Raw genomic sequence first — 72,089 nt, 5'->3', positions numbered from 1 at the left:
TGAGACGCTTAATGAACGAGGTTTAATCGCCGGCAAACGAAAACCCGCTATTTCTCGTGAATCCCGGGCTTGGCCCGTATAGTCGAATGTATACAAAGAAAGTACCGAGGGAGTAAACTCATTTCCCGAACGATTTTTTAAATTATCTTTTCACCACTAAAATGCATGAGACTTGTAGTTTTCAAAATTGTTTTCATTTTTGATGAGACGCTGAGTAAAAGACGTTTAATCGCCGGCAAACGAAAACCCGCGATTTCCCGTAAATCCCGGACTCGGCCCGTATAGTCAAAAGTGTACAAAGAAAGTACCCAGGGAGTAAACTCATTTCCGAACGACTTTTTAAATTATTTTTTCATCACAAAAACGCATTAGACTTGTAGTTTTCAAAAATGTTTTCATTTTTGATGAGACTCTTAATGAAAGAGCTTGAATCGCCGGCAAACGAAAACCCGCGATTTCCCGTAAATCCCGGGCTTGGCCCGTATAGTCGAATGTATACAAAGAAAGTACCGTGTGAGTAAACTCATTTCCCGAACGATTTTTTAAATTATTTTTTCACCACTAAAACGCATGAGACTTGTAGTTTTCAAAAATGTGTTCATTTTTGATGAGACGCTTAATGAAAGAGGTTCAATCGCCAAGCAAACGAAAACACGCGATTTCTTGTAAATCCCGGGCTTGGCCCGTATAGTCGAATGTATACAAAAAAAGTACCCTGTGAGTAAACTCATTTCCAGAACGATTTTTTAAATTATCTTCTCACCACTAAAACGCATGAGACTTGTAGTTTTCAAAATTTTTTTCATTTTTGATGAGACGCTGAATAAAAGACGTTTAATCGCCGGCAAACAAAAACACGCGATTTCCCGTAAATCCCGGGCTTTGCCCGTATAGTCGAATGTATACAAAGAAAGTAACCAGGGAGTAAACTCATTTCCCGAACGATTTTTTAAATTATTTTTTCACCACTAAAACGCATGAGACTTGTAGTTTTTAAAAATGTTTTGATTTTTGATGAGACGCTGAATAAAAGAAGTTTATTCGCCGGCAAACGAAAACCCGCGATTTCCCGTAAATCCCGGACTCGGCCCGTATAGTCAAAAGTATACAAAGAAAGTACCCAGGGAGTAAACTCATTTCCCGAACGATTTTTTAAATTATTTTTTCACCACTAAAACGCATGAGACTTTTAGTTTTCAAAATTGTTTTCATTTTTGATGAGACGCTGAATAAAAGACGTTTAATCGCCAGGAAAACAAAAACACGCGATTTCCCGTAAATCCCGGGCTTGGCCCGTATAGTCGAATGTATACAATGAAAGTACCCAGCGAGTAAACTCATTTCCCGAACGATTTTTTAAATTATTTCTTCATCACTAAAACGCATGAGACTTGTAGTTTTCAAAAATGTTTTCATTTTTGATGAGACCCTGAATAAAAGAAGTTTAATCGCTGGTAAACGAAAACCGTGATTTCCCGTAAATCCCAGACTCGGCCTGTATAGTCAAAAGTATACAAAGAAAGTACCCAGGGAGTAAACTCATTTCCCGAACGATTTTTTAAATTATTTTTTCACCACTAAAACGCATGAGACTTGTAGTTTTTAAAAATGTTTTCATTTTTGATAAGACGCTGAATAAAAGAAGTTTAATCGGCGGCAAATGAAAATCCGCGATTTCCCGTAAATCCCGGACTCGGCTCGTATAGTCAAAAGTATACAAAGAAAGTGCCCAGAGAGTAAACTCATTTCCCGATCGATTTTTTAAATTATTTTTTCACCACTAAAACGCATGAGACTTGTAGTTTTTAAAAATGTTTTCATTTTTCATGAGACGCTTAATGAAAGAGGCTTAATCGCCGGCAAACGAAAACTCGCGATTTCCCGTAAATCCCGGGCTTGGCCCGTATAGTCGAATGTATACAAAGAAAGTACCCTGTGAGTAAACTCATTTCCAGAACGATTTTTTAAATTATTTTTTCACCACTAAAACGCATGAGACTTGTAGTTTTTAAAAATGTTTTCATTTTTGATAAGACGCTGAATAAAAGAAGTTTAATCGGGGCAAATGAAAATCCGCGATTTCCCGTAAATCCCGGACTCGGCTCGTATAGTCAAAAGTATACAAAGAAAGTGCCCAGAGAGTAAACTCATTTCCCGATCGATTTTTTAAATTATTTTTTCACCACTAAAACGCATGAGACTTGTAGTTTTTAAAAATGTTTTCATTTTTCATGAGACGCTTAATGAAAGAGGCTTAATCGCCGGCAAACGAAAACCCGCGATTTCCCGTAAATCCCGGGCTTGGCCCGTATAGTCGAATGTATACAAAGAAAGTACCCTGTGAGTAAACTCATTTCCAGAACGATCTTTTAAATTATCTTTTCACCACTAAAACACATGAGACTTGTAGTTTTCAAAATTGTTTTCATTTTGGATGAGACGCTGAATAAAAGACGTTTAATCGCCGGCAAACGAAAACCCGCGATTTCTCCTAAATCCCGGACTCGGCCCATATAGTCAAAAGTATAAAAAGAATGTACCCAGGGAGTAAACTCATTTCCTGAACGATTTTTTAAATTAGCTTCTCACCACTAAAACGCATAAGACTTGTAGTTTTCAATTTTGATAAGACGCTGAATAAAAGACGTTTAATCGCCGGCAAACGAAAACCCGCGATTTCCCGTAAATCTCGGACTCGGCCCGTATAGTCAAAAGTGTACAAAGAAAGTACCCAGGGAGTAAACTCATTTCCCGAACGATTTTTTAAATTATTTTTTCATCACTAAAACGCATGAGACTTGTAGTTTTCAAAAATGTTTTCATTTTTCATGAGACGCTTAATGAAAGAGGTTTAATCGCCGGCAAACGAAAACCCGCTATTTCTCGTGAATCCCGGGCTTGGCCCGTATAGTCGAATGTATACAAAGAAAGTACCCAGGGAGTAAACTCATTTCCCGAACGATTTTTTAAATTATTTCTTCATCACTAAAACGCATGAGACTTGTAGTTTTCAAAAATGTTTTCATTTTTGATGAGACCCTGAATAAAAGAAGTTTAATCGCTGGTAAACGAAAACCGTGATTTCCCGTAAATCCCAGACTCGGCCTGTATAGTCAAAAGTATACAAAGAAAGTACCCAGGGAGTAAACTCATTTCCCGAACGATTTTTTAAATTATTTTTTCACCACTAAAACGCATGAGACTTGTAGTTTTTAAAAATGTTTTCATTTTTGATAAGACGCTGAATAAAAGAAGTTTAATCGGCGGCAAATGAAAATCCGCGATTTCCCGTAAATCCCGGACTCGGCTCGTATAGTCAAAAGTATACAAAGAAAGTGCCCAGAGAGTAAACTCATTTCCCGATCGATTTTTTAAATTATTTTTTCACCACTAAAACGCATGAGACTTGTAGTTTTTAAAAATGTTTTCATTTTTCATGAGACGCTTAATGAAAGAGGCTTAATCGCCGGCAAACGAAAACTCGCGATTTCCCGTAAATCCCGGGCTTGGCCCGTATAGTCGAATGTATACAAAGAAAGTACCCTGTGAGTAAACTCATTTCCAGAACGATTTTTTAAATTATTTTTTCACCACTAAAACGCATGAGACTTGTAGTTTTTAAAAATGTTTTCATTTTTGATAAGACGCTGAATAAAAGAAGTTTAATCGGGGCAAATGAAAATCCGCGATTTCCCGTAAATCCCGGACTCGGCTCGTATAGTCAAAAGTATACAAAGAAAGTGCCCAGAGAGTAAACTCATTTCCCGATCGATTTTTTAAATTATTTTTTCACCACTAAAACGCATGAGACTTGTAGTTTTTAAAAATGTTTTCATTTTTCATGAGACGCTTAATGAAAGAGGCTTAATCGCCGGCAAACGAAAACCCGCGATTTCCCGTAAATCCCGGGCTTGGCCCGTATAGTCGAATGTATACAAAGAAAGTACCCTGTGAGTAAACTCATTTCCAGAACGATCTTTTAAATTATCTTTTCACCACTAAAACACATGAGACTTGTAGTTTTCAAAATTGTTTTCATTTTGGATGAGACGCTGAATAAAAGACGTTTAATCGCCGGCAAACGAAAACCCGCGATTTCTCCTAAATCCCGGACTCGGCCCATATAGTCAAAAGTATAAAAAGAATGTACCCAGGGAGTAAACTCATTTCCTGAACGATTTTTTAAATTAGCTTCTCACCACTAAAACGCATAAGACTTGTAGTTTTCAATTTTGATAAGACGCTGAATAAAAGACGTTTAATCGCCGGCAAACGAAAACCCGCGATTTCCCGTAAATCTCGGACTCGGCCCGTATAGTCAAAAGTGTACAAAGAAAGTACCCAGGGAGTAAACTCATTTCCCGAACGATTTTTTAAATTATTTTTTCATCACTAAAACGCATGAGACTTGTAGTTTTCAAAAATGTTTTCATTTTTCATGAGACGCTTAATGAAAGAGGTTTAATCGCCGGCAAACGAAAACCCGCTATTTCTCGTGAATCCCGGGCTTGGCCCGTATAGTCGAATGTATACAAAGAAAGTACCCAGGGAGTAAACTCATTTCCCGAACGATTTTTTAAATTATTTTTTCATCACTAAAACGCTTGAGACTTGTAGTTTTCAAAAATGTTTTCATTTTTCATGAGACGCTTAATGAAAGAGGTTTAATCGCCGGCAAACGAAAACCCGCTATTTCTCGTGAATCCCGGGCTTGGCCCGTATAGTCGAATGTATACAAAGAAAGTACCCTGTGAGTAAACTCATTTCCAGAACGATTTTTTAAATTATTTGTTCATCACTAAAACGCATGAGACTTGTAGTTTTCAAAAATGTGTTCATTTTTGATGAGACGCTTAATGAAAGAGGTTTAATCGCCGGCAAACGAAAACACGCGATTTCTTGTAAATCCCGGGCTTGGCCCGTATAGTCGAATGTATACAAAGAAAGTACCCTGTGAGTAAACTCATTTCCAGAACGATTTTTTAAATTATCTTCTCACCACTAAAACGCATGAGACTTTTAGTTTTCAAAATTGTTTTCATTTTTGATGAGACGCTGAATAAAAGACGTTTAATCGCCAGGAAAACAAAAACACGCGATTTCCCGTAAATCCCGGGCTTGGCCCGTATAGTCGAATGTATACAATGAAAGTACCCAGCGAGTAAACTCATTTCCCGAACGATTTTTTAAATTATTTCTTCATCACTAAAACGCATGAGACTTGTAGTTTTCAAAAATGTTTACATTTTTGATGAGACCCTGAATAAAAGAAGTTTAATCGCCGGTAAACGAAAACCGTGATTTCCCGTAAATCCCAGACTCGGCCTGTATAGTCAAAAGTATACAAAGAAAGTACCCAGGGAGTAAACTCATTTCCCGAACGATTTTTTAAATTATTTTTTCACCACTAAAACGCATGAGACTTGTAGTTTTTAAAAATGTTTTCATTTTTGATGAGACGCTGAATAAAAGAAGTTTAATCGGCGGCAAATGAAAATCCGCGATTTCCCGTAAATCCCGGACTCGGCTCGTATAGTCAAAAGTATACAAAGAAAGTGCCCAGAGAGTAAACTCATTTCCCGATCGATTTTTTAAATTATTTTTTCACCACTAAAACGCATGAGACTTGTAGTTTTTAAAAATGTTTTCATTTTTCATGAGACGCTTAATGAAAGAGGCTTAATCGCCGGCAAACGAAAACCCGCGATTTCCCGTAAATCCCGGGCTTGGCCCGTATAGTCGAATGTATACAAAGAAAGTACCCTGTGAGTAAACTCATTTCCAGAACGATTTTTTAAATTATCTTTTCACCACTAAAACACATGAGACTTGTAGTTTTCAAAATTGTTTTCATTTTGGATGAGACGCTGAATAAAAGACGTTTAATCGCCGGCAAACGAAAACCCGCGATTTCCCGTAAATCCCGGACTCGGCCCGTATAGTTAAAAGTATACAAAGAAAGTACCAAGGGAGTAAACTCATTTCCCGAACGATTTTTCAAGTTATATCTGCACCACAACAACTATTGAGACTTGTAATATTCAAACATGTTTGCATTTTTGATGAGACGCTGAATAAAAGAAGTTTAATCGCCGGCAAACGAAAACCCGCGATTTCTCCTAAATCCCGGACTCGGCCCATATAGTCAAAAGTATAAAAAGAATGTACCCAGGGAGTAAACTCATTTCCCGAACGATTTTTTAAATTAGCTTCTCACCACTAAAACGCATAAGACTTGTAGTTTTCAATTTTGATAAGACGCTGAATAAAAGACGTTTAATCGCTGGCAAACGAAAACCCGCGATTTCCCGTAAATCTCGGACTCGGCCCGTATAGTCAAAAGTGTACAAAGAAAGTACCCAGGGAGTAAACTCATTTCCCGAACGATTTTTTAAATTATTTTTTCATCACTAAAACGCATGAGACTTGTAGTTTTCAAAAATGTTTTCATTTTTCATGAGACGCTTAATGAAAGAGGTTTAATCGCCGGCAAACAAAAACCCGCTATTTCTCGTGAATCCCGGGCTTGGCCCGTATAGTCGAATGTATACAAAGAAAGTACCCTGTGAGTAAACTCATTTCCAGAACGATTTTTTAAATTATTTGTTCATCACTAAAACGCATGAGACTTGTAGTTTTCAAAAATGTGTTCATTTTTGATGAGACGCTTAATGAAAGAGGTTTAATCGCCGGCAAACGAAAACACGCGATTTCTTGTAAATCCCGGGCTTGGCCCGTATAGTCGAATGTATACAAAGAAAGTACCCTGTGAGTAAACTCATTTCCAGAACGATTTTTTAAATTATCTTCTCACCACTAAAACGCATGAGACTTGTAGTTTTCAAAATTGTTTTCATTTTTGAAGAGACGCTGAATAAAAGACGTTTAATCGCCGGCAAACAAAAACCCGCGATTTCCCGTAAATCTCGGACTCGGCCCGTATAGTCAAAAGTGTACAAAGAAAGTACCCAGGGAGTAAACTCATTTCCCGAACGATTTTTTAAATTATTTTTTTATCACTAAAACGCATGAGACTTGTAGTTTTCAAAAATGTTTTCATTTTTCATGAGACGCTTAATGAAAGAGGTTTAATCGCCGGCAAACGAAAACCCACGATTTCTCCTAAATCCCGGACTCGGCCCATATAGTCAAAAATATAAAAAGAATATACCCAGGGAGTAAACTCATTTCCCGAACGATTTTTTAAATTATTTTTTCACCACTAAAACGCATGAGACTTGTAGTTTTCAAAAATGTGTTCATTTTTGATGAGACGCTTAATGAAAGAGGTTTAATCGCCGGCAAACGAAAACACGCGATTTCCCGTAAATCCTGGGCTTGGCAAGTATAGTCGAATGTATACAAAGAAAGTACCCTGTGAGTAAACTCATTTCCAGAACGAATTTTTAAATTATCTTCTCACCACTAAAACGCATGAGACTTGTAGTTTTCAAAATTGTTTTCATTTTTGATGAGACGCTGAATAAAAGATGTTTAATCACCGGCAAACGAAAACCCGCGATTTCCCGTAAATCTCGGACTCGGCCCGTATAGTCAAAAGTGTACAAAGAAAGTACCCAGGGAGTAAACTCATTTCCCGAACGATTTTTTAAATTATTTTTTCATCACGAAAACGCATAAGACTTGTAGTTTTCAAAGATGTTTTCATTTTTCATGAGACGCTTAATGAAAGAGGTTTAATCGCCGGCAAACAAAAACCCGCGATTTCTCGTGAATCCCGGGCTTGGCCCGTATAGTCGAATGTATACAAAGAAAGTACCCTGTGCGTAAACTCATTTCCAGAACGACTTTTTAAATTATCTTTTCATCACTAAAACGCATGAGACTTGTAGTTTTCAAAATTGTTTTCATATTTGATAAGACGCTTAATGAAAGAGGCTTAATCACCGGCAAACGAAAACCCGCGATTTCCCGTATATCCCGGGCTTGGCCCGTATAGTCGAATGTATACAAAGAAAGTACCCTGTGAGTAAACTCATTTCCCGAACGATTTTTTAAATTATCTTTTCACCACTAAAACACATGAGACTTGTAGTTTTCAAAATTGTTTTCATTTTGGATGAGACGCTGAATAAAAGACGTTTAATCGCCGGCAAACGAAAACCCGCGATTTCCCGTACATCCCGGACTCGGCCCGTATAGTTAAAAGTATACAAAGAAAGTACCAAGGGAGTAAACTCATTTCCCGAACGATTTTTCAAGTTATTTCTGCACCACAACAACTAATGAGACTTGTAATATTCAAACATGTTTGCATTTTTGATGAGACGCTGAATAAAAGAAGTTTAATCGCCGGCAAACGAAAACCCGCGATTTCTCCTAAATCCCGGACTCTGCCCATATAGTCAAAAGTATAAAAAGAATGTACCCAGGGAGTAAACTCATTTCCCGAACGATTTTTTAAATTATTTTTTCATCACTAAAACGCATGAGACTTGTAGTTTTCAAAAATGTTTTCATTTTTCATGAGACGCTTAATGAAAGAGGTTTAATCGCCGGCAAACGAAAACCCGCTATTTCTCGTGAATCCCGGGCTTGGCCCGTATAGTCGAATGTATACAAAGAAAGTACCCTGTGAGTAAACTCATTTCCAGAACGATTTTTTAAATTATTTGTTCATCACTAAAACGCATGAGACTTGTAGTTTTCAAAAATGTGTTCATTTTTGATGAGACGCTTAATGAAAGAGGTTTAATCGCCAGCAAACGAAAACACGCGATTTCTTGTAAATCCCGGGCTTGGCCCGTATAGTCGAATGTATACAAAGAAAGTACCCTGTGAGTAAACTCATTTCCAGAACGATTTTTTAAATTATCTTCTCACCACTAAAACGCACGAGACTTGTAGTTTTCAAAATTGTTTTCATTTTTGATGAGACGCTGAATAAAAGACGTTTAATCGCCGGCAAACGAAAACCCGCGATTTCCCGTAAATCTCGGACTCGGCCCGTATAGTCAAAAGTGTACAAAGAAAGTACCCAGGGAGTAAACTCATTTCCCGAACGATTTTTTAAATTATTTTTTTATCACTAAAACGCATGAGACTTGTAGTTTTCAAAAATGTTTTCATTTTGCAAGAGACGCTTAATGAAAGAGGTTTAATCGCCGGCAAACGAAAACCCGCGATTTCTCCTAAATCCCGGACTCAACCCATATAGTCAAAAATATAAAAAGAATATACCCTGTGCGTAAACTCATTTCCAGAACGACTTTTTAAATTATCTTTTCATCACTAAAACGCATGAGACTTGTAGTTTTCAAAATTGTTTTCATTTTTGATAAGACGCTGAATAAAAGACGTTTAATCGCCGGTAAACGAAAACACGCGATTTCCCGTAAATCCCGGACTCGGCCCGTATAGCCAAAAGTGTACAAAGAAAGTACCAAGGAAGTAAACTCATTTCCCGAACGATTTTTCAAATTATTTCTGCACCACAAGAACTAATGAGACTTGTAGTACTCAAACATGTTTACATTTTTGATGAGACGCTGAATAAAAGAAGTTTAATCGCCGGCAAACGAAAACCCGCGATTTCTCCTAAATCCCGGACTCGGCCCGTATAGTCAAAAGTATAAAAAGAATGTACCCAGGGAGTAAACTCATTTCCCGAACGATTTTTTAAATTATTTTTTCACCACTAAAACGCATGAGACTTGTAGTTTTCAAAAATGTGTTCATTTTTGATGAGACGCTTAATGAAAGAGGTTTAATCGCCGGCAAACGAAAACACGCGATTTCTTGTAAATCCCGGGCTTGGCCCGTATAGTCGAATGTATACAAAAAAAGTACCCTGTGAGTAAACTCATTTCCAGATCGATTTTTTAAATTATCTTCTCACCACTAAAACGCATGAGACTTGTAGTACTCAAACATGTTTTCATTTTTGATGAGACGCTGAATAAAATACGTTTAATCGCCGGCAAACAAAAACGCGCGATTTCCCGTAAATCCCGGGCTTGGCCCGTATAGTCGAATGTATACAAAGAAAGTACCCAGGGAGTAAACTCATTTCCAGAACGATTTTTTAAATTATTTTTTCATCACTAAAACGCATGAGACTTGTAGTTTTCAAAAATGTTTTCATTTTTCATGAGACGCTTAATGAAAGAGGTTTAATCGCCGCCAAACGAAAACCCGCGATTTCTCGTGAATCCCGGGCTTGGCCCGTATAGTCGAATGTATACAAAGAAAGTACCCTGTGAGTAAACTCATTTCCAGAACGACTTTTTAAATTATCTTTTCACCACTAAAACGCATGAGACTTGTAGTTTTCAAAATTGTTTTCATTTTTGATGAGACGCTGAATAAAAGACGTTTAATCGCCGGCAAACGAAAACCCGCGATTTCCCGTAAATCCCGGACTCGGCCCGTATAGTCAAAAGTGTACAAAGAAAGTACCCAGGGAGTAAACTCATTTCCCGAACGATTTTTTAAATTATTTTTTTATCACTAAAACGCATGAGACTTGTAGTTTTAAAAAATGTTTTCATTTTTCATGAGACGCTTAATGAAAGAGGTTTAATCGTCGGCAAACGAAAACCCGCGATTTCTCCTAAATCCCGAACTCGGCCCATATAGTCAAAAATATAAAAAGAATATACCCAGGGAGTAAACTCATTTCCCGAACGATTTTTTAAATTATTTTTTCACCACTAAAACGCATGAGACTTGTAGTTTTCAAAAATGTGTTCATTTTTGATGAGACGCTTAATGAAAGAGGTTTAATCGCCGGCAAACGAAAACACGCAATTTCCCGTAAATCCCGGGCTTGGCCCGTATAGTCGAATGTATACAAAGAAAGTACCCTGTGAGTAAACTCATTTCCAGAACGACTTTTTAAATTATCTTTTCACCACTAAAACGCATGAGACTTGTAGTTTTCAAAATTGTTTTCATTTTTGATGAGACGCTGAATAAAAGACGTTTAATCGCCGGCAAACGAAAACCCGCGATTTCCCGTAAATCCCGGACTCGGCCCGTATAGTCAAAAGTGTACAAAGAAAGTACCCAGGGAGTAAACTCATTTCCCGAACGATTTTTTAAATTATTTTTTTATCACTAAAACGCATGAGACTTGTAGTTTTAAAAAATGTTTTCATTTTTCATGAGACGCTTAATGAAAGAGGTTTAATCGTCGGCAAACGAAAACCCGCGATTTCTCCTAAATCCCGAACTCGGCCCATATAGTCAAAAATATAAAAAGAATATACCCAGGGAGTAAACTCATTTCCCGAACGATTTTTTAAATTATTTTTTCACCACTAAAACGCATGAGACTTGTAGTTTTCAAAAATGTGTTCATTTTTGATGAGACGCTTAATGAAAGAGGTTTAATCGCCGGCAAACGAAAACACGCAATTTCCCGTAAATCCTGGGCTTGGCCCGTATAGTCGAATGTATACAAAGAAAGTACCCTGTGAGTAAACTCATTTCCAGAACAATTTTTTAAATTATCTTCTCACCACTAAAACGCATGAGACTTGTAGTTTTCAAAATTGTTTTCATTTTTGATGAGACGCTGAATAAAAGATGTTTAATCACCGGCAAACAAAAACCCGCGATTTCCCGTAAATCTCGGACTCGGCCCGTATAGTCAAAAGTGTACAAAGAAAGTACCCAGGGAGTAAACTCATTTCCCGAACGATTTTTTAAATTATTTTTTCATCACGAAAACGCATGAGACTTGTAGTTTTCAAAGATGTTTTCATTTTTCATGAGACGCTTAATGAAAGAGGTTTAATCGCCGGCAAACGAAAACCCGCAATTTCTCGTGAATCCCGGGCTTGGCCCGTATAGTCGAATGTATACAAAGAAAGTACCCTGTGCGTAAACTCATTTCCAGAAGGACTTTTTAAATTATCTTTTCATCACCAAAACGCATGAGACTTGTAGTTTTCAAAATTGTTTTCATTTTTGAGAAGACGCTGAATAAAGGACGTTTAATCGCCGGTAAACGAAAACACGCGATTTCTCGTAAATCCCGGACTCGGCCCGTATAGTCAAAAGTGTACAAAGAAAGTACCCAGGGAGTAAACTCATTTCCCGAACGATTTTTTAAATTATTTTTTCATCACGAAAACGCATGAGACTTGTAGTTTTCAAAGATGTTTTCATTTTTCATGAGACGCTTAATGAAAGAGGTTTAATCGCCGGCAAACGAAAACCCGCAATTTCTCGTGAATCCCGGGCTTGGCCCGTATAGTCGAATGTATACAAAGAAAGTACCCTGTGCGTAAACTCATTTCCAGAAGGACTTTTTAAATTATCTTTTCATCACAAAAACGCATGAGACTTGTAGTTTTCAAAATTGTTTTCATTTTTGAGAAGACGCTGAATAAAGGACGTTTAATCGCCGGTAAACGAAAACACGCGATTTCTCGTAAATCCCGGACTCGGCCCGTATAGTCAAAAGTGTACAAAGAAAGTACCAAGGGAGTAAACTCATTTCCCGAACGATTTTTCAAATTATTTCTGCACCACAAGAACTAATGAGACTTGTAGTACTCAAACATGTTTACATTTATGATGAGACGCTGAATAAAAGAAGTTTAATCGCGGGAAAACGAAAACCCGCGATTTCTCCTAAATCCCGGACTCGGCCCGTATAGTCAAAAGTATAAAAAGAATGTACCCAGGGAGTAAACTCATTTCCCGAACGATTTTTTAAATTATTTTTTCACCACTAAAACGCATGAGACTTGTAGTTTTCAAAAATGTGTTCAATTTTGATGAGACGCTTAATGAAAGAGGTTTAATCGCCGGCAAACGAAAACACGCGATTTCTTGTAAATCCCGGGCTTGGCCCGTATAGTCGAATGTATACAAAAAAGTACCCTGTGAGTAAACTCATTTCCAGAACGATTTTTTAAATTATCTTCTCACCACTAAAACGCATGAGACTTGTGGTACTCAAACATGTTTTCATTTTTGATGAGACGCTGAATAAAATACGTTTAATCGCCGGCAAACAAAAACGCGCGATTTCCCGTAAATCCCGGGCTTGGCCCGTATAGTCGAATGTATAGAAAGAAAGTACCCAGGGAGTAAACTCTTTTCCCGAACGATTTTTTAAATTAATTTTTCATCACTAAAACGCATGAGACTTGTAGTTTTCAAAAATGTTTTCATTTTTCATGAGACGCGTCATGAAAGAGGTTTAATCGCCGCCAAACGAAAACCCGCGATTTCTCGTGAATCCCGGGCTTGGCCCGTATAGTCGAATGTATACAAAGAAAGTACCCTGTGAGAAAACTCATTTCCAGAACGACTTTTTAAATTATCTTTTCACCACTAAAACGCATGAGACTTGTAGTTTTCAAAATTGTTTTCATTTTTGAAAAGACGCTGAATAAAAGACGTTTAATCACCGGTAAACGAAAACATGCGATTTCCCGTAAATCCCGGACTCGGCCCGTATAGTCAAAAGTGTACAAAGAAAGTACCAAGAGAGTAAACTCATTTCCCGAACGATTTTTCAAATTATTTCTGCACCACAAGAACTAATGAGACTTGTAGTACTCAAACATGTTTACATTTTTGATGAGACGCTGAATAAAAGAAGTTTAAACGCCGGCAAACGAAAACCCGCGATTTCTCCTAAATCCCGGACTCGGCCCGTATAGTCAAAATTATAAAAAGAATGTACCCAGGGAGCAAACTCATTTCCCGAACGATTTTTTAAATTATTTTTTCACCACTAAAACGCATGAGACTTGTAGTTTTCAAAAATGTGTTCATTTTTGATGAGACGCTTAATGAAAGAGGTTTAATCGCCGGCAAACGAAAACACGCGATTTCCCGTAAATCCTGGGCTTGGCCCGTATAGTCGAATGTATACAAAGAAAGTACCCTGTGAGTAAACTCATTTCTAGAACGATTTTTTAAATTATCTTCTCACCACTAAAACGCATGAGACTTGTAGTTTTCAAAATTGTTTTCATTTTTGATGAGACGCTGAATAAAAGATGTTTAATCACCGGCAAACGAAAACCCGCGATTTCCCGTAAATCTCGGACTCGGCCCGTATAGTCAAAAGTGTACAAAGAAAGTGCCAAGGGAGTAAACTCATTTCCCGAACGATTTTTCAAATTATTTCTGCACCACAAGAACTAATGAGACTTGTATTACTCAAACATGTTTACATTTTTGATGAGACGCTGAATAAAAGAAGTTTAATCGCGGGCAAACGAAAACCCGCGATTTCTCCTAAATCCCGGACTCGGCCCGTATAGTCAAAAGTATAAAAAGAATGTACCCAGGGAGTAAACTCATTTCCCGAACGATTTTTTAAATTATTTTTTCACCACTAAAACGCATGAGACTTGTAGTTTTCAAAAATGTGTTCATTTTTGATGAGACGCTTAATGAAAGAGGTTTAATCGCCGGCAAACAAAAACACGCGATTTCTTGTAAATCCCGGGCTTCGCCCGTATAGTCGAATGTATACAAAAACAGTACCCTGTGAGTAAACTCATTTCCAGAACGATTTTTTAAATTATCTTCTCACCACTAAAACGCATGAGACTTGTAGTACTCAAACATGTTTTCATTTTTGATGAGACGCTGAATAAAATACGTTTAATCGCCGGCAAACAAAAACGCGCGATTTCCCGTAAATCCCGGGCTTGGCCCGTATAGTCGAATGTATACAAAGAAAGTACCCAGGGAGTAAACTCATTTCCCGAACGATTTTTTAAATTATTTTTTCATCACGAAAACGCATGAGAATTGTAGTTTTCAAAGATGTTTTCATTTTTCATGAGACGCTTTTTGAAAGAGGTTTAATCGCCGGCAAACGAAAACCCGCGATTTCTCGTGAATCCCGGGCTTGGCCCGTATAGTCGAATGTATACAAAGAAAGTACCCTGTGCGTAAACTCATTTCCAGAAGGACTTTTTAAATTATCTTTTCATCACTAAAACACATGAGACTTGTAGTTTTCAAAATTGTTTTCATTTTTGATAAGACGCTGAATAAAAGACGTTTAATCGCCGGTAAACGAAAAGACGCGATTTCCCGTAAATCCCGGACTCGGCCCGTATAGTCAAAAGTGTACAAAGAAAGTACCAAGGGAGTAAACTCATTTCCCGAACGATTTTTCAAATTATTTCTGCACCACAAGAACTAATGAGACTTGTATTACTCAAACATGTTTACATTTTTAATGAGACGCTGAATAAAAGAAGTTTAATCGCCGGCAAACGAAAACACGCGATTTCTTGTAAATCCCGGGCTTGGCCCGTATAGTCGAATGTATACAAAAACAGTACCCTGTGAGTAAACTCATTTCCAGAACGATTTTTTAAATTATCTTCTCACCACTAAAACGCATGAGACTTGTAGTACTCAAACATGTTTTCATTTTTGATGAGACGCTGAATAAAATACGTTTAATCGCCGGCAAATAAAAACGCGCGATTTCCCGTAAATCCCGCGCTTGGCCCGCATAGTCGAATGTATACAAAGAAAGTACCCAGGGAGTAAACTCATTTCCCGAACGATTTTTTAAATTATTTTTTCATCACTAAAACGCATGAGACTTGTATTTTTCAAAAATGTTTTCATTTTTCATGAGACGCTTCATGAAAGAGGTTTAATCGCCGCCAAACGAAAACCCACGATTTCTCGTGAATCCCGGGCTTGGCCCGTATAGTCGAATGTATACAAAGAAATTACCCTGTGTGTAAACTCATTTCCAGAACGACTTTTTAAATTATCTTTTCACCACTAAAACGCATGAGACATGTAGTTTTCTAAATTGTTTTCATTTTTGATAAGACGCTGAATAAAAGACGTTTAATCACCGGTTAACAAAAACATGCGATTTCCCGTAAATCCCGGACTCGGCCCGTATAGTCAAAAGTGTACAAAGAAAGTACCAAGGGAGTAAACTCATTTCCCGAACGATTTTTCAAATTATTTCTGCACCACAAGAACTAATGAGACTTGTAGTACTCAAACATGTTTACATTTTTGATGAGACGCTGAATAAAAGAAGTTTAATCGCCGGCAAACGAAAACCCGCGATTTCTCCTAAATCCCCGACTCGGCCCGTATAGTCAAAATTATAAAAAGAATGTACCCAGGGAGTAAACTCATTTCCCGAACGATTTTTTAAATTATTTTTTCACCACTAAAACGCATGAGACTTTTAGTTTTCAAAAATGTGTTCATTTTTGGTGAGACGCTTAATGAAAGAGGTTCAATCGCCGGCAAACGAAAACACGCAATTTCTTGTAAATCCCGGGCTTGGCCCGTATAGTCGAATGTATAAAAAAGAAATACCCTGTGAGTAAACTCATTTCCAGAACGATTTTTTAAATTATCTTCTTACCACTAAAACGCATGAGACTTGTAGTTTTCAAAATTTTTTTCATTTTTGATGAGACGCTGAATAAAAGACGTTTAATCGCCGGCAAACAAAAACACGCGATTTTCCGTAAATCCCGGGCTTGACCCGTATAGTCGAATGTATACAAAGAAAGTAACCAGGGAGTAAACTCATTTCCCGAACGATTTTTTAAATTATTTTTTCACCACTAAAACGCATGAGACTTGTATTTTTTAAAAATGTTTTGATTTTTGATTAGACGCTGAATAAAAGAAGTTTAATCGCCGGCAAACGAAAACCCGCGATTTCCCGTAAATCCCGGACTCGGCCCGTATAGTCAAAAGTATACAAAGAAAGTACCCAGGGAGTAAACTCATTTCCCGAACGATTTTTTAATTTATTTTTTCACCACTAAAACGCATGAGACTTGTAGTTTTCAAAATTGTTTTCATTTTTGATGAGACGCTGAATAAAAGACGTTTAATCGCCGGCAAACAAAAACACGCGATTTCCCGTAAATCCCGGACTTGGCCCGTATAGTCGAATGTATACAAAGAAAGTACCCAGGGAGTAAACTCATTTCCCGAACGATTTTTTAAATTATTTCTTCATCACTAAAACGCATGAGACTTGTAGTTTTCAAAAATGTTTTCATTTTTGATGAGACCCTGAATAAAAGAAGTTTAATCGCCGGTAAACGAAAACCGTGATTTCCCGTAAATCCCAGACTCGGCCTGTATAGTCAAAAGTATGCAAAGAAAGTACCCAGGGAGTAAACTCATTTCCCGAACGATTTTTTAAATTATCTTTTCACCACTAAAACGCATGAGACTTGTAGTTTTTAAAAATGTTTTCATTTTTGATGAGACGCTGAATAAACGAAGTTTATTCGCCGGCAAACGAAAACCCGCGATTTCCCGTAAATCCCGGACTCGGCCCGTATAGTCAAAAGTATACAAAGAAAGTACCCAGTGAGTAAACTCATTTCCCGAACGATTTTTTAAATTATTTTTTCACCACTAAAACGCATGAGACTTGTAAATTTCCAAAATATTTTCATTTTTGATGAGACGCTTAATGAAAGAGGTTTAATCGCCGGCAAACGAAAACCCGCGATTTCCCGTAAACCCGGGGCTTGGCCCGTATAGTCGAATGTATACAAAGAAAGTACGCAGGGAGTAAACTCATTTCCCGAACGGTTTTCTAAATTATTTTTTCACCACTAAAACGCATGAGACTTGTAGTTTTCAAAAATGTTTTCATTTTTGATGAGACGCTTAATGAAAGAGCTTGAATCGCCGGCAAACGAAAACCTGCGATTTCCCGTAAATCCCGGGCTTGGCCCGTATACTAGAATGTATACAAATAATGTACCCAGGGAGTAAACTCATTTCCCGAACGATTTTTTAAAATTTTTCACCAATAAAACGCATGAGACTTGTAGTTTTCAAAAATGTTTTCATTTTTGATGAGACGCTTAATAAAAGAGGTTTAATCGCCGGCAAACGAAAACACGCGACTTCCCGTTAATCCTGGGTTTCGTCCGTATAGTCGAATGTATACAAAGAAAGTACCCTGTGAGTAAACTCATTTACAGAACGATTTTTTAAATTATCTTTTCACCACTAAAACGCATGAGACTTGTAGTTTTCAAAAATGTTTTCATTTTTGATGAGACGCTGAATAAAAGAAGTTTAATCGGCGGCAAACGAAAACCCTCGATTTCCCGTAAATCCCGGACTCGGCTCGTATAGTCAAAAGTATACAAAGAAAGTGCCCAGGGAGTAAACTCATTTCCCGATCGATTTTTTAAGTTATTTCTGCACCACAAGAACTAATGAGACTTGTAATATTCAAACATGTTTGCATTTTTGATGAGACGCTGAATAAAAGAAGTTTAATCGCCGGCAAACGAAAACCCGCGATTTCTCCTAAATCCCGGACTCGGCCCATATAGTCAAAAGTATAAAAAGAATATACCCAGGAAGTAAACTCATTTCCCGAACGATTTTTTAAATTATTTTTTCACCACTAAAACGCATGAGACTTGTAGTTTTCAAAAATGTGTTCATTTTTGATGAGACGCTTAATGAAAGAGGTTTAATCGCCGGCAAACGAAAACACGCGATTTCCCGTAAATCCTGGGCTTGACCCGTATAGTCGAATGTATACAAAGAAAGTACCCAGGGATTAAACTCATTTCCCGAACGATTTTTTAAATTATTTTTTCACCACTAAAACGCATGAGACTTGTAGTTTTCAAAAATGTTTTCATTTTTGATGAGACGCTCAATGAAAGAGCTTGAATCTCCGGCAAACGAAAACCCGCGATTTCCCGTAAATCCCGGGCTTAGCCCGTATAGTCGAATGTATACAAAGAAAGTACCCTGTGAGTAAATTCATTTCCAGAACGATTTTTTAAATTATCTTTTCACCACTAAAATGCATGAGACTTGTAGTTTTCAAAATTGTTTTCATTTTTGATGAGACGCTGAGTAAAAGACGTTTAATCGCCGGCAAACGAAAACCCGCGATTTCCCGTAAATCCCGGACTCGGCCCGTATAGTCAAAAGTGTACAAAGAAAGTACCCAGGGAGTAAACTCATTTCCGAACGACTTTTTAAATTATTTTTTCATCACAAAAACGCATTAGACTTGTAGTTTTCAAAAATGTTTTCATTTTTGATGAGACTCTTAATGAAAGAGCTTGAATCGCCGGCAAACGAAAACCCGCGATTTCCCGTAAATCCCGGGCTTGGCCCGTATAGTCGAATGTATACAAAGAAAGTACCGTGTGAGTAAACTCATTTCCCGAACGATTTTTTAAATTATTTTTTCACCACTAAAACGCATGAGACTTGTAGTTTTCAAAAATGTGTTCATTTTTGATGAGACGCTTAATGAAAGAGGTTCAATCGCCAAGCAAACGAAAACACGCGATTTCTTGTAAATCCCGGGCTTGGCCCGTATAGTCGAATGTATACAAAAAAAGTACCCTGTGAGTAAACTCATTTCCAGAACGATTTTTTAAATTATCTTCTCACCACTAAAACGCATGAGACTTGTAGTTTTCAAAATTTTTTTCATTTTTGATGAGACGCTGAATAAAAGACGTTTAATCGCCGGCAAACAAAAACACGCGATTTCCCGTAAATCCCGGGCTTTGCCCGTATAGTCGAATGTATACAAAGAAAGTAACCAGGGAGTAAACTCATTTCCCGAACGATTTTTTAAATTATTTTTTCACCACTAAAACGCATGAGACTTGTAGTTTTTAAAAATGTTTTGATTTTTGATGAGACGCTAAATAAAAGAAGTTTAATCGCCGGCAAACGAAAACCCGCGATTTCCCGTAAATCCCGGACTCGGCCCGTATAGTCAAAAGTATACAAAGAAAGTACCCAGGGAGTAAACTCATTTCCCGAACGATTTTTTAAATTATTTTTTCACCACTAAAACGCATGAGACTTTTAGTTTTCAAAATTGTTTTCATTTTTGATGAGACGCTGAATAAAAGACGTTTAATCGCCAGGAAAACAAAAACACGCGATTTCCCGTAAATCCCGGGCTTGGCCCGTATAGTCGAATGTATACAATGAAAGTACCCAGCGAGTAAACTCATTTCCCGAACGATTTTTTAAATTATTTCTTCATCACTAAAACGCATGAGACTTGTAGTTTTCAAAAATGTTTTCATTTTTGATGAGACCCTGAATAAAAGAAGTTTAATCGCCGGTAAACGAAAACCGTGATTTCCCGTAAATCCCAGACTCGGCCTGTATAGTCAAAAGTATACAAAGAAAGTACCCAGGGAGTAAACTCATTTCCCGAACGATTTTTTAAATTATTTTTTCACCACTAAAACGCATGAGACTTGTAGTTTTTAAAAATGTTTTCATTTTTGATGAGACGCTGAATAAAAGAAGTTTAATCGGCGGCAAATGAAAATCCGCGATTTCCCGTAAATCCCGGACTCGGCTCGTATAGTCAAAAGTATACAAAGAAAGTGCCCAGAGAGTAAACTCATTTCCCGATCGATTTTTTAAATTATTTTTTCACCACTAAAACGCATGAGACTTGTAGTTTTTAAAAATGTTTTCATTTTTCATGAGACGCTTAATGAAAGAGGCTTAATCGCCGGCAAACGAAAACCCGCGATTTCCCGTAAATCCCGGGCTTGGCCCGTATAGTCGAATGTATACAAAGAAAGTACCCTGTGAGTAAACTCATTTCCAGAACGATTTTTTAAATTATCTTTTCACCACTAAAACACATGAGACTTGTAGTTTTCAAAATTGTTTTCATTTTGGATGAGACGCTGAATAAAAGACGTTTAATCGCCGGCAAACGAAAACCCGCGATTTCCCGTAAATCCCGGACTCGGCCCGTATAGTTAAAAGTATACAAAGAAAGTACCAAGGGAGTAAACTCATTTCCCGAACGATTTTTCAAGTTATTTCTGCACCACAACAACTATTGAGACTTGTAATATTCAAACATGTTTGCATTTTTGATGAGACGCTAAATAAAAGAAGTTTAATCGCCGGCAAACGAAAACCCGCGATTTCTCCTAAATCCCGGATTCGGCCCATATAGTCAAAAGTATAAAAAGAATGTACCCAGGGAGTAAACTCATTTCCCGAACGATTTTTTAAATTATTTTTTCATCACTAAAACGCATGAGACTTGTAGTTTTCAAAAATGTTTTCATTTTTCATGAGACGCTTAATGAAAGAGGTTTAATCGCCGGCAAACGAAAACCCGCTATTTCTCGTGAATCCCGGGCTTGGCCCGTATAGTCGAATGTATACAAAGAAAGTACCCTGTGAGTAAACTCATTTCCAGAACGATTTTTTAAATTATCTTCTCACCACTAAAACGCATGAGACTTGTAGTTTTCAAAATTGTTTTCATTTTTGAAAATACGCTGAATAAAAGACGTTTAATCGCCGGCAAACGAAAACCCGCGATTTCCCGTAAATCTCGGACTCGGCCCGTATAGTCAAAAGTGTACAAAGAAAGTACCCAGGGAGTAAACTCATTTCCCGAACGATTTTTTAAATTATTTTTTTATCACTAAAACGCATGAGACTTGTAGTTTTCAAAAATGTTTTCATTTTTCATAAGACGCTTAATGAAAGAGGTTTAATCGCCGGCAAACGAAAACCCACGATTTCTCCTAAATCCCGGACTCGGCCCATATAGTCAAAAATATAAAAAGAATATACCCAGGGAGTAAACTCATTTCCCGAACGATTTTTTAAATTATTTTTTCACCACTAAAACGCATGAGACTTGTAGTTTTCAAAAATGTGTTCATTTTTGATGAGACGCTTAATGAAAGAGGTTTAATCGCCGGCAAACGAAAACACGCGATTTCCCGTAAATCCTGGGCTTGGCAAGTATAGTCGAATGTATACAAAGAAAGTACCCTGTGAGTAAACTCATTTCCAGAACGATTTTTTAAATTATCTTCTCACCACTAAAACGCATGAGACTTGTAGATTTCAAAATTGTTTTCATTTTTGATGAGACGCTGAATAAAAGATGTTTAATCACCGGCAAACGAAAACCCGCGATTTCCCGTAAATCTCGGACTCGGCCCGTATATTCAAAAGTGTACAAAGAAAGTACCCAGGGAGTAAACTCATTTCCCGAACGATTTTTTAAATTATTTTTTCATCACGAAAACGCATAAGACTTGTAGTTTTCAAAGATGTTTTCATTTTTCATGAGACGCTTAATGAAAGAGGTTTAATCGCCGGCAAACGAAAACCCGCGATTTCTCGTGAATCCCGGGCTTGGCCCGTATAGTCGAATGTATACAAAGAAAGTACCCTGTGAGTAAACTCATTTCCAGAACGACTTTTTAAATTATCTTTTCATCACTAAAACGCATGAGACTTGTAGTTTTCAAAATTGTTTTCATATTTGATAAGACGCTTAATGAAAGAGGCTTAATCACCGGCAAACGAAAACCCGCGATTTCCCGTAAATCCCGGGCTTGGCCCGTATAGTCGAATGTATACAAAGAAAGTACCCTGTGAGTAAACTCATTTCCCGAACGATTTTTTAAATTATCTTTTCACCACTAAAACACATGAGACTTGTAGTTTTCAAAATTGTTTTCATTTTGGATGAGACGCTGAATAAAAGACGTTTAATCGCCGGCAAACGAAAACCCGCGATTTCCCGTAAATCCCGGACTCGGCCCGTATAGTTAAAAGTATACAAAGAAAGTACCAATGGAGTAAACTCATTTCCCGAACGATTTTTCAAGTTATTTCTGCACCACAACAACTAATGAGACTTGTAATATTCAAACATGTTTGCATTTTTGATGAGACGCTGAATAAAAGAAGTTTAATCGCCGGCAAACGAAAACCCGCGATTTCTCCTAAATCCCGGACTCGGCCCATATAGTCAAAAGTATAAAAAGAATGTACCCAGGGAGTAAACTCATTTCCCGAACGATTTTTTTAAATTATATTTTCACCACTAAAACGCATGAGACTTGTAGTTTTGAAAAATGTGTTCATTTTTGATGAGACGCTTAATGAAAGTGGTTTAATCGCCGGCAAACGAAAACACGCGATTTCCCGTAAATCCTGGGCTTGGCCCGTATAGTCGAATGTATACAAAGAAAGTACCCTGTGAGTAAACTCATTTCCAGAACGATTTTTTAAATTAGCTTCTCACCACTAAAACGCACGAGACTTGTAGTTTTCAATTTTGATAAGACGCTGAATAAAAGACGTTTAATCGCCGGCAAACGAAAACCCGCGATTTCCCGTAAATCTCGGACTCGGCCCGTATAGTCAAAAGTGTACAAAGAAAGTACCCAGGGAGTAAACTCATTTCCCGAACGATTTTTTAAATTATTTTTTCATCACTAAAACGCATGAGACTTGTAGTTTTCAAAAATGTTTTTATTTTTCATGAGACGCTTAATGAAAGAGGTTTAATCGCCGGCAAACGAAAACCCGCTATTTCTCGTGAATCCCGGGCTTGGCCCGTATAGTCGAATGTATACAAAGAAAGTACCCTGTGAGTAAACTCATTTCCAGAACGATTTTTTAAATTATTTGTTCATCACTAAAACGCATGAGACTTGTAGTTTTCAAAAATGTGTTCATTTTTGATGAGACGGTTAATGAAAGAGGTTTAATCGCCAGCAAACGAAAACACGCGATTTCTTGTAAATCCCGGGCTTGGCCCGTATAGTCGAATGTATACAAAGAAAGTACCCTGTGAGTAAACTCATTTCCAGAACGATTTTTTAAATTATCTTCTCACCACTAAAACGCACGAGACTTGTAGTTTTCAAAATTGTTTTCATTTTGGATGAGACGCTGAATAAAAGACGTTTAATCGCCGGCAAACGAAAACCCGCGATTTCCCGTAAATCCCGGACTCGGCCCGTATAGTTAAAAGTATACAAAGAAAGTACCAAGGGAGTAAACTCATTTCCCGAACGATTTTTCAAGTTATTTCTGCACCACAACAACTAATGAGACTTGTAATATTCAAACATGTTTGCATTTTTGATGAGACGCTGAATAAAAGAAGTTTAATCGCCGGCAAACGAAAACCCGCGATTTCTCCTAAATCCCGGACTCGGCCCATATAGTCAAAAGTATAAAAAGAATGTACCCAGGGAGTAAACTCATTTCCCGAACGATTTTTTTAAATTATTTTTTCACCACTAAAACGCATGAGACTTGTAGTTTTGAAAAATGTGTTCATTTTTGATGAGACACTTAATGAAAGTGGTTTAATCGCCGGCAAACGAAAACACGCGATTTCCCGTAAATCCTGGGCTTGGCCCGTATAGTCGAATGTATACAAAGAAAGTACCCTGTGAGTAAACTCATTTCCAGAACGATTTTTTAAATTAGCTTCTCACCACTAAAACGCATGAGACTTGTAGTTTTCAATTTTGATAAGACGCTGAATAAAAGACGTTTAATCGCCGGCAAACGAAAACCCGCGATTTCCCGTAAATCTCGGACTCGGCCCGTATAGTCAAAAGTGTACAAAGAAAGTACCCAGGGAGTAAACTCATTTCCCGAACGATTTTTTAAATTATTTTTTCATCACTAAAACGCATGAGACTTGTAGTTTGCAAAAATGTTTTCATTTTTCATGAGACGCTTAATGAAAGAGGTTTAATCGCCGGCAAACGAAAACCCACTATTTCTCGTGAATCCCGGGCTTGGCCCGTATAGTCGAAAGTATACAAAGAAAGTACCCTGTGAGTAAACCCATTTCCAGAACGATTTTTTAAATTATTTGTTCATCACTAAAACGCATGAGACTTGTAGTTTTCAAAAATGTGTTCATTTTTGATGAGACGCTTAATGAAAGAGGTTTAATCGCCAGCAAACGAAAACACGCGATTTCTTGTAAATCCCGGGCTTGGCCCGTATAGTCGAATGTATACAAAGAAAGTACCCTGTGAGTAAACTCATTTCCAGAACGATTTTTTAAATTATCTTCTCACCACTAAAACGCACGAGACTTGTAGTTTTCAAAATTGTTTTCATTTTTGATGAGACGCTGAATAAAAGACGTTTAATAGCCGGCAAACGAAAACCCGCGATTTCCCGTAAATCTCGGACTCGGCCCGTATAGTTAAAAGTGTACAAAGAAAGTACCCTGTGAGTAAACTCATTTCCAGAACGATTTTTTAAATTATCTTCTCACCACTAAAACGCACGAGACTTGTAGTTTTCAAAATTGTTTTCATTTTTGATAAGACGCTGAATAAAAGACGTTTAATCGCCGGTAAACGAAAACACGCGATTTCCCGTAAATCCCGGACTCGGCCCGTATAGTCAAAAGTGTACAAAGAAAGTACCAAGGGAGTAAACTCATTTCCCGAACGATTTTTCAAATTATTTCTGCACCACAAGAACTAATGAGACTTGTAGTACTCAAACATGTTCACATTTTTGATGAGACGCTGAATAAAAGAAGTTTAATCGCGGGCAAACGAAAACCCGCGATTTCTCCTAAATCCCGGACTCGGCCCGTATAGTCGAATGTATTAAAGAAAGTACCCTGTGAGTAAACTCATTTACAGAACGATTTTTTAAATTATCTTTTCACCACTAAAACGCATGAGACTTGTAGTTTTCAAAAATGTTTTCATTTTTGATGAGACGCTGAATAAAAGAAGTTTAATCGGCGGCAAACAAAAACGCACGATTTCCCTTAAATCCCGGGCTTGGCCCGTATTGTCGAATGTATACAAAGAAAGTACCCTGTGAGTAAACTCATTTCCAGAACGATTTTTTAAATTATCTTTTCACCACTAAAACGCATGAGACTTGTAGTACTCAAACATGTTTTCATTTTTGATGAGACGCTGAATAAAAGACGTTTAATCGCGGGCAAACAAAAACGCACGATTTCCCGTAAATCCCGGGCTTAGCCCGTATAGTCGAATGTATGCAAAGAAAGTACCCTGTGAGTAAACTCATTTCCAGAACGATTTTTCAAATTATCTTCTCACCACTAAAACGCATGAGACTTGTAGTACTCAAACATGTTTTCGTTTTTGATGAGACGCTTAATGAAAGAGCTTGAATCGCCGGCAAACGAAAACCCGCGATTTCCCGTAAATCCCGGGCTTGGCCCGTATAGTAGAATGTATACAAATAATGTACCCAGGGAGTAAACTCATTTCCCAAACGATTTTTTATATTATTTTTGCACCACTAAAACGCATGAGACTTGTAGTTTTCAAAAATGTTTTCATTTTTGATGAGACGTTTAATGAAAGAGGTTTAATCGCCGGCAAACGAAAACACGCGATTTCCCGTAAATCCTGGGTTTCGCCGGTATAGTCGAATGTATCAAAGAAAGTACCCTGTGAGTAAACTCATTTACAGAACGATTTTTTAAATTATCTTTTCACCATTAAAACGCATTAGACTTGTAGTTTTCAAAATTGTTTTCATTTTTGATGAGACGCTGAATAAAAGACGTTTAATTGCCGGCAAACGAAAACCCGCGATTTCCCGTAAATCTCGGACTCGGCCCGTATAGTTAAAAGTGTACAAAGAAAGTACCCTGTGAGTAAACTCATTTCCAGAACGATTTTTTAAATTATCTTCTCACCACTAAAACGCACGAGACTTGTAGTTTTCAAAATTGTTTTCATTTTTGATAAGACGCTGAATAAAAGACGTTTAATCGCCGGTAAACGAAAACACGCGATTTCCCGTAAATCCCGGACTCGGCCCGTATAGTCAAAAGTGTACAAAGAAAGTACCAAGGGAGTAAACTCATTTCCCGAACGATTTTTCAAATTATTTCTGCACCACAAGAACTAATGAGACTTGTAGTACTCAAACATGTTCACATTTTTGATGAGACGCTGAATAAAAGAAGTTTAATCGCGGGCAAACGAAAACCCGCGATTTCTCCTAAATCCCGGACTCGGCCCGTATAGTCGAATGTATTAAAGAAAGTACCCTGTGAGTAAACTCATTTACAGAACGATTTTTTAAATTATCTTTTCACCACTAAAACGCATGAGACTTGTAGTTTTCAAAAATGTTTTCATTTTTGATGAGACGCTGAATAAAAGAAGTTTAATCGGCGGCAAACAAAAACGCACGATTTCCCTTAAATCCCGGGCTTGGCCCGTATTGTCGAATGTATACAAAGAAAGTACCCTGTGAGTAAACTCATTTCCAGAACGATTTTTTAAATTATCTTTTCACCACTAAAACGCATGAGACTTGTAGTACTCAAACTTGTTTTCATTTTTGATGAGACGCTGAATAAAAGACGTTTAATCGCGGGCAAACAAAAACGCACGATTTCCCGTAAATCCCGGGCTTAGCCCGTATAGTCGAATGTATGCAAAGAAAGTACCCTGTGAGTAAACTCATTTCCAGAACGATTTTTCAAATTATCTTCTCACCACTAAAACGCATGAGACTTGTAGTACTCAAACATGTTTTCGTTTTTGATGAGACGCTTAATGAAAGAGCTTGAATCGCCGGCAAACGAAAACCCGCGATTTCCCGTAAATCCCGGGCTTGGCCCGTATAGTAGAATGTATACAAATAATGTACCCAGGGAGTAAACTCATTTCCCAAACGATTTTTTATATTATTTTTGCACCACTAAAACGCATGTGACTTGTAGTTTTCAAAAATGTTTTCATTTTTGATGAGACGTTTAATGAAAGAGGTTTAATCGCCGGCAAACGAAAACACGCGATTTCCCGTAAATCCTGGGTTTCGCCGGTATAGTCGAATGTATCAAAGAAAGTACCCTGTGAGTAAACTCATTTACAGAACGATTTTTTAAATTATCTTTTCACCATTAAAACGCATTAGACTTGTAGTTTTCAAAAATGTTTTCATTTTTGATGAGACGCTGAATAAAAAAAGTTTAATCGGCGGCAAACAAAAACGCACGATTTCCCGTAAATCCCGGGCTTGGCCCGTATAGTCGAATGTATACAAAGAAAGTACCCTGTGAGTAAACTCATTTCCAGAACGATTTTTTAAATTATCTTCTCACCACTAAAACGCATGAGACTTGTAGTACTCAAACATGTTTTCATTTTTGATGAGACGCTGAATAAAAGACGTTTAATCGCGTGCAAACAAAAACGCACGATTTCCCGTAAATCCCGGGCTTGGCCCGTATAGTCGAATGTATACAAAGAAAGTACCCAGGGAGTAAACTCATTTCCGGAACGATTTTTTAAATTATTTCTTCATCACTAAAACGCATGAGACTTGTAGTTTTCAAAAATGTTTTCATTTTTGATGAGACGCTTAATGAAAGAGCTTGAATCGCCGGCAAACGAAAACTCGCGATTTCCCGTAAATCCCGGGCTTCGCCCGTATAGTAGAATGTATACAAATAATGTACCCAGGGAGTAAACTCATTTCCCAAACGATTTTTTAAATTATTTTTTCACCACTAAAACGCATGAGACTTGTAGTTTTCAAAAATGTTTTCATTTTTGATGAGACGCTCAATGAAAGAGCGTTAATCGCCGGCAAACGAAAACACGCGATTTCCCGTAAATCCTGGGTTTCGCCGGTATAGTCGAATGTATCAAAGAAAGTACCCTGTGAGTAAACTCATTTACAGAACGATTTTTTAAATTATCTTTTCACCACTAAAACGCATGAGACTTGTAGTTTTCAAAAATGTTTTCATTTTTGATGAGACGCTGAATAAAAGAAGTTTAATCGCGGGCAAACAAAAACGCACGATTTCCCGTAAATCCCGGGCTTGGCCCGTATAGTCGAATGTATACAAAGAAAGTACCCTGTGAGTAAACTCATTTCCAGAACGATTTTTTAAATTATCTTCTCACCACTAAAACGCATGAGACTTGTAGTACTCAAACATGTTTTCATTTTTGATGAGACGCTGAATAAAAGACGTTTAATCGCGGGCAAACAAAAACGCACGATTTCCCGTAAATCCCGGGCTTGGCCCGTATAGTCGAATGTATACAAAGAAAGTACCCAGGGAGTAAACTCATTTCCGGAACGATTTTTTAAATTATTTCTTCATCACTAAAACGCATGAGACTTGTAGTTTTCAAAAATGTTTTCATTTTTGATGAGACGCTTAATGAAAGAGCTTGAATCGCCGGCAAACGAAAACCCGCGATTTCCCGTAAATCCCGGGCTTCGCCCGTATAGTAGAATGTATACAAATAATGTACCCAGGGAGTAAACTCATTTCCCAAACGATTTTTTAAATTATTTTTTCACCACTAAAACGCATGAGACTTGTAGTTTTCAAAAATGTTTTCATTTTTGATGAGACGCTGAATAAAAGAACCTTAATCGCCGGTAAACGAAAACCCGCGATTTCCCGTAAATCCCACACTCGGCCCGTATAGTCAAAAGTATACAAAGAAAGTACCCAGGGAGTAAACTCATTTCCCGAAAGATTTTTTAAATAATTTTTTCACCACTAAAACGCATGAGACTTGTAGTTTTTATATAATTTTTTCACCACTAAAACGCATGAGACTTGTAGTTTTCAAAAATGTGTTCATTTTTGATGAGACGCTTAATGAAAGAGGTTTAATCGCCGGAAAACGAAAACACGCGATTTCCCGTAAATCCCGGACTCGGCCCGTATAGTCAAAAGTATACAAAGAAAGTACCCAGGGAGTAAACTCATTTCCCGAACGATTTTTTAAATTATTTTTTCACCACTAAAACGCATGAGACTTGTAGTTTTCAAAAATGTTTTCATTTTTCATGAGACGCTTAATGAAAGATGTTTATTCGCCGGCAAACGAAAACCCGCGATTTCCCGTAAATCCCGGGCTTGGCCCGTATAGTCGAATGTATACAAAGAAAGTACCCTGTGAGTAAAGTCATTTCCAGAACAATTTTTTAAATTATCTTTTCACCACTAAAACGCATGAGACTTGTAGTTTTCAAAAATGTGTTCCTTTTTGATGAGACGCTTAATGAAAGAGGTTTAATCGCCGACAAACGAAAACACGCGATTTCCCGTAAATCCCGGGCTTGGCCCGTATAGTCGAATGTATATAAAGAAAGTACCCTGAGAGTAAACTCATTTCCAGAACGATTTTTTAATTTATCTTCTCACCACTAAAACGCATGAGACTTGTAGTACTCAAACATGTTTTCATTTTTGATGAGACGCTGAATAAAAGACGTTTAATCGCGGGCAAACAAAAACGCACGATTTCCCGTAAATCCCGGGCTTAGCCCGTATAGTCGAATGTATGCAAAGAAAGTACCCTGTGAGTAAACTCATTTCCAGAACGATTTTTCAAATTATCTTCTCACCACTAAAACGCATGAGACTTGTAGTACTCAAACATGTTTTCGTTTTTGATGAGACGCTTAATGAAAGAGCTTGAATCGCCGGCAAACGAAAACCCGCGATTTCCCGTAAATCCCGGGCTTGGCCCGTATAGTAGAATGTATACAAATAATGTACCCAGGGAGTAAACTCATTTCCCAAACGATTTTTTATATTATTTTTGCACCACTAAAACGCATGTGACTTGTAGTTTTCAAAAATGTTTTCATTTTTGATGAGACGTTTAATGAAAGAGGTTTAATCGCCGGCAAACGAAAACACGCGATTTCCCGTAAATCCTGGGTTTCGCCGGTATAGTCGAATGTATCAAAGAAAGTACCCTGTGAGTAAACTCATTTACAGAACGATTTTTTAAATTATCTTTTCACCATTAAAACGCATTAGACTTGTAGTTTTCAAAAATGTTTTCATTTTTGATGAGACGCTGAATAAAAAAAGTTTAATCGGCGGCAAACAAAAACGCACGATTTCCCGTAAATCCCGGGCTTGGCCCGTATAGTCGAATGTATACAAAGAAAGTACCCTGTGAGTAAACTCATTTCCAGAACGATTTTTTAAATTATCTTCTCACCACTAAAACGCATGAGACTTGTAGTACTCAAACATGTTTTCATTTTTGATGAGACGCTGAATAAAAGACGTTTAATCGCGTGCAAACAAAAACGCACGATTTCCCGTAAATCCCGGGCTTGGCCCGTATAGTCGAATGTATACAAAGAAAGTACCCAGGGAGTAAACTCATTTCCGGAACGATTTTTTAAATTATTTCTTCATCACTAAAACGCATGAGACTTGTAGTTTTCAAAAATGTTTTCATTTTTGATGAGACGCTTAATGAAAGAGCTTGAATCGCCGGCAAACGAAAACTCGCGATTTCCCGTAAATCCCGGGCTTCGCCCGTATAGTAGAATGTATACAAATAATGTACCCAGGGAGTAAACTCATTTCCCAAACGATTTTTTAAATTATTTTTTCACCACTAAAACGCATGAGACTTGTAGTTTTCAAAAATGTTTTCATTTTTGATGAGACGCTCAATGAAAGAGCGTTAATCGCCGGCAAACGAAAACACGCGATTTCCCGTAAATCCTGGGTTTCGCCGGTATAGTCGAATGTATCAAAGAAAGTACCCTGTGAGTAAACTCATTTACAGAACGATTTTTTAAATTATCTTTTCACCACTAAAACGCATGAGACTTGTAGTTTTCAAAAATGTTTTCATTTTTGATGAGACGCTGAATAAAAGAAGTTTAATCGCGGGCAAACAAAAACGCACGATTTCCCGTAAATCCCGGGCTTGGCCCGTATAGTCGAATGTATACAAAGAAAGTACCCTGTGAGTAAACTCATTTCCAGAACGATTTTTTAAATTATCTTCTCACCACTAAAACGCATGAGACTTGTAGTACTCAAACATGTTTTCATTTTTGATGAGACGCTGAATAAAAGACGTTTAATCGCGGGCAAACAAAAACGCACGATTTCCCGTAAATCCCGGGCTTGGCCCGTATAGTCGAATGTATACAAAGAAAGTACCCAGGGAGTAAACTCATTTCCGGAACGATTTTTTAAATTATTTCTTCATCACTAAAACGCATGAGACTTGTAGTTTTCAAAAATGTTTTCATTTTTGATGAGACGCTTAATGAAAGAGCTTGAATCGCCGGCAAACGAAAACCCGCGATTTCCCGTAAATCCCGGGCTTCGCCCGTATAGTAGAATGTATACAAATAATGTACCCAGGGAGTAAACTCATTTCCCAAACGATTTTTTAAATTATTTTTTCACCACTAAAACGCATGAGACTTGTAGTTTTCAAAAATGTTTTCATTTTTGATGAGACGCTGAATAAAAGAACCTTAATCGCCGGTAAACGAAAACCCGCGATTTCCCGTAAATCCCACACTCGGCCCGTATAGTCAAAAGTATACAAAGAAAGTACCCAGGGAGTAAACTCATTTCCCGAAAGATTTTTTAAATAATTTTTTCACCACTAAAACGCATGAGACTTGTAGTTTTTATATAATTTTTTCACCACTAAAACGCATGAGACTTGTAGTTTTCAAAAATGTGTTCATTTTTGATGAGACGCTTAATGAAAGAGGTTTAATCGCCGGAAAACGAAAACACGCGATTTCCCGTAAATCCCGGACTCGGCCCGTATAGTCAAAAGTATACAAAGAAAGTACCCAGGGAGTAAACTCATTTCCCGAACGATTTTTTAAATTATTTTTTCACCACTAAAACGCATGAGACTTGTAGTTTTCAAAAATGTTTTCATTTTTCATGAGACGCTTAATGAAAGATGTTTATTCGCCGGCAAACGAAAACCCGCGATTTCCCGTAAATCCCGGGCTTGGCCCGTATAGTCGAATGTATACAAAGAAAGTACCCTGTGAGTAAAGTCATTTCCAGAACAATTTTTTAAATTATCTTTTCACCACTAAAACGCATGAGACTTGTAGTTTTCAAAAATGTGTTCCTTTTTGATGAGACGCTTAATGAAAGAGGTTTAATCGCCGACAAACGAAAACACGCGATTTCCCGTAAATCCCGGGCTTGGCCCGTATAGTCGAATGTATATAAAGAAAGTACCCTGAGAGTAAACTCATTTCCAGAACGATTTTTTAATTTATCTTCTCACCACTAAAACGCATGAGACTTGTAGTTTTCAAAAATGTTTTCATTTTTGATGGGACGCTGAATAAAAGAAGTTTAATCGCCGGCAAACCAAAACCCGCGATTTCCCGTAAATCCCGGACTTGGCCCGTATAGTCGAATGTATACAAAGAAAGTACCCTGAGAGTAAACTCTTTTCAAGAACGATTTTTTAATTTATCTTCTCACCACTAAAACGCATGAGACTTGTAGTTTTCAAAAATGTTTTCATTTTTGATGAGACGCTTAATGAAAGAGGTTTAATCGCCGGCAAACGAAAACACGCGATTTCCCGTAAATCCTGGGTTTCGCCCGTATAGTCGAATGTATACAAAGAAAGTACCCTGTGAGTAAACTCATTTACAGAACGATTTTTTAAATTATCTTTTCACCACTAAAACGCATAAGATTGTAGTTTTCAAAAATGTTTTCATTTTTGATGAGAGGCTTAATGAAAGAGGTTTAATCGCCGGCAAACGAAAATACGCGATTTCCCGTAAATCCTGGGTTTCACCGGTATAGTCGAATGTATCAAAGAAAGTACCCTGTGAGTAAACTCATTTACAGAACGATTCTTTAAATTATCTTTTCACCACTAAAACGCATGAGACTTGTAGTTTTCAAAAATGTTTTCATTTTTGATGAGACGCTAAATAAAAGAAGTTTAATCGGCGGCAAACAAAAACGCACGATTTCCCGTAAATCCCGGGCTTGGCCCGTATAGTCGAATGTATACAAAGAAAGTATCCTGTGAGTAAACTCATTTCCAGAACGATTTTTTAAATTATCTTTTCACCACTTAAACGCATGAGACTTGTAGTACTCAAACATTTTTTCATTTTTGATGAGACGCTGAATAAAAGACGTTTAATCGCGGGCAAACAAAAACGCACGATTTCCCGTAAATCCCGGGCTTGGCCCGTATAGTCGAATGTATACAAAGAAAGTACCCAGGGAGTAAACTCATTTCCGGAACGATTTTTTAAATTATTTCTTCATCACTAAAACGCATGAGACTTGTAGTTTTCAAAAATGTTTTCATTTTTGATAAGACGCTTAATGAAAGAGCTTGAATCGCCGGCAAACGAAAACCCGCGATTTCCCGTAAATCCCGGGCTTCGCCCGTATAGTAGAATGTATACAAATAATGTACCCAGGGAGTAAACTCATTTCCCAAACGATTTTTTAAATTATTTTTTCACCACTAAAACGCATGAGAATTGTAGTTTTCAAAAATGTTTTCATTTTTGATGAGACGCTCAATGAAAGAGCGTTAATCGCCGGCAAACGAAAACACGCGATTTCCCGTAAATCCTGGGTTTCGCCGGTATAGTCGAATGCATCAAAGAAAGTACCCTGTGAGTAAACTCATTTACAGAACGATTTTTTAAATTATCTTTTCACCACTAAAACGCATGAGACTTGTAGTTTTCAAAAATGTTTTCATTTTTGATGAGACGCTGAATAAAAGAAGTTTAATCGGCGGCAAACAAAAACGCGCAATTTCCCGTAAATCCCGGGCTTGGCCCGTATAGTAGAATGTATACAAATAATGTACCCAGGGAGTAAACTCATTTCCCAAACGATTTTTTAAATTATTTTTTCACCACTAAAACGCATGAGACTTGTAGTTTTCAAAAATGTTTTCATTTTTGATGAGACGCTTAATGAAAGAGGTTTAATCGCCGGCAAACGAAAACACGCGATTTCCCGTAAATCCTGGGTTTCGCCCGTATAGTCGAATGTATACAAAGAAAGTACCCTGTGAGTAAACTCATTTACAGAACGATTTTTTAAATTATCTTTTCACCACTAAAACGCATAAGATTGTAGTTTTCAAAAATGTTTTCATTTTTGATGAGACGCTTAATGAAAGAGGTTTAATCGCCGGCAAACGAAAACACACGATTTCCCGTAAATCCTGGGTTTCGCCGGTATAGTCGAATGTATCAAAGAAAGTACCCTGTAAGTAAACTCATTTACAGAACGATTTTTTAAATTATCTTTTCACCACTAAAACGCATGAGACTTGTAGTTTTCAAAAATGTTTTCATTTTTGATGAGACGCTGAATAAAAGAAGTTTAATCGGCGGCAAACAAAAACGCGCGATTTCCCGTAAATCCCGGGCTTGGCCCGTAGAGTCGAATGTATACAAAGAAAGTACCCTGTGAGTAAACTCATTTCCAGAACGATTTTTTAAATTATCTTCTCACCACTAAAACGCATGAGACTTGTAGTACTCAAACATGTTTTCATTTTTGATGAGACGCTGAATAAAAGACGTTTAATCGCCGGCAAACAAAAACGCGCGATTTCCCGTAAATCCCGGGCTTGGCCCGTATAGTCTAATGTATACAAAGAAAGTACCCAGGGAGTAAACTCATTTCCCGAACGATTTTTTAAATTATTTTTTCACCACTAAAACGCATGAGACTTGTAGTTTTCCAAAATATTTCATTTTTGATGAGACGCTTAATGAAAGACGTTTAATCGCCGGCAAACGAAAACCCGCGACTTCCCGTAAACCCCGGGCTTGGCCCGTATAGTCGAATGTATACAAAGAAAGTACCCAGGGAGTAAACTCATTTCCCGAACGATTTTTTAAATTATTTTTTCACCACTAAAACGCATGAGACTTGTAGTTTTCAAAAATGTTTTCATTTTTGATGAGACGCTTAATGAAAGAGGTTTAATCGCCGGCAAACGAAAACACGCGATTTCCCGTAAATCCTGGGTTTCGCCCGTGTAGTCGAATGTATACAAAGAAAGTGCCCAGAGAGTAAACTCATTTCCCGATCGATTTTTTAAATTATTTTTTCACCACTAAAACGCATGAGACTTGTAGTTTTCAAAAATGTTTTCATTTTTCATGAGACGCTTAATGAAAGAGGCTTAATCGCCGGCAAACGAAAACCCGCGATTTCCCGTAAATCCCGGGCTTGGCCCGTATAGTCGAATGTAGACAAAGAAAGTACCCTGTGAGTAAACTCATTTCCAGAAGGATTTTTTAAATTATCTTTTCCCCACTAAAACGCATGAGACTTGTAGTTTTCAAAATTGTTTTCATTCTTGATGAGACGCTGAATAAAAGACGTTTAATCGCCGGCAAACGAAAACCCGCGATTTCCCGTAAATCCCGGACTCGGCCCGTATAGTCAAAAGTGTACAAAGAAAGTACCAAGGGAGTAAACTCATTTCCCGAACGATTTTTTAAATTATTTCTGCACCACAAGAACTAATGAGACTTGTAGTATTCAAACATGTTTACATTTTTGATGAGACGCTGAATAAAAGAAGTTTAATCGCCGGCAAACCAAAACCCGCGATTTCCCCTAAATCCCGGACTCGGCCCGCATAGTCAAAAGTATAAAAAGAATGTACTCAGGGAGTAAACTCATTTCCCGAACGATTTTTTAAATTATCTTTTCACCACTAAAACGCATGAGACTTGTAGTTTTCAAAAATGTTTTCATTTTTGATGAGACGCTTAATGAAAGAGGTTTAATCGCCGGCAAACGAAAACACGCGCTTTCCCGTAAATCCTGGGTTTCGCCCGTGTAGTCGAATGTATACAAAGAAAGTACCCTGTGAGTAAACTCATTTACAGAACGATTTTTTAAATTATCTTTTCACCACTAAAACGCATGAGACTTGTAGTTTTCAAAAATGTTTTCATTTTTGATGAGACGCTTATTGAAAGAGGTTTAATCGACGGCAAACGAAAACACGCGATTTCCCGTAAATCCTGGGTTGCGCCCGTGTAGTAGAATGTATACAAAGAAAGTACCCTGTGAGTAAACTCATTTACAGAACGATTTTTTAAATTATCTTTTCACCACTAAAACGCATGGGACTTGTAGTTTTTAAAAATGTTTTCATTTTTGATGAGACGCTGAATAAAAGAAGTTTAATCGCCGGCAAACGAAAACCCGCGATTTCCCGTAAATCCCGGACACGGCCCGTATAGTCAAAAGTATAAAAAAAAAGTGCCCAGAGAGTAAACTCATTTCCCGATCGATTTTTTAAATTATCTTTGCACCACTAAAACGCATGAGACTTGTAGTTTTCAAAAATTTTTTCATTTTTCATGAGACGCTTAATGAAAGAGGCTTAATCGCCGGCAAACGAAAACCCGCGATTTCCCGTAAATCCCGGCTTGGCCCGTATAGTCGAATGTATACAAAGAAAGTACCCTGTGAGTAAACTCATTTCCAGAAGGATTTTTTAAATTATCTTTTCCCCACTAAAACGCATGAGACTTGTAGTTTTCAAAATTGTTTTCATTCTTGATGAGACGCTGAATAAAAGACGTTTAATCGCTGGCAAACGAAAACCCGCGATTTCCCGTAAATCCCGGACTCGGCCCGTATAGTCAAAAGTGTACAAAGAAAGTACCAAGGGAGTAAACTCATTTCCCGAACGATTTTTCAAATTATTTCTGCACCACAAGAACTAATGAGACTTGTAGTATTCAAACATGTTTACATTTTTGATGAGACGCTGAATAAAAGAAGTTTAATCGCCGGCAAACCAAAACCCGCGATTTCCCCTAAATCCCAGACTCGGCCCGCATAGTCAAAAGTATAAAAAGAATGTACCCAGGGAGTAAACTCATTTCCCGAACGATTTTTTAAATTATTTTTTCACCACTAAAACGCATGAGACTTGTAGTTTTCAAAAATGTTTTCATTTTTGATGAGACGCTTAATGAAAGAGGTTTAATCGCCGGCAAACGAAAACACGCGATTTCCCGTAAATCCTGGGTTTCGCCCGTGTTGTCGAATGTATAGAAAGAAAGTACCCTGTGAGTAAACTCATTTACAGAACGATTTTTTAAATTATCTTTTCACCACTAAAACGCATGAGACTTGTAGTTTTCAAAAATGTTTTCATTTTTGATGAGACGCTTATTGAAAGAGGTTTAATCGACGGCAAACGAAAACACGCGATTTCCCGTAAATCCTGGGTTGCGCCCGTGTAGTAGAATGTATACAAAGAAAGTACCCTGTGAGTAAACTCATTTACAGAACGATTTTTTAAATTATCTTTTCACCACTAAAACGCATGGGACTTGTAGTTTTCAAAAATGTTTTTATTTTTGATGAGACGCTGAATAAAAGAAGTTTAATCGCCGGCAAACGAAAACCCGCGATTTCCCGTAAATCCCGGACACGGCCCGTATAGTCAAAAGTATACAAAAAAGTGCCCAGAGAGTAAACTCATTTCCCGATCGATTTTTTAAATTATTTTTGCACCACTAAAACGCATGAGACTTGTATTTTTCAAAAATGTTTTCATTTTTCATGAGACGCTTAATGAAAGAGGCTTAATCGCCGGCAAACGAAAACCCGCGATTTCCCGTAAATCCCGGCTTGGCCCGTATAGTCGAATGTATACAAAGAAAGTACCCTGTGAGTAAACTCATTTCCAGAAGGATTTTTTAAATTATCTTTTCCCCACTAAAACGCATGAGACTTGTAGTTTTCAAAATTGTTTTCATTCTTGATGAGACGCTGAATAAAAGACGTTTAATCGCTGGCAAACGAAAACCCGCGATTTCCCGTAAATCCCGGACTCGGCCCGTATAGTCAAAAGTGTACAAAGAAAGTACCAAGGGAGTAAACTCATTTCCCGAACGATTTTTCAAATTATTTCTGCACCACAAGAACTAATGAGACTTGTATTATTCAAACATGTTTACATTTTTGATGAGACGCTGAATAAAAGAAGTTTAATCGCCGGCAAACCAAAACCCGCGATTTCCCCTAAATCCCGGACTCGGCCCGCATAGTCAAAAGTATAAAAAGAATGTACCCAGGGAGTAAACTCATTTCCCGAACGATTTTTTAAATTATTTTTTCACCACTAAAACGCATGAGACTTGTAGTTTTCAAAAATGTTTTCATTTTTGATGAGACGCTTAATGAAAGAGGTTTAATCGCCGGCAAACGAAAACACGCGATTTCCCGTAAATCCTGGGTTTCGCCCGTGTAGGAGAAAGTATACAAAGAAAGTACCCTGTGAGTAAACTCATTTACAGAACGATTTTTTAAATTATCTTTTCACCACTAAAACGCATGAGACTTGTAGTTTTCAAAAATGTTTTCATATTTGATGAAACGCTGAATAAAAGAAGTTTAATCGCCGGCAAACGAAAACCCGCGATTTCCCGTAAATCCCGGGCTTGGCCCGTATAGTCAAATGTATACAAAGAAAGTACCCTGTGAGTAAACTCATTTCCAGAACGATTTTTCAAATTATTTCTGCACCACAAGAACTAATGAGACTTGTAGTATTCAAACATGTTTACATTTTTGATGAGACGCTGAATAAAAGAAGTTTAATCGCCGGTAAACCAAAACCCGCGATTTCCCCTAAATCCCGGGCTTGGCCCGTATAGTCGAATGTATACAAAGAAAGTACCCTGTGAGTAAACTCATTTCCAGAACGATTTTTTAAATTATCTTTTCCCCACTAAAACGCATGAGACTTGTAGTTTTCAAAATTGTTTTCATTTTTGATGAGACGCTGAATAAAAGACGTTTAATCGCCGGCAAACGAAAACCCGCGATTTCCCGTAAATGCCGGACTCGGCTCGTATAGTCAAAAGTGTACAAAGAAAGTACCAAGGGAGTAAACTCATTTCCCGAACGATTTTTCAATTTATGTCTGCACCACAAGAACTAATGAGACTTGTAGTATTCAAACATGTTTACATTTTTGATGAGACGCTGAATAAAAGAAGTTTAATCGCGGCAAACGAAAACCCGCGATTTCCCGTAAATCCCGGGCTTGGCCCGTATAGTAGAATGTATACAAAGAATGTACCCAGGGAGTAAACTCATTTTCCGAACGATTTTTTAAATTATTTTTTCACCACTAAAACGCATGAGACTTGTAGTTTTCAAAAATGTTTTCATTTTTGATGAGACGCTTAAAGAAAGAGGTTTAATCACCGGCAAACGAAATCACGCGATTTCCCGTAAATCCTGGGTTTTGCCCGTGTAGTCGAATGTATACAAAGAAAGTACCCTGTGAGTAAACTCATTTACAGAACGATTTTTTAAATTATCTTTTCACCACTAAAACGCATGAGACTTGTAGTTTACAAAAATGTTTTCATTTTTGATGAGACGCTGAATAAAAGACGTTTAATCGCCGGCAAACGAAAACCCGCGATTTCCCGTAAATCCCTGGCTTGGCCCGTATAGTCGAATGTATACAAAGAAATTACCAAGGGATTAAACTCATTTCCCGAACGATTTTTCAAATTAATTCTGCACCACAAGAACTAATGAGACTTGTAGTATTCAAACATGTTTACATTTTTGATGAGACGCTGAATAAAAGAAGTTTAATCGCCGGCGAACGAAAACCCGCGATTTCCCCTATATCCCGGACTCGGCCCGTATAGTCAAAAGTATAAAAAGAATGTACCCAGGGAGTAAACTTATTTCCCGAACGATTTTTTAAATTATTTTTTCACCACTAAAACGCATGAGACTTGTAGTTTTTAAAATTGTTTTCATTTTTGATGAGACACTGAATAAAAGACGTTTAATCGCTGGCAAACGAAAACCCGCGATTTCTTGTAAATCCCGGACTCGGCCCGTATAGTCAAAAGTGTACAAAGAAAGTAACAAGGGAGTAAACTCATTTCCCGAACGATTTTTCAAATTATTTCTGCACCACAAGAACTAATGAGACTTGTAGTATTCAAACATGTTTACATTTTTGATGAGACGCTGAATAAAAGAAGTTTAATCGCCGGCAAGCGAAAACCCGCGATTTCTCCTAAATCCCGGACTCGGCCCGTATAGTTAAAAGTATAAAAAGAATGTACTCAGGGAGTAAACTCATTTCCCGAACGATTTTTTAAATTATTTTTTCACCACTAAAACGCATGAGACTTGTAGTTTTCAAAAATGTGTTCATTTTTGATGAGACGCTTAATAAAAGAGGTTTAATCGCCGGCAAACGAAAACACGCGATTTACCGTAAATCCCGGGCTTGGCCCGTATAGTCGAATGTATACAAAGAAAGTACCCTGTGAGTAAACTCATTTCCAGAACGATTTTTTAAATTATCTTCTCAGCACTAAAACGCATGAGACTTGTAGTTTTCAAAATTGTTTTCATTTTTGATGAGACGCTGAATAAAAGACGTTTAATCGCCGGCAAACGAAAACCCGCGATTTCCCGTAAATCTCGGACTCGGCCTGTATAGTCAAAAGTGTACAAAGAGAGTACCCAGGGAGTAAACTCATTTCCCGAACGATTTTTGAAATTATTTCTTCATCACTAAAACGCATGAGACTTGTAGTTTTCAAAAATATTTTTATTTTTGATGAGACGCTGAATAAAAGAAGTTTAATCGCCGGTAAACGAAAACCGCGATTTCCCGTAAATCCCAGACTCGGCACGTATAGTCAAAAGTATACAAAGAAAGTAGCCAGGGAGTAAACTCATTTCCCGAACGATTTTTTAAATTATTTTTTCACCACTAAAACGCATGAGACTTGTAGTTTTCAGAATTGTTTTCATTTTTGATGAGACGCTGAATAAAAGACGTTTAATCGCCGGCAAACGAAAACCCGCGATTTCCCGTATATCCCGGACTCGGCCCGTATAGACAAAAGTATGCAAAGAAAGTACCCAGGGAGTAAACTCATTTCCCGAACGATTTTTTTAAAAATTATTTTTCCACCACTAAAACGCATTAGACTTGTAGTTTTCAAAAATGTTATCATTTACGCTTAATGAAAGAGCTTGAATCGCCAGCAAACGAAAACCCGCGATTTCCCGTAAATCCCGGGCTTGGCCCGTATAGTAGAATGTATACAAAGAATGTACCCAGGGAGTAAACTCATTTCCCGAACGAATTTTTAAATTATTTTTTCACCATTAGAACGCATGAGACTTGTAGTTTTCAAAAATGATTTCACTTTTGATGAGACGCTGAATAAAAGACTTTTAATCGCCGGCAAACGAAAACCCGCGATTTCCCGTAAATCTCGGACTCGGCCTGTATAGTCAAAAGTGTACAAAGAGAGTACCCAGGGAGTAAACTCATTTCCCGAACGATTTTTTAAATTATTTCTTCATCACTAAAACGCATGAGACTTGTAGTTTTCAAAAATATTTTTATTTTTGATGAGACGCTGAATAAAAGAAGTTTAATCGCCGGTAAACGAAAACCGCGATTTCCCGTAAATCCCAGACTCGGCACGTATAGTCAAAAGTATACAAAGAAAGTAGCCAGGGAGTAAACTCATTTCCCGAACGATTTTTTAAATTATTTTTTCACCACTAAAACGCATGAGACTTGTAGTTTCTAAAAATGTTTTCATTTTTGATGAGACGCTGAATAAAAGAAGTTTAATCGCCGGCAAACGAAAACCCGCGATTTCCCGTATATCCCGGACTCGGCCCGTATAGACAAAAGTATGCAAAGAAAGTACCCAGGGAGTAAACTCATTTCCCGAACGATTTTTTTAAAAATTATTTTTCCACCACTAAAACGCATGAGACTTGTAGTTTTCAAAAATGATTTCACTTTTGATGAGACGCTGAATAAAAGACGTTTAATCGCCGGCAAACGAAAACCCGCGATTTCCCGTAAATCCCGGACTCGGCCCGTATAGCCAAAAGTATAAAAAGAAAGTACCAAGGGAGTAAACTCATTTCCCGAACGATTTTTTTAAAAATTATTTTTCCACCACTAAAACGCATGAGACTTGTAGTTTTCAAAAATGTTATCAGTTTTGATGAGACGCTTAATGAAAGAGCTTGAATCGCCAGCAAACGAAAACCCGCGATTTCCCGTAAATCCCGGGCTTGGCCCGTATAGTAGAATGTATACAAAGAATGTACCCAGGGAGTAAACTCATTTCCCGAACGAATTTTTAAATTATTTTTTCACCACTAGAACGCATGAGACTTATAGTTTTCAAAAATGTTTTCATTTTTGATGAGACGCTTAATGAAAGAGGTTTAATCGCCGGCAAACGAAAACACGCGATGTCCCGTAAATCCTGGGTTTCGCCCGTATAGTCGAATGTATACAAAGAAAGTACCCTGTGAGTAAACTCATTTACAGAACGATTTTTTAAATTATCTTTTCACCACTAAAACGCATGAGACTTGTAGTCAAAAGTATACAAAGAAAGTACCCAGGAAGTAAACTCATTTCCCGAACGATTTTTTAAATTATTTTTTCACCACTAAAACGCATTAGACTTGTAGTTTTCAAAAATGTTTTCATTTTTGATGAGACGCTTAATGAAAGAGATATAATCGCCGGCAAACAAAAACACGCGATTTCCCGTAAATCCCGGGCTTGGCCCGTATAGTCGAATGTATACAAAGAAAGTACCCTGTGAGTAAACTCATTTCCAGAACGATTTTTTAAATTATCTTCTCACCACTAAAACGCATGAGAATTGTAGTTTTCAAAATTGTTTTCATTTTTGATGAGACGCTGAATAAAAGAAGTTTAATCGCCGGCAAACGAAAACCCGCTATTTCCCGTAAATCCCGGACTCGGCCCGTATAGTCAAAAGTATACAAAGAAAGTACCCAGGGAGTAAACTCATTTCCCGAACGATTTTTTAAATTATTTTTTCACCACTAAAACGCATGAGACTTGTAGTTTTCAAAAATGTTTTCATTTTTGATGAGACGCTGAATAAAAGTAGTTTAATCGCCGGCAAACAAAAACCTGCGATTTCCCGTAAATCCCGGACTCGGCCCGTATAGCCAAAAGTATACAAAGAAAGTACCCTGTGAGTAAACTCATTTCCAGAACGATTTTTTAAATTATCTTCTCACCACTAAAACACATGAGACTTGTAGTTTTCAAAAATGTTTTCATTTTTGATGAGACGCTTAATAAAAGTAGTTTAATCGCCGGCAAACGAAAACCTGCGATTTCCCGTAAATCCCGGACTCGGCCCGTATAGTCGAATGTATACAAAGAAAGTACCCTGTGAGTAATCTCATTTCAAGAACGATTTTTTAAATTATCTTTTCACCACTAAAACGCATGAGACTTGTAGTTTTCAAAAAAGATTTCACTTTTGATGAGACGCTGAATAAAAGACGTTTAATCGTCGGCAAACGAAAACCCGCGATTTCCCGTAAATCCCGGACTCGGCCCGTATAGTCAAAAGTACACAAAAAAAGCACCAAGGGAGTAAACTCATTTCCCGAACGATTTTTTAAATTATTTTTCCACCACTAAAACGCATGAGACTTGTAGTTTTCAAAAATGTTATCATTTTTGATGAGACACTTAATGAAAGCGCTTGAATCGCCAGCAAACGAAAACCCGCGATTTCCCGTAAATCCCGGGCATGGCCCGTATAGTAGAATGTATACAAAGAATGTACCCAGGGAGTAAACTCATTTCCCGAACGAATTTTTAAATTATTTTTTTACCACTAGAACGCATGAGACTTGTAGTTTTCAAAAATGTTTTCATTTTTGATGAGACGCTTAATGAAAGAGGTTTAATCGCTGGCAAACGAAAACACGCGATTTCCCGTAAATCCTGGGTTTCGCCCGTATAGTCGAATGTATACAAAGAAAGTAACCTGTGAGTAAACTCATTTACAGAACGATTTTTTAAATTATCTTTTCACCACTAAAACGCATGAGACTTGTAGTCAAAAGTATACAAAGAAAGTACCCAGGGAGTAAACTCAATTCCCGAACGATTTTTTCAATTATTTTTTCACCATTAAAACGCATTAGACTTGTAGTTTTCAAAAATGTTTTCATTTTACATGAGACGCTTAATGAAAGAGGTTTAATCGCTGGCAAACGAAAACCCGCGATTTCCCGTAAATCCCTGGCTTGGCCCGTATAGTCGAATGTATACAAAGAAAGTACCCTGTGAGTAATCTCATTTACAGAACGATTTTTTAAATTATCTTTTCACCACTAAAACGCATGAGACTTGTAGTTTTCAAAAATGATTTCACTTTTGATGAGACACTGAATAAAAGACGTTTAATCGCCGGCAAACGAAAACCCGCGATTTCCCATAAATCCCGGACTCAGCCCGTATAGTCAAAAGTACACAAAGAAAGTACCAATGGAGTAAACTCATTTCCCAAACGATTTTTTAAATTATTTTTCCACCACTAAAACGCATGAGACTTGTAGTTTTCAAAAAAGTTATCATTTTTGATGAGACGCTTAATGAAAGCGCTTGAATCGCCAGCAAACGAAAACCCGCGATTTCCCGTAAATCCCGGGCTTGGCCCGTATAGTAGAATGTATACAAAGAATGTACCCAGGGAGTAAACTCATTTCCCGAACGAATTTTTAAATTATTTTTTCACCACTAGAACGCATGAGACTTGTAGTCAAAAGTATACAAAGAAAGTACCCAGGGAGGAAACTCATTTCCCGAACGATTTTTTAAATTATTTTTTCACCACTAAAACGCATTAGACTTGTAGTTTTCAAAAATGTTTTCATTTTACATGAGATGCTTAATGAAAGAAGTTTAATCGCCGGCAAACGAAAACCCGCGATTTCCCGTAAATCCCTGGCTTGGCCCGTATAGTCGAATGTATACAAAGAAAGTACCCTGTGAGTAATCTCATTTCCAGAACGATTTTTTAAATTATTTTTTCACCACTAAAACGCATGAGACTTGTAGTTTTCAAAAATGATTTCACTTTTGATGAGACGCTGAATAAAAGACGTTTAATCGCCGGCAAACGAAAACCCGCGATTTCCCGTAAATCCCGGACTCGGCCCGTATAGTCAAAAGTACACAAAGAAAGTACCAAGGGAGTAAACTCATTTCCCGAACAATTTTTTAAATTATTTTTCCACCACTAAAACGCATGAGACTTGTAGTTTTCAAAAATGTTATCATTTTTGATGAGACGCTTAATGAAAGCGCTTGAATCACCAGCAAACGGAAACCCGCGATTTCCCGTAAATCCCGGGCATGGCCCGTATAGTAGAATGTATACAAAGAATGTACCCAGGGAGTAAACTCATTTCCCGAACGAATTTTTAAATTATTTTTTCATCACTAGAACGCATGAGACTTGTAGTTTTCAAAAATGTTTTCATTTTTGATGAGACGCTTAATGAAAGAGGTTTAATCGCTGGCAAACGAAAACCCGCGATTTCCCATAAATCCCGGACTCAGCCCGTATAGTCAAAAGTACACAAAGAAAGTACCAATGGAGTAAACTCATTTCCCAAACGATTTTTTAAATTATTTTTCCACCACTAAAACGCATGAGACTTGTAGTTTTCAAAAAAGTTATCATTTTTGATGAGACGCCTATTGAAAGCGCTTGAATCGCCAGCAAACGAAAACCCGCGATTTCCCGTAAATCCCGGGCTTGGCCCGTATAGTAGAATGTATACAAAGAATGTACCCAGGGAGTAAACTCATTTCCCGAACGAATTTTTAAATTATTTTTTCACCACAAGAACGCATGAGACTTGTAGTCAAAAGTATACAAAGAAAGTACCCAGGGATTAAACTCATTTCCCGAACGATTTTTTAAATTATTTTTTCACCACTAAAACGCATTAGACTTGTAGTTTTCAAAAATGTTTTCATTTTACATGAGACGCTTAATGAAAGAAGTTTAATCGCCGGCAAACGAAAACCCGCGATTTCCCGTAAATCCCTGGCTTGGCCCGTATAGTCGAATGTATACAAAGAAAGTACCCTGTGAGTAATCTCATTTCCAGAACGATTTTTTAAATTATTTTTTCACCACTAAAACGCATGAGACTTGTAGTTTTCAAAAATGATTTCACTTTTGATGAGACGCTGAATAAAAGACGTTTAATCGCCGGCAAACGAAAACCCGCGATTTCCCGTAAATCCCGGACTCGGCCCGTATAGTCAAAAGTACACAAAGAAAGTACCAAGGGAGTAAACTCATTTCCCGAACGATTTTTTAAATTATTTTTCCACCACTAAAACGCATGAGACTTGTAGTTTTCAAAAATGTTATCATTTTTGATGAGACGCTTAATGAAAGCGCTTGAATCGCCAGTAAACGAAAACCCGCGATTTCCCGTAAATCCCGGGCTTGGCCCGTATAGTAGAATGTATACAAAGAATGTACCCAGGGAGTAAACTGATTTCCCGAACGAATTTTTAAATTATTTTTTCACCACTAGAACGCATGAGACTTATAGTTTTCAAAAATGTTTTCATTTTTGATGAGACGCTTAATGAAAGAGGTTTAATCGCTGGCAAACGAAAACACGCGATTTCCCGTAAATCCTGGGTTTCGCCCGTATAGTCGAATGTATACAAAGAAAGTACCCTGTGAGTAAACTCATTTACAGAACGATTTTTTAAATTATCTTTTCACCACTAAAAGGCATGAGACTTGTAGTCAAAAGTATACAAAGAAAGTACCCAGGGAGTAAACTCATTTCCCGAACGAATTTTTAAATTATTTTTTCACCACTAGAACGCATGAGACTTATAGTTTTCAAAAATGTTTTCATTTTTGATGAGACGCTTAATGAAATAGGTTTAATCGCCGGCAAACGAAAACACGCGATTTCCCGTAAATCCTGGGTTTCGCCCGTATAGTCGAATGTATACAAAGAAAGTACCCTGTGAGTAAACTCATTTACAGAACGATTTTTTAAAATATCTTTTCACCACTAAAACGCATGAGACTTGTAGTCAAAAGTATACAAAGAAAGTACCCAGGGAGTAAACTCATTTCCCGAACGATTTTTTAAATTATTTTTTCACCACTAAAACGCATTAGACTTGTAGTTTTCAAAAATGTTTTCATTTTACATGAGACGCTTAATGAAAGAGGTTTAATCGCCGGCAAACGAAAACTCGCGATTTCCCGTAAATCCCTGGCTTGGCCCGTATAGTCGAATGTATACAAAGAAAGTACCCTGTGAGTAATCTCATTTCCAGAACGATTTTTTAAATTATCTTTTCACCACTAAAACGCATGAGACTTGTAGTTTTCAAAAATGATTTCACTTTTGATGAGACGCTGAATAAAAGACGTTTAATCGCCGGCAAACGAAAACCCGCGATTTCCCGTAAATCCCGGACTCGGCCCGTATAGTCAAAAGTGTACAAAGAAAGTACCAAGGGAGTAAACTCATTTCCCGAATGATTTTTCAAATTATTTCTGCATCACAAGAACTAATGAGACTTGTAGTATTCAAACATGTTTACATTTTTGATGGGACGCTGAATAAAAGAAGTTTAATCGCCGGCAAATGAAAACCCGCGATTTCCCCTAAATCCCGGACTTGGCCCGTATAGTCAAAAGTATAAAAAGAATGTACCCAGGGAGTAAACTCATTTCCCGAACGATTTTTTAAATTATTTTTTCACCACTAAAACGCATGAGACTTATAGTTTTCAAAAATGTTTTCATTTTTGATGAGACGCTTAATGAAAGAGGTTTAATCGCCGGCAAACGAAAACACGCGATTTCCCGTAAATCCTAGGTTTCGCCCGTATAGTCAAATGTATACAAAGAAAGTACCCTGTGAGTAATCTCATTTCCAGAACGATTTTTTAAATTATCTTTTCACCACTAAAACGCATGAGACTTGTAGTTTTCAAAAATGATTTCACTTTTGATGAGACGCTGAATAAAAGACGTTTAATCGCCGGCAAACGAAAACCCGCGATTTCCCGTAAATCCCGGACTCGGCCCGTATAGTCAAAAGTGTACAAAGAGAGTACCAAGGGAGTAAACTCATTTCCCGAATGATTTTTCAAATTATTTCTGCACCACAAGAACTAATGAGACTTGTAGTATTCAAACATGTTTACATTTTTGATGGGACGCTGAATAAAAGAAGTTTAATCGCCGGCAAATGAAAACCCGCGATTTCCCTTAAATCCCGGACTTGGCCCGTATAGTCAAAAGTATAAAAATAATGTACCCAGGGAGTAAACTCATTTCCCGAAGGATTTTTTAAATTATTTTTTCACCACTAAAACGCATGAGACTTATAGTTTTCAAAAATGTTTTCATTTTTGATGAGACGCTTAATGAAAGAGGTTTAATCGCCGGCAAACGAAAACACGCGATTTCCCGTAAATCCTGGGTTTCGCCCGTATAGTCGAATGTATACAAAGAAAGTACCCTGTGAGTAATCTCATTTCCAGAACGATTTTTTAAATTATCTTTTCACCACTAAAACGCATGAGACTTGTAGTTTTTAAAAATGATTTCACTTTTGATGAGACGCTGAATAAAAGACGTTTAATCGCCAGCAAACGAAAACCCGCGATTTCCCGTAAATCCCGGACTCGGCCCGTATAGTCAAAAGTGTACAAAGAGAGTACCAAGGGAGTAAACTCATTTCCCGAATGATTTTTCAAATTATTTCTGCACCACAAGAACTAATGAGACTTGTAGTATTCAAACATGTTTACATTTTTGATGGGACGCTGAATAAAAGAAGTTTAATCGCCGGCAAATGAAAACCCGCGATTTCCCCTAAATCCCGGACTCGGCCCGTATAGTCAAAAGTATAAAAAGAATGTACCCAGGGAGTAAACTCATTTCCCGAACGATTTTTTAAATTATTTTTTCACCACTAAGACGCATGAGACTTGTAGTTTTCAAAAATGTGTTCATTTTTGATGAGACGCTTAATGAAAGAGGTTTAATCGCCGGAAAACGAAAACACGCGATTTCCCGTAAACCCCGGACTCGGTCCGTATAGTCGAATGTATACAAAGAAAGTACCCTGTGAGTAAACTCATTTCCAGAACGATTTTTTAAATTACCTTCTCACCACTAAAACGCATGAGAATTGTAGTTTTCAAAATTGTTTTCATTTTTGATGAGACGCTGAATAAAAGAAGTTTAATCGCCGGCAAACAAAAACACGCGATTTCCCGTAAACCCCGGACTCGGTCCGTATAGTCAAATGTATACAAAGAAAGTACCCTGTGAGTAAACTCATTTCCAGAACGATTTTTTAAATTATTATTTCACCACTAAAGCCCATGAGAATTGTAGTTTTCAAAAATGTTTTCATTTTTGATGAGACGCTGAATAAAAGTAGTTTAATCGCCGGCAAACGAAAACCTGCAATTTCCCGTAAATCCCGCACTCGGCCCGTATAGTCAAAAGTATACAAAGAAAGTACCAAGGGAGTAAACTCATTTCCCGAACGATTTTTTAAATTATTTTTTCACCACTAAAACGCCTGAGACTTGTAGTTTTCAAAAATATTTTCATTTTTGATGAGACGCTGAATAAAAGAAGTTTAATCGCCGGCAAACGAAAACCCGCGATTTCCCCTAAATCCCGGACTCGGACCGTATAGTCAAAAGTATACAAAGAATGTACCCAGGGAGTAAACTCATTTCCCGAACGATTTTTTAAATTATGTTTTCACCACTAAAACGCATGAGACTTGTAGTTTTCAAAAATGTTTTCATTTTTGATGGGACGCTGAATAAAAGAGGTTTAATCGCCGGCAAACGAAAACATGCGATTTCCCGTAAATCCTGGGCTTGGCCCATATAGTCGAATGTATACAAATAAAGTACCCTGTGAGTAAACTCATTTCCAGAACGATTTTTTAAATTATCTCTTCACCACTAAAAAGCATGAGACTTGTAGTTTTCAAAAATGTTTTCATTTTTGATGCGACGCTGAATAAAAGAAGTTTAATCGCCGGAAAACAAAAACCCGCGATTTCCCGTAAATCCCGGACTCGGCCCGTATAGTCAAAAGTATACAAAGAAAGTGCTCAGGGAGTAAACTCATTTCCCGAACAATTTTTTAAATTATTTTTCCACCACAAAAACGCATGAGACTTGTAGTTTTCAAAAATGTTTTCATTTTTCATGAGACGCTTAATGAAAGAGGTTTAATCGCCGGCAAACGAAAACCCGCGATTTCCCGTAAATCCCTGGCTTGGCCCGTACAGTCGAATGTATACAAAGAAAGTACCCTGTGAGTAATCTCATTTCCAGAACGATTTTTTAAATTATCTTTTCACCACTAAAACGCATGAGACTTGTAGTTTTCAAAAATGATTTCACTTTTTATGAGACGCTGAATAAAAGACGTTTATTCGCCGGCAAACGAAAACCCGCGATTTCCCGTAAATCCCGAACTCGGCCCGTATAGTCAAAAGTGTACAAAGAAAGTACCAAGGGAGTAAACTCATTTCCCGAATGATTTTTCAAATTATTTCTGCACCACAAGAACTAATGAGACTTGTAGTATTCAAACATGTTTACATTTTTGATGGGACGCTGAATAAAAGAAGTTTAATCGCCGGCAAAAGAAAACCCGCGATTTCCCCTAAATCCCGGACTCGGCCCGTATAGTCAAAAGTATAAAAAGAATGTACCCAGGGAGTAAACTCATTTCCCGTACGATTTTTTAAATTATTTTTTCACCACTAAAACGCATGAGACTTATAGTTTTCAAAAATGTGTTCATTTTTGATGAGACGCTTAATGAAAGAGGTTTAATCGCCGGAAAACGAAAACACGCGATTTCCCGTAAATCCCGGGCTTGGCCCGTATAGTCGAATGTATAGAAAGAAAGTACCCTGTGAGTAAACTCATTTCCAGAACGATTTTTTAAATTATCTTCTCACCACTAAAACGCATGAGAATTGTAGTTTTCAAAATTGTTTTCATTTTTGATGAGACGCTGAATAAAAGAAGTTTAATCGCCGGCAAACGAAAACCCGCTATTTCCCGTAAATCCCAGACTCGGCCCGTATAGTCAAAAGTATACAAAGAAAGTACCCAGGGAGTAAACTCATTTCCCGAACGATTTTTTAAATTATTTTTTCACCACTAAAACGCATGAGACTTGTAGTTTTCAAAAATGTTTTCATTTTTGATGAGACGCTGAATAAAAGTAGTTTAATCGCCGGCAAACGAAAACCTGCGATTTCCCGTAAATACCGGACTCGGCCCGTATAGTCAAAAGTATACAAAGACAGTACCAAGGGAGTAAACTCATTTCCCGAACGATTTTTTAAATTATTTTTCCACCACTAAAAAGCATGAGACTTGTAGTTTTCAAAAACGTTATCATTTTTGATGAGACGCTTAATGAAAGAGCTTGAATCGCCAGCAAACAAAAACCCGCGATTTCCCGTAAATCCCGGGCTTGGCCCGTATATTCGAATGTATACAAAGAATGTACCCAGGGAGTAAACTCATTTCCCGAACGATTTTTTAAATTATGTTTTCACCACTAAAACGCATGAGACTTGTAGTTTTCAAAAATGTTTTCATTTTTGATGGGACGCTGAATAAAAGAGGTTTAATCGCCGGCAAACGAAAACATGCGATTTCCCGTAAATCCTGGGCTTGGCCCATATAGTCGAATGTATACAAATAAAGTACCCTGTGAGTAAACTCATTTCCAGAACGATTTTTTAAATTATCTCTTCACCACTAAAAAGCATGAGACTTGTAGTTTTCAAAAATGTTTTCATTTTTGATGCGACGCTGAATAAAAGAAGTTTAATCGCCGGAAAACAAAAACCCGCGATTTCCCGTAAATCCCGGACTCGGCCCGTATAGTCAAAAGTATACAAAGAAAGTGCTCAGGGAGTAAACTCATTTCCCGAACAATTTTTTAAATTATTTTTCCACCACAAAAACGCATGAGACTTGTAGTTTTCAAAAATGTTTTCATTTTTCATGAGACGCTTAATGAAAGAGGTTTAATCGCCGGCAAACGAAAACCCGCGATTTCCCGTAAATCCCTGGCTTGGCCCGTACAGTCGAATGTATACAAAGAAAGTACCCTGTGAGTAATCTCATTTCCAGAACGATTTTTTAAATTATCTTTTCACCACTAAAACGCATGAGACTTGTAGTTTTCAAAAATGATTTCACTTTTTATGAGACGCTGAATAAAAGACGTTTATTCGCCGGCAAACGAAAACCCGCGATTTCCCGTAAATCCCGAACTCGGCCCGTATAGTCAAAAGTGTACAAAGAAAGTACCAAGGGAGTAAACTCATTTCCCGAATGATTTTTCAAATTATTTCTGCACCACAAGAACTAATGAGACTTGTAGGATTCAAACATGTTTACATTTTTGATGGGACGCTGAATAAAAGAAGTTTAATCGCCGGCAAAAGAAAACCCGCGATTTCCCCTAAATCCCGGACTCGGCCCGTATAGTCAAAAGTATAAAAAGAATGTACCCAGGGAGTAAACTCATTTCCCGTACGATTTTTTAAATTATTTTTTCACCACTAAAACGCATGAGACTTATAGTTTTCAAAAATGTGTTCATTTTTGATGAGACGCTTAATGAAAGAGGTTTAATCGCCGGAAAACGAAAACACGCGATTTCCCGTAAATCCCGGGCTTGGCCCGTATAGTCGAATGTATAGAAAGAAAGTACCCTGTGAGTAAACTCATTTCCAGAACGATTTTTTAAATTATCTTCTCACCACTAAAACGCATGAGAATTGTAGTTTTCAAAATTGTTTTCATTTTTGATGAGACGCTGAATAAAAGAAGTTTAATCGCCGGCAAACGAAAACCCGCTATTTCCCGTAAATCCCAGACTCGGCCCGTATAGTCAAAAGTATACAAAGAAAGTACCCAGGGAGTAAACTCATTTCCCGAACGATTTTTTAAATTATTTTTTCACCACTAAAACGCATGAGACTTGTAGTTTTCAAAAATGTTTTCATTTTTGATGAAACGCTGAATAAAAGTAGTTTAATCGCCGGCAAACGAAAACCTGCGATTTCCCGTAAATACCGGACTCGGCCCGTATAGTCAAAAGTATATAAAGAAAGTACCAAGGGAGTAAACTCATTTCCCGAACGATTTTTTAAATTATTTTTCCACCACTAAAAAGCATGAGACTTGTAGTTTTCAAAAACGTTATCATTTTTGATGAGACGCTTAATGAAAGAGCTTGAATCGCCAGCAAACAAAAACCCGCGATTTCCCGTAAATCCCGGGCTTGGCCCGTATATTCGAATGTATACAAAGAATGTACCCAGGGAGTAAACTCATTTCCCGAACGAATTTTTCAAATTATTTCTGCACCACAAGAACTAATGAGACTTGTAGTATTCAAACATGTTTACATTTTTGATGGGACGCTGAATAAAAGAAGTTTAATCGCCGGCAAAAGAAAACCCGCGATTTCCCCTAAATCCCGGACTCGGCCCGTATAGTCAAAAGTATAAAAAGAATGTACCCAGGGAGTAAACTCATTTCCCGGACGATTTTTTAAATTATTTTTTCACCACTAAAACGCATGAGACTTATAGTTTTCAAAAATGTGTTCATTTTTGATGAGACGCTTAATGAAAGAGGTTTAATCGCCGGAAAACGAAAACACGCGATTTCCCGTAAATCCCAGGCTTGGCCCGTATAGTCGAATGTATACAAAGAAAGTACCCTGTGAGTAAACTCATTTCCAGAACGATTTTTTAAATTATCTTCTCACCACTAAAACGCATGAGAATTGTAGTTTTCAAAATTGTTTTCATTTTTGATGAGACGCTGAATAAAAGAAGTTTAATCGCCGGCAAACGAAAACCCGCTATTTCCCGTAAATCCCGGACTCGGCCCGTATAGTCAAAAGTATACAAAGAAAGTACCCAGGGAGTAAACTCATTTCCCGAACGATTTTTTAAATTATTTTTTCACCACTAAAACGCATGAGACTTGTAGTTTTCAAAAATGTTTTCATTTTTGATGAGACGCTGAATAAAAGTAGTTTAATCGCCGGCAAACGAAAACCTGCGATTTCCCGTAAATACCGGACTCGGCCCGTATAGTCAAAAGTATAAAAAGAAAGTACCAAGGGAGTAAACTCATTTCCCGAACGATTTTTTAAATTATTTTTCCACCACTAAAACGCATGAGACTTGTAGTTTTCAAAAACGTTATCATTTTTGATGAGACGCTTAATGAAAGAGCTTGAATCGCCAGCAAACGAAAACCCGCGATTTCCCGTAAATCCCGGGCTTGGCCCGTATATTCGAATGTATACAAAGAATGTACCCAGGGAGTAAACTCATTTCCCGAACGAATTTTTAAATTATTTTTTCACCACTAGAACGCATGAGACTTATAGTTTTCAAAAATGTTTTCATTTTTGATGAGTCGCTTAATGAAAGAGGTTTAATCGCCGGCAAACAAAAACACGCGATTTCCCGTAAATCCTGGGTTTCGCCCGTATAGTCAAAGGTATACAAAGAAAGTACCCTGTGAGTAAACTCATTTACAGAACGATTTTTTAAATTATCTTTTCACCACTAAAACGCATGAGACTTGTAGTCAAAAGTATACAAAGAAAGTACCCAGGGAGTAAACTCATTTCCCGAACGAATTTTTAAATTATTTTTTCACCACTAGAACGCATGAGACTTATAGTTTTCAAAAATGTTTTCATTTTTGATGAGTCGCTTAATGAAAGAGGTTTAATCGCCGGCAAACAAAAACACGCGATTTCCCGTAAATCCTGGGTTTCGCCCGTATAGTCAAAGGTATACAAAGAAAGTACCCTGTGAGTAAACTCATTTACAGAACGATTTTTTAAATTATTTTTTCACCACTAAAACGCATTAGACTTGTAGTTTTCAAAAATGTTTCATTTTTGATGAGACGCTGAATAAAAGTAGTTTAATCGCCGGCAAACGAAAACCTGCGATTTTCCGTAAATACCGGACTCGGCCCGTATAGTCAAAAGTATACAAAGAAAGTACCAAGGGAGTAAACTCATTTCCCGAACGATTTTTTAAATTATTTTTTCACCACTAAAACGCCTGAGACTTGTAGTTTTCAAAAATATTTTCATTTTTGATGAGACGCTGAATAAAAGAAGTTTAATCGCCGGCAAACGAAAACCCGCGATTTCCCCTAAATCCCGGACTCGGACCGTATAGTCAAAAGTATACAAAGAATGTACCCAGGGAGTAAACTCATTTCCCGAACGATTTTTTAAATTATGTTTTCACCACTAAAACGCATGAGACTTGTAGTTTTCAAAAATGTTTTCATTTTTGATGGGACGCTGAATAAAAGAGGTTTAATCGCCGGCAAACGAAAACATGCGATTTCCCGTAAATCCTGGGCTTGGCCCATATAGTCGAATGTATACAAATAAAGTACCCTGTGAGTAAACTCATTTCCAGAACGATTTTTTAAATTATCTCTTCACCACTAAAAAGCATGAGACTTGTAGTTTTCAAAAATGTTTTCATTTTTGATGCGACGCTGAATAAAAGAAGTTTAATCGCCGGAAAACAAAAACCCGCGATTTCCCGTAAATCCCGGACTCGGCCCGTATAGTCAAAAGTATACAAAGAAAGTGCTCAGGGAGTAAACTCATTTCCCGAACAATTTTTTAAATTATTTTTCCACCACAAAAACGCATGAGACTTGTAGTTTTCAAAAATGTTTTCATTTTTCATGAGACGCTTAATGAAAGAGGTTTAATCGCCGGCAAACGAAAACCCGCGATTTCCCGTAAATCCCTGGCTTGGCCCGTACAGTCGAATGTATACAAAGAAAGTACCCTGTGAGTAATCTCATTTCCAGAACGATTTTTTAAATTATCTTTTCACCACTAAAACGCATGAGACTTGTAGTTTTCAAAAATGATTTCACTTTTTATGAGACGCTGAATAAAAGACGTTTATTCGCCGGCAAACGAAAACCCGCGATTTCCCGTAAATCCCGAACTCGGCCCGTATAGTCAAAAGTGTACAAAGAAAGTACCAAGGGAGTAAACTCATTTCCCGAATGATTTTTCAAATTATTTCTGCACCACAAGAACTAATGAGACTTGTAGTATTCAAACATGTTTACATTTTTGATGGGACGCTGAATAAAAGAAGTTTAATCGCCGGCAAAAGAAAACCCGCGATTTCCCCTAAATCCCGGACTCGGCCCGTATAGTCAATAGTATAAAAAGAATGTACCCAGGGAGTAAACTCATTTCCCGTACGATTTTTTAAATTATTTTTTCACCACTAAAACGCATGAGACTTATAGTTTTCAAAAATGTGTTCATTTTTGATGAGACGCTTAATGAAAGAGGTTTAATCGCCGGAAAACGAAAACACGCGATTTCCCGTAAATCCCGGGCTTGGCCCGTATAGTCGAATGTATAGAAAGAAAGTACCCTGTGAGTAAACTCATTTCCAGAACGATTTTTTAAATTATCTTCTCACCACTAAAACGCATGAGAATTGTAGTTTTCAAAATTGTTTTCATTTTTGATGAGACGCTGAATAAAAGAAGTTTAATCGCCGGCAAACGAAAACCCGCTATTTCCCGTAAATCCCAGACTCGGCCCGTATAGTCAAAAGTATACAAAGAAAGTACCCAGGGAGTAAACTCATTTCCCGAACGATTTTTTAAATTATTTTTTCACCACTAAAACGCATGAGACTTGTAGTTTTCAAAAATGTTTCCTTTTTTGATGAGACGCTGAATAAAAGTAGTTTAATCGCCGGCAAACGAAAACCTGCGATTTCCCGTAAATACCGGACTCGGCCCGTATAGTCAAAAGTATACAAAGAAAGTACCAAGGGAGTAAACTCATTTCCCGAACGATTTTTTAAATTATTTTTCCACCACTAAAAAGCATGAGACTTGTAGTTTTCAAAAACGTTATCATTTTTGATGAGACGCTTAATGAAAGAGCTTGAATCGCCAGCAAACGAAAACCCGCGATTTCCCGTAAATCCCGGGCTTGGCCCGTATATTCGAATGTATACAAAGAATGTACCCAGGGAGTAAACTCATTTCCCGAACGAATTTTTCAAATTATTTCTGCACCACAAGAACTAATGAGATTTGTAGTATTCAAACATGTTTACATTTTTGATGGGACGCTGAATAAAAGAAGTTTAATCGCCGGCAAAAGAAAACCCGCGATTTCCCCTAAATCCCGGACTCGGCCCGTATAGTCAAAAGTATAAAAAGAATGTACCCAGGGAGTAAACTCATTTCCCGAACGATTTTTTAAATTATTTTTTCACCACTAAAACGCATGAGACTTATAGTTTTCAAAAATGTGTTCATTTTTGATGAGACGCTTAATGAAAGAGGTTTAATCGCCGGAAAACGAAAACACGCGATTTCCCGTAAATCCCGGGCTTGGCCCGTATAGTCGAATGTATACAAAGAAAGTACCCTGTGAGTAAACTCATTTCCAGAACGATTTTTTAAATTATCTTCTCACCACTAAAACGCATGAGAATTGTAGTTTTCAAAATTGTTTTCATTTTTGATGAGACGCTGAATAAAAGAAGTTTAATCGCCGGCAAACGAAAACCCGCGATTTCCCGTAAATCCCGGGCTTGGCCCGTATATTCGAATGTATACAAAGAATGTACCCAGGGAGTAAACTCATTTCCCTAACGAATTTTTAAATTATTTTTTCACCACTAGAAAGCATGAGACTTGTAGTTTTCAAAAATGTTTTCATTTTTGATGAGTCGCTTAATGAAAGAGGTTTAATCGCCGGCAAACAAAAACACGCGATTTCCCGTAAATCCTGGGTTTCGCCCGTATAGTCAAAGGTATACAAAGAAAGTACCCTGTGACTAAACTCATTTACAGAACGATTTTTTAAATTATCTTTTCACCACTAAAACGCATGAGACTTGTAGTCAAAAGTATACAAAGAAAGTACCCAGGGAGTAAACTCATTTCCCGAACGATTTTTTAAATTATTTTTTCACCACTAAAACGCATTAGACTTGTAGTTTTCAAAAATGTTTCATTTTTGATGAGACGCTGAATAAAAGTAGTTTAATCGCCGGCAAACGAAAACCTGCGATTTCCCGTAAATACCGGACTCGGCCCGTATAGTCAAAAGTATACAAAGAAAGTACCAAGGGAGTAAACTCATTTCCCGAACGATTTTTTAAATTATTTTTCCACCACTAAAACGCATGAGACTTGTAGTTTTCAAAAACGTTATCATTTTTGATGAGACGCTTAATGAAAGAGCTTGAATCGCCAGCAAACGAAACCCGCGATTTCCCGTAAATCCCGGGCTTGGCCCGTATATTCGAATGTATACAAAGAATGTACCCAGGGAGTAAACTCATTTCCCGAACGAATTTTTAAATTATTTTTTCACCACTAGAACGCATGAGACTTATAGTTTTCAAAAATATTTTCATTTTTGATGAGTCGCTTAATGAAAGAGGTTTAATCGACGGCAAACAAAAACACGCGATTTCCCGTATTGATTTTTTAAATTATCTTTTCACCACTAAAACGCATGAGACTTGTAGTCAAAAGTATACAAAGAAAGTACCCAGGGAGTAAACTCATTTCCCGAACGATTTTTTAAATTATTTTTTCACTACTAAAACGCATTAGACTTGTAGTTTTCAAAAATGATTTCATTTTACATGAGACGCTTAATGAAAGAGGTTTAATGGCCGGCAAACGAAAACCCGCTATTTCCCGTAAATCCCGGACTCGGCCCGTATAGTCAAAAGTATACAAAGAAAGTACCCAGGGAGTAAACTCAATTCCCGAACGATTTTTTAAATTATTTTTTCACCACTAAAACGCATGAGACTTGTAGTTTTCAAAAATGTTTTCATTTTTGATGAGACGCTGAATAAAAGTAGTTTAATCGCCGGCAAACGAAAACCTGCGATTTCCCGTAAATCCCGGACTCGGCCCGTTTAGTCAAAAGTATACAAAGAAAGTACCAAGGGAGTAAACTCATTTCCCGAACGATTTTTTAAATTATTTTTCCACCACTAAAACGCATGAGACTTGTAGTTTTCAAAAATGTTATCATTTTTGATGAGACGTTTAATGAAAGAGCTTGAATCGTCAGCAAACGAAAACCCGCGATTTCCCGTAAATCCCGGGCCTGGCCCGTATAGTAGAATGTATACAAAGAATGTACCCAGGGAGTAAACACATTTCCCGAACGAATTTTTAAATTATTTTTTCACCACTAGAACGCATGAGACTTATAGTTTTCAAAAATGTTTTCATTTTTGATGAGTCGCTTAATGAAAGAGGTTTAATCGCCGGCAAACGAAAACACGCGATTTCCCGTAAATCCTGGGTTTCGCCCGTATAGTCGAATGTATACAAAGAAAGTACCCTGTGAGTAAACTCAATTACAGAACGATTTTTTAAATTATCTTTTCACCACTAAAAAGCATGAGACTTGTAGTTTTCAAAAATGTTTTCATTTTTGATGCGACGCTGAATAAAAGAAGTTTAATCGCCGGAAAACAAAACCCGCGATTTCCCGTAAATCCCGGACTCGGCCCGTATAGTCAAAAGTATACAAAGAAAGTGCTCAGGGAGTAAACTCATTTCCCGAATGATTTTTCAAATTATTTCTGCACCACAAGAACTAATGAGACTTGTAGTATTCAAACATGTTTACATTTTTGATGGGACGCTGAATAAAAGAAGTTTAATCGCCGGCAAATGAAAACCCGCGATTTCCCCTAAATCCCGGACTCGGCCTGTTTAGTCAAAAGTATAAAAAGAATGTACCCAGGGAGTAAACTCATTTCCCGAACGATTTTTTAAATTATTTTTTCACAACTAAAACGCATGAGACTTGTAGTTTTCAAAAATGTGTTCATTTTTGATGAGACGCGTAATGAAAGAGGTTTAATTGCCGGAAAACGAAAACACGCGATTTCCCGTAAATCCCGGGCTTGGCCCGTATAGTCGAATGTATACAAAGAAAGTACCCTGTGAGTAAACTCATTTCCAGAACGATTTTTTAAATTATCTTCTCACCACTAAAACGCATGAGAATTGTAGTTTTCAAAATTGTTTTCATTTTTGATGAGACGCTGAATAAAAGAAGTTTAATCGCCGGCAAACGAAAACCCGCTATTTCCCGTAAATCCCGGACTCGGCCCGTATAGTCAAAAGTATACAAAGAAAGTACCCAGGGAGTAAACTCATTTCCCGAACGATTTTTTAAATTATTTTTTCACCACTAAAACGCATGAGACTTGTAGTTTTCAAAAATGTTTTCATTTTTGAAGAGTCGCTTAATGAAAGAGGTTTAATCGCCGGCAAACGAAAACACGCGATTTCCCGTAAATCCTGGGTTTCGCCCGTATAGTCGAATGTATACAATGAAAGTACCCTGTGAGTAAACTCATTTACAGAACGATTTTTTAAATTATCTTTTCACCACTAAAAAGCATGAGACTTGTAGTTTTCAAAAATGTTTTCATTTTTGATGCGACGCTGAATAAAAGAAGTTTAATCGCCGGAAAACAAAACCCGCGATTTCTCGTAAATCCCGGACTCGGCCCGTATAGTCAAAAGTATACAAAGAAAGTGCTCAGGGAGTAAACTCATTTCCCGAACAATTTTTTAAATTATTTTTCCACCACGAAAACGCATGAGACTTGTAGTTTTCAAAAATGTTTTCATTTTTCATGAGACGCTTAATGAAAGAAGTTTAATCGCCGGCAAACGAAAACCCGCGATTTCCCGTAAATCCCTGACTTGGCCCGTATAGTCGAATGTATACAAAGAAAGTACCCTGTGAGTAATCTCATTTCCAGAACGATTTTTTAAATTATCTTTTCACCACTAAAACGCATGAGACTTGTAGTTTTCAAAAATGATTTCACTTTTGATGAGACGCTGAATAAAAGACGTTTAATCGCCGGCAAACGAAAACCCGCGATTTCCCGTAAATCCCGAACTCGGCCCGTATAGTCAAAAGTGTACAAAGAAAGTACCAAGGGAGTAAACTCATTTCCCGAATGATTTTTCAAAATATTTCTGCACCACAAGAACTAATGAGACTTGTAGTATTCAAACATGTTTACATTTTTGATGGGACGCTGAATAAAAGAAGTTTAATCGCCGGCAAATGAAAACCCGCGATTTCCCCTAAATCCCGGACTCAGCCCGTATAGTCAAAAGTATAAAAAGAATGTACCCAGGGAGTAAACTCATTTCCCGAACGATTTTTTAAATTATTTTTTCGCCACTAAAACGCATGAGACTTGTAGTTTTCAAAAATGTGTTCATTTTTGATGAGACGCTTAATGAAAGAGGTTTAATCGCCGGAAAACGAAAACACGCGATTTCCCGTAAATCCCGGGCTTGGCCCGTATAGTCGAATGTATACAAAGAAAGTACCCTGTGAGTAAACTCATTTCCAGAACGATTTTTTAAATTATCTTCTCACCACTAAAACGCATGAGAATTGTAGTTTTCAAAAATGTTTTCATTTTTGATGAGACGCTGAATAAAAGAAGTTTAATCGCCGGCAAACGAAAACCCGCTATTTCCCGTAAATCCCGGACTCGGCCCGTATAGTCAAAAGTATACAAAGAAAGTACCAAGGGAGTAAACTCATTTCCCGAACGATTTTTTAAATTATTTTTTCACCACTAAAACGCATGAGACTTGTAGTTTTCAAAAATGTTTTCATTTTTGATGAGACGCTGAATAAAAGTAGTTTAATCACCGGCAAACAAAAACCTGCGATTTCCCGTAAATCCCGGACTCGGCCCGTATAGTCAAAAGTATACAAAGAAAGTACCAAGGGAGTAAACTCATTTCCCAAACGATTTTTTAAATTATTTTTCCACCACTAAAACGCATGAGACTTGTAGTTTTCAAAAACGTTATCATTTTTGATGAGACGCTTGATGAAAGAGGTTTAATCGCCGGCAAACGAAAACACGCGATTTCCCGTAAATCCTGGGTTTCGCCCGTATAGTCGAATGTATTCAAAGAAAGTACCCTGTGAGTAAACTCATTTCCAGAACGATTTTTTAAATTATCTTTTCACCACTAAAACGCATGAGACTTGTAGTCAAAAGTATACAAAGAAAGTACCCAGGGAGTAAACTCATTTCCCGAACGATTTTTTAAATTATTTTTTTACCACTAAAACGCATTAGACTTGTAGTTTTCAAAAATGTTTTCATTTTACATGAGACGCTTAATGAAAGAGGTTTAATGGCCGGCAAACGAAAACCCGCTATTTCCCGTAAATCCCGGACTCGGCCCGTATAGTCAAAAGTATACAAAGAAAATACCCAGGGAGTAAACTCATTTCCCGAACGATTTTTTAAATTATTTTTTCACCACTAAAACGCATGAGACTTGTAGTTTTCAAAAATGATTTCATTTTTGATGAGACGCTGAATAAAAGTAGTTTAATCGCCGGCAAACGAAAACCTGCGATTTCCCGTAAATCCCGGACACGGCCCGTATAGTCAAAAGTATACAAAGAAAGTACCAAGGGAGTAAACTCATTTCCCGAACGATTTTTTAAATTATTTTTCCACCACTAAAACGCATGAGACTTGTAGTTTTCAAAAATGTTATCATTTTTGATGAGACGCTTAATGAAAGAGCTTGAATCGCCAGCAAACGAAAACCCGCGATTTCCCGTAAATCCCGGGCTTGACCCGTATAGTAGAATGTATACAAAGAATGTACCCAGGGAGTAAACTCATTTCCCGAACGAATTTTTAAATTATTTTTTCACAACTAGAACGCATGAGACTTATAGTTTTCAAAAATGTTTTCATTTTTGATGAGTCGCTTAATGAAAGAGGTTTAATCGCCGGCAAACGAAAACACGCGATTTCCCGTAAATCCTGGGTTTCGCCCGTATAGTCGAATGTATACAAAGAAAGTACCCTGTGAGTAAACTCAATTACAGAACGATTTTTTAAATTATCTTTTCACCACTAAAAAGCATGAGACTTGTAGTTTTCAAAAATGTTTTCATTTTTGATGCGACGCTGAATAAAAGAAGTTTAATCGCCGGAAAACAAAACCCGCGATTTCCCGTAAATCCCGGACTCGGCCCGTATAGTCAAAAGTATACAAAGAAAGTGCTCAGGGAGTAAACTCATTTCCCGAATGATTTTTCAAATTATTTCTGCACCACAAGAACTAATGAGACTTGTAGTATTCAAACATGTTTACATTTTTGATGGGACGCTGAATAAAAGAAGTTTAATCGCCGGCAAATGAAAACCCGCGATTTCCCCTAAATCCCGGACTCGGCCTGTTTAGTCAAAAGTATAAAAAGAATGTACCCAGGGAGTAAACTCATTTCCCGAACGATTTTTTAAATTATTTTTTCACAACTAAAACGCATGAGACTTGTAGTTTTCAAAAATGTGTTCATTTTTGATGAGACGCGTAATGAAAGAGGTTTAATTGCCGGAAAACGAAAACACGCGATTTCCCGTAAATCCCGGGCTTGGCCCGTATAGTCGAATGTATACAAAGAAAGTACCCTGTGAGTAAACTCATTTCCAGAACGATTTTTTAAATTATCTTCTCACCACTAAAACGCATGAGAATTGTAGTTTTCAAAATTGTTTTCATTTTCGATGAGACGCTGAATAAAAGAAGTTTAATCGCCGGCAAACGAAAACCCGCTATTTCCCGTAAATCCCGGACTCGGCCCGTATAGTCAAAAGTATACAAAGAAAGTACCCAGGGAGTAAACTCATTTCCCGAACGATTTTTTAAATTATTTTTTCACCACTAAAACGCATGAGACTTGTAGTTTTCAAAAATGTTTTCATTTTTGAAGAGTCGCTTAATGAAAGAGGTTTAATCGCCGGCAAACGAAAACACGCGATTTCCCGTAAATCCTGGGTTTCGCCCGTATAGTCGAATGTATACAAAGAAAGTACCCTGTGAGTAAACTCATTTACAGAACGATTTTTTAAATTATCTTTTCACCACTAAAAAGCATGAGACTTGTAGTTTTCAAAAATGTTTTCATTTTTGATGCGACGCTGAATAAAAGAAGTTTAATCGCCGGAAAACAAAACCCGCGATTTCTCGTAAATCCCGGACTCGGCCCGTATAGTCAAAAGTATACAAAGAAAGTGCTCAGGGAGTAAACTCATTTCCCGAACAATTTTTTAAATTATTTTTCCACCACGAAAACGCATGAGACTTGTAGTTTTCAAAAATGTTTTCATTTTTCATGAGACGCTTAATGAAAGAAGTTTAATCGCCGGCAAACGAAAACCCGCGATTTCCCGTAAATCCCTGACTTGGCCCGTATAGTCGAATGTATACAAAGAAAGTACCCTGTGAGTAATCTCATTTCCAGAACGATTTTTTAAATTATCTTTTCACCACTAAAACGCATGAGACTTGTAGTTTTCAAAAATGATTTCACTTTTGATGAGACGCTGAATAAAAGACGTTTAATCGCCGGCAAACGAAAACCCGCGATTTCCCGTAAATCCCGAACTCGGCCCGTATAGTCAAAAGTGTACAAAGAAAGTACCAAGGGAGTAAACTCATTTCCCGAATGATTTTTCAAAATATTTCTGCACCACAAGAACTAATGAGACTTGTAGTATTCAAACATGTTTACATTTTTGATGGGACGCTGAATAAAAGAAGTTTAATCGCCGGCAAATGAAAACCCGCGATTTCCCCTAAATCCCGGACTCAGCCCGTATAGTCAAAAGTATAAAAAGAATGTACCCAGGGAGTAAACTCATTTCCCGAACGATTTTTTAAATTATTTTTTCGCCACTAAAACGCATGAGACTTGTAGTTTTCAAAAATGTGTTCATTTTTGATGAGACGCTTAATGAAAGAGGTTTAATCGCCGGAAAACGAAAACACGCGATTTCCCGTAAATCCCGGGCTTGGCCCGTATAGTCGAATGTATACAAAGAAAGTACCCTGTGAGTAAACTCATTTCCAGAACGATTTTTTAAATTATCTTCTCACCACTAAAACGCATGAGAATTGTAGTTTTCAAAAATGTTTTCATTTTTGATGAGACGCTGAATAAAAGAAGTTTAATCGCCGGCAAACGAAAACCCGCTATTTCCCGTAAATCCCGGACTCGGCCCGTATAGTCAAAAGTATACAAAGAAAGTACCAAGGGAGTAAACTCATTTCCCGAACGATTTTTTAAATTATTTTTTCACCACTAAAACGCATGAGACTTGTAGTTTTCAAAAATGTTTTCATTTTTGATGAGACGCTGAATAAAAGTAGTTTAATCACCGGCAAACAAAAACCTGCGATTTCCCGTAAATCCCGGACTCGGCCCGTATAGTCAAAAGTATACAAAGAAAGTACCAAGGGAGTAAACTCATTTCCCAAACGATTTTTTAAATTATTTTTCCACCACTAAAACGCATGAGACTTGTAGTTTTCAAAAACGTTATCATTTTTGATGAGACGCTTGATGAAAGAGGTTTAATCGCCGGCAAACGAAAACACGCGATTTCCCGTAAATCCTGGGTTTCGCCCGTATAGTCGAATGTATTCAAAGAAAGTACCCTGTGAGTAAACTCATTTCCAGAACGATTTTTTAAATTATCTTTTCACCACTAAAACGCATGAGACTTGTAGTCAAAAGTATACAAAGAAAGTACCCAGGAAGTAAACTCATTTCCCGAACGATTTTTTAAATTATTTTTTTACCACTAAAACGCATTAGACTTGTAGTTTTCAAAAATGTTTTCATTTTACATGAGACGCTTAATGAAAGAGGTTTAATGGCCGGCAAACGAAAACCCGCTATTTCCCGTAAATCCCGGACTCGGCCCGTATAGTCAAAAGTATACAAAGAAAATACCCAGGGAGTAAACTCATTTCCCGAACGATTTTTTAAATTATTTTTTCACCACTAAAACGCATGAGACTTGTAGTTTTCAAAAATGATTTCATTTTTGATGAGACGCTGAATAAAAGTAGTTTAATCGCCGGCAAACGAAAACCTGCGATTTCCCGTAAATCCCGGACTCGGCCCGTATAGTCAAAAGTATACAAAGAAAGTACCAAGGGAGTAAACTCATTTCCCGAACGATTTTTTAAATTATTTTTCCACCACTAAAACGCATGAGACTTGTAGTTTTCAAAAATGTTATCATTTTTGATGAGACGCTTAATGAAAGAGCTTGAATCGCCAGCAAACGAAAACCCGCGATTTCCCGTAAATCCCGGGCTTGACCCGTATAGTAGAATGTATACAAAGAATGTACCCAGGGAGTAAACTCATTTCCCGAACGAATTTTTAAATTATTTTTTCACAACTAGAACGCATGAGACTTATAGTTTTCAAAAATGTTTTCATTTTTGATGAGTCGCTTAATGAAAGAGGTTTAATTGCCGGCAAACGAAAACACGCGATTTCCCGTAAATCCTGGGTTTCGCCCGTATAGTCGAATGTATACAAAGAATGTACCCTGTGAGTAAACTCATTTACAGAACGATTTTTTAAATTATCTTTTCACCACTAAAAAGCATGAGACTTGTAGTTTTCAAAAATGTTTTCATTTTTGATGCGACGCTGAATAAAAGAAGTTTAATCGCCGGAAAACAAAAACCCGCGATTTCCCGTAAATCCCGGACTCGGCCCGTATAGTCAAAAGTATACAAAGAAAGTGCTCAGGGAGTAAACTTATTTCTCGAACAATTTTTTAAATTATTTTTCCACCACGAAAACGCATGAGACTTGTTGTTTTCAAAAATGTTTTCATTTTTCATGAGACGCTTAATGAAAGAGGTTTAATTGCCGGTAAACGAAAACCCGCGATTTCCCGTAAATCCCGGTCTCGGCCCGTATAGTCAAAAGTGTACAAAGAAAGTACCAAGGGAGTAAACTCATTTCCCGAATGATTTTTCAAATTATTTATGCACCACAAGAACTAATGAGACTTGTAGTATTCAAACATGTTTACATTTTTGATGGGACGCTGAATAAAAGAAGTTTAATCGCCGGCAAATGAAAACCCGCGATTTCCCCTAAATCCCGGACTCGGCCCGTATAGTCAAAAGTATAAAAAGAATGTACCCAGGGAGTAAACTCATTTCCCGAACGATTTTTTAAATTATTTTTTCACCACTAAAACGCATGAGACTTGTAATTTTCAAAAATGTGTTCATTTTTGATGAGACGCTTAATGAAAGAGGTTTAATCGCCGGAAAACGAAAACACGCGATTTCCCGTAAATCCCGGGCTTGGCCCGTATAGTCGAATGTATACAAAGAAAGTACCCTGTGAGTAAACTCATTTCCAGAACGATTTTTTAAATTATTTTTTCACCACTAAAACGCATGAGACTTGTAGTTTTCAAAAATGTTTTCATTTTTGATGAGACGCTGAATAAAAGTAGTTTAATCACCGGCAAACGAAAACCTGCGATTTCCCGTAAATCCCGGACTCGGCCCGTATAGTCAAAAGTATACAAAGAAAGTACCAAGGGAGTAAACTCATTTCCCAAACGATTTTTTAAATTATTTTTCCACCACTAAAACGCATGAGACTTGTAGTTTTCAAAAACGTTATCATTTTTGATGAGACGCTTAATGAAAGAGCTTGAATCGCCAGCAAACGAAAACCCGCGATTTCCCGTAAATCCCGGGCTTGGCCCGTATATTCGAATGTATACAAAGAATGTACCCAGGGAGTAAACTCATTTCCCGAACGAATTTTTAAATTATTTTTTCACCACTAGAACGCATGAGACTTATAGTTTTCAAAAATGTTTTCATTTTTGATGAGTCGCTTGATGAAAGAGGTTTAATCGCCGGCAAACGAAAACACGCGATTTCCCGTAAATCCTGGGTTTCGCCCGTATAGTCGAATCTATACAAAGAAAGTACCCTGTGAGTAAACTCATTTCCAGAACGATTTTTTAAATTATCTTTTCACCACTAAAACGCATGAGACTTGTAGTCAAAAGTATACAAAGAAAGTACCCAGGGAGTAAACTCATTTCCCGAACGATTTTTTAAATTATTTTTTTACCACTAAAACGCATTAGACTTGTAGTTTTCAAAAATGTTTTCATTTTACATGAGACGCTTAATGAAAGAGGTTTAATGGCCGGCAAACGAAAACCCGCTATTTCCCGTAAATCCCGGACTCGGCCCGTATAGTCAAAAGTATACAAAGAAAATACCCAGGGAGTAAACTCATTTCCCGAACGATTTTTTAAATTATTTTTTCACCACTAAAACGCATGAGACTTGTAGTTTTCAAAAATGATTTCATTTTTGATGAGACGCTGAATAAAAGTAGTTTAATCGCCGGCAAACGAAAACCTGCGATTTCCCGTAAATCCCGGACTCGGCCCGTATAGTCAAAAGTATACAAAGAAAGTACCAAGGGAGTAAACTCATTTCCCGAACGATTTTTTAAATTATTTTTCCACCACTAAAACGCATGAGACTTGTAGTTTTCAAAAATGTTATCATTTTTGATGAGACGCTTAATGAAAGAGCTTGAATCGCCAGCAAACGAAAACCCGCGATTTCCCGTAAATCCCGGGCTTGACCCGTATAGTAGAATGTATACAAAGAATGTACCCAGGGAGTAAACTCATTTCCCGAACGAATTTTTAAATTATTTTTTCACAACTAGAACGCATGAGACTTATAGTTTTCAAAAATGTTTTCATTTTTGATGAGTCGCTTAATGAAAGAGGTTTAATTGCCGGCAAACGAAAACACGCGATTTCCCGTAAATCCTGGGTTTCGCCCGTATAGTCGAATGTATACAAAGAAAGTACCCTGTGAGTAAACTCATTTACAGAACGATTTTTTAAATTATCTTTTCACCACTAAAAAGCATGAGACTTGTAGTTTTCAAAAATGTTTTCATTTTTGATGCGACGCTGAATAAAAGAAGTTTAATCGCCGGAAAACAAAAACCCGCGATTTCCCGTAAATCCCGGACTCGGCCCGTATAGTCAAAAGTATACAAAGAAAGTGCTCAGGGAGTAAACTTATTTCTCAAACAATTTTTTAAATTATTTTTCCACCACGAAAACGCATGAGACTTGTTGTTTTCAAAAATGTTTACATTTTTGATGGGACGCTGAATAAAAGAAGTTTAATCGCCGGCAAATGAAAACCCGCGATTTCCCCTAAATCCCGGACTCGGCCCGTATAGTCAAAAGTATAAAAAGAATGTACCCAGGGAGTCAACTCATTTCCCGAACGATTTTTTAAATTATTTTTTCACCACTAAAACGCATGAGACTTGTAATTTTCAAAAATGTGTTCATTTTTGATGAGACGCTTAATGAAAGAGGTTTAATCGCCGGAAAACGAAAACACGCGATTTCCCGTAAATCCCGGGCTTGGCCCGTATAGTCGAATGTATACAAAGAAAGTACCCTGTGAGTAAACTCATTTCCAGAACGATTTTTTAAATTATCTTCTCACCACTAAAACGCATGAGAATTGTAGTTTTCAAAATTGTTTTCATTTTTGATGAGACGCTGAATAAAAGAAGTTTAATCGCCGGCAAACGAAAACCCGCTATTTCCCGTAAATCCCGGACTCGGCCCGTATAGTCAAAAGTATACAAAGAAAGTACCCAGGGAGTAAACTCATTTCCCGAACGATTTTTTAAATTATTTTTTCACCACTAAAACGCATGAGACTTGTAGTTTTCAAAAATGTTTTCATTTTTGAAGAGTCGCTTAATGAAAGAGGTTTAATCGCCGGCAAACGAAAACACGCGATTTCCCGTAAATCCTGGGTTTCGCCCGTATAGTCGAATGTATACAAAGAAAGTACCCTGTGAGTAAACTCATTTACAGAACGATTTTTTAAAATATCTTTTCACCACTAAAAAGCATGAGACTTGTAGTTTTCAAAAATGTTTTCATTTTTGATGCGACGCTGAATAAAAGAAGTTTAATCGCCGGAAAACAAAACCCGCGATTTCTCGTAAATCCCGGACTCGGCCCGTATAGTCAAAAGTATACAAAGAAAGTGCTCAGGGAGTAAACTCATTTCCCGAACAATTTTTTAAATTATTTTTCCACCACGAAAACGCATGAGACTTGTAGTTTTCAAAAATGTTTTCATTTTTCATGAGACGCTTAATGAAAGAAGTTTAATCGCCGGCAAACGAAAACCCGCGATTTCCCGTAAATCCCTGACTTGGCCCGTATAGTCGAATGTATACAAAGAAAGTACCCTGTGAGTAATCTCATTTCCAGAACGATTTTTTAAATTATCTTTTCACCACTAAAACGCATGAGACTTGTAGTTTTCAAAAATGATTTCACTTTTGATGAGACGCTGAATAAAAGACGTTTAATCGCCGGCAAACGAAAACCCGCGATTTCCCGTAAATCCCGAACTCGGCCCGTATAGTCAAAAGTGTACAAAGAAAGTACCAAGGGAGTAAACTCATTTCCCGAATGATTTTTCAAAATATTTCTGCACCACAAGAACTAATGAGACTTGTAGTATTCAAACATGTTTACATTTTTGATGGGACGCTGAATAAAAGAAGTTTAATCGCCGGCAAATGAAAACCCGCGATTTCCCCTAAATCCCGGACTCAGCCCGTATAGTCAAAAGTATAAAAAGAATGTACCCAGGGAGTAAACTCATTTCCCGAACGATTTTTTAAATTATTTTTTCGCCACTAAAACGCATGAGACTTGTAGTTTTCAAAAATGTGTTCATTTTTGATGAGACGCTTAATGAAAGAGGTTTAATCGCCGGAAAACGAAAACACGCGATTTCCCGTAAATCCCGGGCTTGGCCCGTATAGTCGAATGTATACAAAGAAAGTACCCTGTGAGTAAACTCATTTCCAGAACGATTTTTTAAATTATCTTCTCACCACTAAAACGCATGAGAATTGTAGTTTTCAAAAATGTTTTCATTTTTGATGAGACGCTGAATAAAAGAAGTTTAATCGCCGGCAAACGAAAACCCGCTATTTCCCGTAAATCCCGGACTCGGCCCGTATAGTCAAAAGTATACAAAGAAAGTACCAAGGGAGTAAACTCATTTCCCGAACGATTTTTTAAATTATTTTTTCACCACTAAAACGCATGAGACTTGTAGTTTTCAAAAATGTTTTCATTTTTGATGAGACGCTGAATAAAAGTAGTTTAATCACCGGCAAACAAAAACCTGCGATTTCCCGTAAATCCCGGACTCGGCCCGTATAGTCAAAAGTATACAAAGAAAGTACCAAGGGAGTAAACTCATTTCCCAAACGATTTTTTAAATTATTTTTCCACCACTAAAACGCATGAGACTTGTAGTTTTCAAAAACGTTATCATTTTTGATGAGACGCTTGATGAAAGAGGTTTAATCGCCGGCAAACGAAAACACGCGATTTCCCGTAAATCCTGGGTTTCGCCCGTATAGTCGAATGTATTCAAAGAAAGTACCCTGTGAGTAAACTCATTTCCAGAACGATTTTTTAAATTATCTTTTCACCACTAAAA

This window comes from Hydractinia symbiolongicarpus, chromosome 3, assembly GCF_029227915.1.
Source record: "Hydractinia symbiolongicarpus strain clone_291-10 chromosome 3, HSymV2.1, whole genome shotgun sequence".
Lineage (NCBI taxonomy): Eukaryota > Metazoa > Cnidaria > Hydrozoa > Anthoathecata > Hydractiniidae > Hydractinia > Hydractinia symbiolongicarpus.
The sequence above is the reverse complement of the archived record's forward strand: the minus strand, read 5'-3'. Positions refer to the sequence as shown.